Source organism: Populus nigra, chromosome 9 (assembly GCF_951802175.1).
Source record: "Populus nigra chromosome 9, ddPopNigr1.1, whole genome shotgun sequence".
Taxonomy (NCBI): Eukaryota; Viridiplantae; Streptophyta; class Magnoliopsida; order Malpighiales; family Salicaceae; genus Populus; species Populus nigra.
In genome coordinates this window covers 253,041-313,988 of record NC_084860.1, presented here as the reverse complement: position 1 = coordinate 313,988, position 60,948 = coordinate 253,041, and the positions used below count along the sequence as shown (strand labels likewise).

At 33.9% G+C, this 60,948-nt stretch overlaps 5 protein-coding genes, 1 non-coding gene and 2 pseudogenes across 9 annotated transcripts in view; 2 read left to right on the top strand and 6 right to left on the bottom strand.

The window, feature by feature from the left end:
• Positions 1 to 206: 206 nt before the first annotated feature.
• On the bottom strand, positions 207 to 1,815 carry LOC133703337 (protein S40-4-like). Of its 3 annotated transcripts, none has more exons than XM_062127806.1 (2): positions 1,586 to 1,815; positions 207 to 1,300 (listed from the first exon to the last, which is right to left on the bottom strand). In XM_062127806.1, exon 2 carries the CDS (start codon positions 1,293 to 1,295, stop codon positions 735 to 737), a length of 561 nt encoding a protein of 186 aa, XP_061983790.1. In that variant the 5' UTR covers positions 1,296 to 1,300; positions 1,586 to 1,815; the 3' UTR covers positions 207 to 734. The 3 variants fall into 3 exon arrangements, with proteins under 3 accessions (XP_061983790.1, XP_061983791.1, XP_061983789.1); XM_062127807.1 differs by having other exon boundaries at positions 1,682 to 1,815; XM_062127805.1 differs by lacking the exon at positions 1,586 to 1,815 and adding an exon at positions 1,393 to 1,579.
• Positions 1,816 to 8,792: 6,977 nt separating this feature from the next.
• On the bottom strand, positions 8,793 to 8,864 carry TRNAH-GUG (transfer RNA histidin (anticodon GUG)). Its single transcript has one exon. It is a non-coding gene; the product is annotated as a tRNA-His (tRNA).
• Positions 8,865 to 12,441: 3,577 nt separating this feature from the next.
• LOC133703563 (soluble starch synthase 3, chloroplastic/amyloplastic-like) lies at positions 12,442 to 16,879 on the bottom strand (annotated as a pseudogene).
• Positions 16,880 to 18,732: 1,853 nt separating this feature from the next.
• Positions 18,733 to 21,770, top strand: LOC133703562 (beta-glucosidase 12-like; annotated as a pseudogene).
• An 8,642-nt stretch (positions 21,771 to 30,412) lies between these two features.
• On the top strand, positions 30,413 to 34,345 carry LOC133703267 (proline-rich receptor-like protein kinase PERK3). The gene is made up of 4 exons (XM_062127729.1): positions 30,413 to 30,511; positions 30,618 to 30,923; positions 31,022 to 31,171; positions 32,666 to 34,345. Exons 1-4 carry the CDS (start codon positions 30,469 to 30,471, stop codon positions 34,192 to 34,194), a joined length of 2,028 nt encoding a protein of 675 aa, XP_061983713.1. The 5' UTR covers positions 30,413 to 30,468; the 3' UTR covers positions 34,195 to 34,345.
• A 3,061-nt stretch (positions 34,346 to 37,406) lies between these two features.
• On the bottom strand, positions 37,407 to 40,110 carry LOC133703115 (pentatricopeptide repeat-containing protein At1g11710, mitochondrial). 2 transcript variants are annotated; one of them, XM_062127544.1, is made up of 2 exons: positions 40,020 to 40,110; positions 37,407 to 39,606 (listed from the first exon to the last, which is right to left on the bottom strand). In XM_062127544.1, the coding sequence occupies exon 2, from the start codon at positions 39,565 to 39,567 to the stop codon at positions 37,603 to 37,605; it is 1,965 nt and encodes a 654-aa protein (XP_061983528.1). In that variant the 5' UTR covers positions 39,568 to 39,606; positions 40,020 to 40,110; the 3' UTR covers positions 37,407 to 37,602. The 2 variants fall into 2 exon arrangements, with proteins under 2 accessions (XP_061983528.1, XP_061983526.1); XM_062127542.1 differs by lacking the exon at positions 40,020 to 40,110 and having other exon boundaries at positions 37,407 to 39,639.
• A 6,411-nt stretch (positions 40,111 to 46,521) lies between these two features.
• On the bottom strand, positions 46,522 to 54,274 carry LOC133703259 (uncharacterized). Its single transcript, XM_062127719.1, has 9 exons — positions 54,097 to 54,274; positions 52,469 to 53,963; positions 52,004 to 52,361; positions 51,461 to 51,545; positions 50,741 to 50,797; positions 50,511 to 50,570; positions 50,200 to 50,418; positions 48,308 to 49,858; positions 46,522 to 47,454 (listed from the first exon to the last, which is right to left on the bottom strand). The coding sequence occupies exons 2-9, from the start codon at positions 53,880 to 53,882 to the stop codon at positions 46,918 to 46,920; spliced, it is 4,281 nt and encodes a 1,426-aa protein (XP_061983703.1). The 5' UTR covers positions 53,883 to 53,963; positions 54,097 to 54,274; the 3' UTR covers positions 46,522 to 46,917.
• Positions 54,275 to 57,825: 3,551 nt separating this feature from the next.
• The window catches only part of LOC133703416 (calcium-dependent protein kinase-like), a 5,166-nt gene continuing 2,043 nt past the window's right edge, over positions 57,826 to 60,948 (bottom strand). Inside the window, exons 2-8 of the mRNA XM_062127903.1 lie at positions 60,435 to 60,578; positions 60,183 to 60,335; positions 59,973 to 60,082; positions 58,863 to 59,030; positions 58,643 to 58,770; positions 58,279 to 58,378; positions 57,826 to 58,197 (exon numbers count right to left, since the gene is read on the bottom strand). Coding sequence (XP_061983887.1) covers positions 58,123 to 58,197; positions 58,279 to 58,378; positions 58,643 to 58,770; positions 58,863 to 59,030; positions 59,973 to 60,082; positions 60,183 to 60,335; positions 60,435 to 60,578 — 878 coding nt within the window. The 3' untranslated portion in view covers positions 57,826 to 58,122. The remainder of the gene's footprint in view (positions 58,198 to 58,278; positions 58,379 to 58,642; positions 58,771 to 58,862; positions 59,031 to 59,972; positions 60,083 to 60,182; positions 60,336 to 60,434; positions 60,579 to 60,948) is intronic.

Here is a 60,948-nt window from a genome sequence, read left to right as displayed (position 1 = left end):
GTAGAAAACCATAGGCATAGGAATAGTATATATGGTGCCAAATTCTCTTGTTGATAGACAGTTCAAAGGAGTTAGAACTGGAGAAGGTGAGTTGGTACATTTCATGATTTAATGCACTAAAGCTCAACTTTAAAGAAAAAATCGAAGTCATAAAGGAAACAAAAGCACGATGCAAGTAATAAGGGAAGGCATGAGGCAGCTAGAAATCATCTGTAAAGATACAAAAGGCTATAGTAATATAATGCATTAGAAGCCAAAAGCAAAGAGATATGGAAGATTAAACTCTTGTTCATATACTATCCTCTTACAACCTCACTACATCACTCAAAACACAAAATTCTGTCCCAGCTACCAGACAAAATCTCGGAGGCCGTAACAACCCCCCCCCCCCCCCCCCTTTTTTTTACTTTCACTTTCCCCTCCCTTCCTAGAGAGCACTGCAGACAGCAAAAAGTGAAGCTCAGACTTCTACTTTCTACTACCTCTGTGGCTTCTACTTTCAAATACCTCCATGGGACATAACATACCACCATATTGGATTTGGATTTGATAATTAATACAAGCAACAACAAGAGAGTACCACTACATGGAGATGGGACCCCTTTTACAAAATGACAAAATTGATGATGATGTGATAGTGGTGATGGAATAGATAATAATGATGATTAATTAATTAGGAGGAGGAGGAGACGACAGTAAGCTTGGTTTTGAATAGTGGTTGAAGAACTTTTTCACTATTCTAGAAAGCCAGTTTTTGTCAAAATAGCGTTCCTTACTTTACTGAGATCTCTCCCTTTGAGTGTCCTTCCAATCCCTTCACACACAGAGAAGGAAGAGATTTGACTCCTTGCAAGCTTCCTAGCTAACCACTCATGTGGAGGCACTGTGTCATCATCACCACCCTCATCATCATTGATATGATAATCTCCATCATCATATGCAATACCGTTATGATCAGCCCATGAGCCCATATTCCTTGAGCTTTTCCCGTAAATTTTTGACCAATCAGGGATGTTCACAGGAGCTGATGACTGTTGTTGAACTACTTTGCCTCCATGGTTTGTTGGAGTTGGCTTTGTTGATGGAATCGTTCTTGGAGCAGTAGTAGGGATATGCCATGCAGAAGAAGAAGAACCTGAAGAGGGGTACTTGGAGTTAGAACTTGAATCTCCAATCTCCTTCATGACTGACCAAACATCTTCTTCTTCAAAATCTTCATCTCTCATTGATCTCCTAGTACCATAGCCACCAACTCTACCACTTCCCTTGCCCATGACACCACACCAATCTGCCATAAGCACTAAAAAAAACGACAAAAAAGGAATCAAAAGTAAGTTCTTTAGAGATCAAAATAGAGATGGTGAAAGGACATGAGCAAAAATTGAAGTTTACTTCTACGAATATATAAATAAATAAGGTAAAAGGAAGGTTTCCTTTTCTTTTTCTTCCTTTTTTCTTTTGGGTTACTATTAGTTAGTGCTCTCTTTTGTTTTGTTAACAATAAAGAGATGGATAATACTGAGTTATTTGTATTGGGAATCAGAAAGGGAGAAAGCTGTGTGAGAGAATAATATCAGGAATCTACCTTAGCTTAGTTTCAAAACCCTCCAACTGAGTTTTTGAAAAGATAATCTAAAATGGGGTGACACAAGAAACTCGAACTAGGACAAAAGAGGAAAACCTGTAGCAAGACCTCTTCTTTTTTCTGTAGCTAAAATGGGATAGATCCAAAGAAAGTCACAGGCTTCAATGGCATCAAACTTTTACAGTTCCTCATATGGGAAAAAGAGAGAAAAAGACAACAAAAAAAATGGGGGGGGGTTTCAGCTTTTAATGGCCTATAGAACCAAAGTCCTGATATGGGAAAAACAATTTTAAAGCAGCAAAAGAAAGTAATAATTGTAATGGGTTTGGATTACCATCTTAATAAAGTGGCACTGTGGTTCAACCAGAATTTTAAAGATTTTTGTAAAAAGTTTTTTAGTTTTAAATTATTTTTATATATATTTTTAAATATTTTTGTTGACGTAAAAATAAATTTAAAAAAAATATAAAAAATATTTTAAATAAAAAATATTTTTATAAAAACCTGATAATTTTTTATCCTCACACTTGAAATGGTCACTGTATAGTTGTTGGCTTCACTGCTAAAATCCAAACGCCCCCACAGAAACCAATAGCAGCCAGTCCAAGAAATTGGTTTTGAGAGCTGTTAAGAGCAAAATCAACAGAACAAAAGTCATGTTAGGTCATAATTTACCACCTCCGGATAAGAATAGTTAGTTCTTTTGATGTTTCTTGATATAGGGTTTATAATTATATTTTAAAAAATTAATTTAATTTAATAATTTAAATTATTTGATAAAATTTCAAGATATAATTTATATTATTCTGTATATTAATACAAATATATATGCAAACACTTATTTGATGTTTTGGCTATATTTAATGATATTTTAAGATTTAGTTTAAAAATGATTTTCAGTGTATTTATAATTGATAATTCATTAAATAATAATTATTTTTTAAATAAATTTGGATGATTTTGAGAATGTAGGAGTAATGACGTAGACAAAAATAACAATCACTACGAACGACAGAACTTATTACTAATTATTTTTTTTCTAAAGTGATTTATCTATTTAAAAAATCTATAATTGCTTAATTAGTTCATAATTAAACTAATCTTTACAGGGTAAGGGTGAGAAAATCAGAATTATAAATTAAATATGAAAAACAACATTAAATTCAAAATTAACTTAAAATTTTTAAGAATTAATGAAATTAACTCAAACAACATATATTTAATTTCAAGCCTAATTTAAAAATCTTCCGAATCTGGACTGATTAAAGGTTAAATCTTCTGAATCTCGGCTAGTTAAAGCTAGCGTTTCTGCATGATTCAATTATAAGAGATTCACAATTGATTGTTCATGATTATCATATTGTCCAAATCCGCTTATATCAAATAGATTTAAAACAAACTATGTGGAAGGAAACTACACTAGAAATTAATGAAATTAAAAACCAAACCATGAGAAGGAACATACTGATTTTCGTAACCATCTCATGTGCACAATGAATGCCAATACAAAGTTACTAAATACCAATATATATATATAGGCACCAAAATAATATTTCATTAGATAAATTGAGCAGTATTTCCTTGTTGTAAGCAATGGAAAGGGTGGATTTTGATTGGGAAAGATGGTGAAAGTTAATTGGTTAGAGCAGTGCCACAAGTTTCAGTAAAACCTTATCCTCTCTAATTTACTCAAAGGGCAGTACAACCCATACGGCAACCTCATTAGGCAGTTACTCTCACAGCACAGAGCCCAGTAGCAGTAACTAGTATAAGAAAGTGTGAAGCAGCAACCTTTTTAAAGAGTACACAATTGCCTAGGAGGAGGGATGGAGGAGAGTTACAGAAGCGCTTTTATTAGTTGGCCAGCAGCAATATTATTGCTGTTGGTGCATTGAGATATGTGGTGAGGTGGGTTTTAACTGTTACTCGAACTTGTATCTATCCTATATCTATCAGTACTTCCAGTTTTCAAAGCTTCCTGGGTTTTGGGGATTGCATCAGATAGCATAGAGATTGAGAGAGTGTTATTATTGTAGTTGTATTAGAGTGAATTGTGTTTTAATCCCTGTATTTTACCCTTGATTATAACTTAGTCCATTACCTATTGTTGGTCTATGTTTTATTAAAACATATATGGGGTTATTTTTTCCCAGTAAAACCCAATTGTGACCTTTGAAAATTTTAACTTATAAGAGAAACAACAATCCAAGGGGTGTTTGGTATTGAGTTTTAATTTGTTTTTTTTTATCAAAATTGGAAATTATTTTTTTTCTTCAAATTATTTTTCAAAGTTTTGGATTGTTTTAATTTATTGATATCAAAAATAAATTTTAAAAAAATATATTATTTTGATGTATTTCTGAGCGAAAAACACTTTGAAAAGCAACCAATTCTACGATCTCAAACACCCTTATACTTATTGAACTCGGTTTGGCTTAACAAGTTAACTTGATAACTCGACAACTTAGAGCTTAATCTTGAATGAGTTTTATTTCAAACTATTTTGGACATTAACCTGACCAAATATTGGTGATCTAATAGGTTGATTTTGAATCTGGTTTACCTAGCTAAACTTAGTGAAAGATCAATTCCAATTATTAAAAAGAAACTAAGATGACTTTTTTGGACAAAAAGAAAAGATTTAACAATGTGACTAACATGTTAACTCGACAATCTAGTAACTCTAGTCATAAATCAAGTCACATTCAAGATTAAGTTTCACAACTATGATACAATACAATGAAGGTTAAGTGAAAAAGCAGTAAGTTTTAGACCTCGATTGAGAATGTGGTTGAAGCCATGTTTATCAAAAAAAAATAATTTTTTATATATATTTTTAAATTGTTTTGAAGAACTGTGTTAAAAATAATTTTTAAAAATAAAAAAATATATTATTTTAATATATTTTTAAATAAAAAAATATTTTAAAAAATAATTATTATCATATTATCAAATACCAATAAAAAAAAACTATATCGGTCACTCGGCATGAGTGAGGGACTAGTTTTATAGGTTTCTAAACATGAAGAACTAAAGTATAATTACAAAAAGGCAATTACAAGTTAGGTCAGGGTCAGGGAGGGGGTAAAGTGAGGTGTCTTCTCAGCTCAAATCAGAAGGATCTGTTGGATAATGACTTGAGAGAAATGTGTGGGTCAACGCTTAATTTGGTTTCATCATGGACAAGTATGTGAATGTGATCCCATTCTAACGATAGATTTTTACATGCCACAAAGTTACCTATTCCAATTCCAAATCTTACCCTATCTTTTCTTGTCCTTCTTCTAGTACATTTTTTTTTCTCTTTATTCTTTCGGTGGAAAGCTTGGTTATTAAACTCGATCTAACCGTTTAGTTAATTTAAAAAACTTAGAATTTAAAATTTAATTTGAATAGGATTTTTTTTGTTGAATTAGACAATATATTGATTTGATAAAATTCAATTGATATAATCAAATTTTTAGTGATTTGATTAATTCTACTAAACTCGATTCAAACATTATTGGGTCAACATCAAGAATTTTTTTTAAAAAAAACACTCTCATGATTGATTTAATGATTTAATAACTTAAATATTTTTTCAGATCAATCTTGTAATAGTATCTAATAATTATTATAAGTAAATCTAAAAGGTGTGTAGAATTCATTATGAACAATGTATAGTAGATTCTATCATATAACACTATGAATCCATTCCTCACAAGGGTTTTATTTTATCCTTTTTTTTACATAGCCTTTATGAGATCAAATTGTGGGTCAATTTAGGCTAATTTGTCAGGGGAGGGTGAGATTCAAAGAAAAATAACCTAAAGTGAAAAATACAAGGGTAATGAGTGGTGTTTTAAAACTTTTAGGTGAAATACTTATTTTATCCTTAAAAAAACAACAAACCAATCAACCGGGATTCTTTAGTATTGTCACAAAGGCTTTATTGGCATTTCATAATTTAATGGGGACAATTACATCTTTTCATTTTATAATACATAATGAAAATACCCTTATACCCTTTGATTAAAAAAAATTTAAAGCTTACATTCATGGGCATTTTTGTATTTTTTTTAATGAATAGATAAATGATTCACATGCTCTCAGGAGTGGATTTTCTATGTCTTACATTTAAGGGCATTTTCATATTTGACATCATATTTTTTTTAATTATTGGGTTGGTTTAGGGGTAAATGTGAAATTTAATATATAAAAATATTATAAAAGGCTATTGATGTGTGCAATACACGTGTTAGCGCGTATGAGGTTGCTTGTTGGTCAAATATCATCTTTCACTGTGATATTTGATTGACCTTGGCATCGCCTTCTCAAGGAGGCCATGTGCGTGGCCAAAGGCCATTAAGTTTGGCGCCACCAATTGTTTTCTTTCCTTCGTCCCCCTCTCCTCCCTTGAAACTCACACTTGATATTTAAAATTTCAAGGTAGTCCTTTTAGTTGAGATATTTAAGTATCAATCCTCAATTTTTTTTAATTTATAATTGTTTTCCTTAGTTTTTTTTGTAAGTTTTGGATTTGTTTTCAATTTTACCTTTCAATCTAAATTTTTCATTTTTTGTATTTTAAATTTAGTCCTGGTTCTTTTTTTTTTTTGCCTTCATTTTTTCTTGCCTCTTTTATAAAACTTTCAATTGTTTTTAATTTCATCCTTTAATTGAAAATTTTAATTTATTATTTTTTTTAAGATTTCATCCTCATTTTTTTAGTGGTTTCTTCTTTTAATTCTTTTGTATAATTAATTTTTCTTTTCAATTTAGCTCTTCAAACTAAAATTAGTCATCCTTTTATTCTTTTTATTTTAAATTTGATCTCCATTCTTTTCATTTCTAATTTTTTTTATATTTTGAATCACCTTTTGTCATTGATTTATTTTTTTATTTTCATTATTTAACATTTGATTTATTAAAATTTGGGCTTCATGCTTTTTTTTTATTTTTAGTGCTTCTGATCAAATGGTCTAAGTCACAGGTTTTATAAGCTAACACGAGTTCCCATTATTTTTTTTACTTATTATTTTTTTCGATCTCAATACTTGATGCTGATTTTTTAAAAGGATTCATGGTTTTTTTATATGGTTATCTTGATTTTATGACTTGTCCTGTGTGTTTGGTAGGTTAACTAGGGTGGGCTCATGCCTTTTTTTTGTTGTTAATTACTGCCTTTTCTTTTGTATCCTTTTATTTGATTGGTATTTTTTTAAAAAAAATATTCTTCAATATTTGATTTGTTGAAAATTAATCTTCGTGGTTTTTTTCATATTTAGTGTTTTTGATCAAATGACCCAGGACAAAGTTCGGCTTTAGTTTTCTTGGGACATATTATATTTTTCATCTCATGATTCGACATTGGTTTTCTTTGAAAATAGGGTTTCATGATTTTCTTTGTTTTTTTTTTGTCGGGTTATCTCGATCTCATAACCAGACCCATGGGTGTGGTGAGTTGACCCGAGCAAAAAAAAAGTGCTCGCGCCATTTTTTGCTTTTAATCATTGTTTTTTATTCTGTATTCTTTTATGTGATTGATTTTTTTAAAAAAATTATTATTTGATATGTGATTTGTTAAAAATTGACCTTCATGGTTTTTTATATTTAGTGCTTCCTATCAAATGGTCGGGACAAGGGTTCACTTCATTTTTTTTGGGACATTTTTTTTTAAAAAATTGAATTTGGTGATTTTCTTCATTTTCCAATATATCTCATTTCTTTACTTTGTTTTTTTTTTTTTCAAATCTAAGCTCCTATTTGGGTCTCAAGTCGATTTGACCGGTTGATCTCAATTTTATAACTACCGTAAATATACATTATAATAAGATTTAGCCTATCAAACATGGAGTATTACAAAACTACAAGGATCTGGTGTGTTTGGTATTGTGGTAACTTTTGCTAATTGTGGTTTTAAAAAATTTATTTTATAAAAAATACTTTTGATTGAGGTTGAATAAAAAGTTGTTTAATGTATTTGGTTAAAAATACTTTTCAAATTGAGGTTATAATATATATATATATATATATATATATATATATATATATATATATTGATGGTTTTTAATTTAAATATTACTATTACATCATGAAATAAATAATACTGTATATAAAATAATTTTTATTGTTCTATTAAACTATCTACAATTCCATCACGTACGAAATCTAACCGACAATGACTATAGTTTCTATGATTTGTCAAGCGTGCAACAACGTCAAGTAAAATATCATCATGAATAAAATTGGGATTGCCATAAAATTCTGCAAATATTATGTCATCATGAGATCTCCTTCTAATTTATATAGTGCTATTGAATAACGTTAAACATTAGTTTTTTAAATAACACACAATTAAAAATAAAAATTGAATTTTTTTTTACCGAGTCGGATTTGATCCGTTCTTCACTGCTCACGTAAACAGTGAAAAGTAAAACTCTATACTATCAAAATCGCATGAGAAGGGGAGAAGCAACTCAGAGGTGCTTTTGACAAACCTATGGTTTCAACGTAATTTTTAATAGATCTCACAAACAGTAAATTTAACATTAACTAAACATGTTGTTTGTAGGGTTTGCTTTAAAAACAAAAACCGTCAGTGTAAACAAACATCCTCTTAAAATTGGATTACCGTTTCATGTGTTGTGGAAGTCATTAATTGATCAGTGAGCACTATACTGTACACACTGAGGCCTTTAATTATCTATTTCTACTTCAGGAAACAGTGCTTTATCCTGTTCTAGATGCATCTGTGAAGATCTAGTTTCATGTTCCAAGAATACCTACTCTCTTTTTTTTAAAAAAAAAAAATAAAATACCTACTCTTGCCCTATGAGAAGTGAGCTGCCTTTTTCTTTTTTTTAAAAATCCAACCTTATATTTTTTTTAAGATTAAGTCGAAAATAAGTTTTTTTTTTCCTATTCAATCACAACTTTAGGATTTAATCATTCTGGATCATTGCTCAAAATACCATATTTACTAGATATATTTAAAGAAATTTAATAAATTTTATTGAATATTGGCTACAAATTTGAATTAAAAAATAAAAAATATATATTTTCCTATTCATCAACCATAACTTTTAGGATTTTATCATTCTGGATCGATGCTCAAAGTCAGTGGGTTCCCAAACTGTTTTAATATAAAAGGTCCCAATCCAAACTTAAAATTAATTAATTGATAAAAAAAAATAATCCCCCTGGCAAAAATATTAAATAACTTACGTGTGGCTGCTGGGATTCGAGCCCAGGTCTCCACGGCCACAACGTGGAATTCTCACCACTAAACTACAGCCACTTTGTTGTTAAAGGCTTTCAGATATAATTAATTCAATAAATTCCGGTACTGGGTATTAGGTATATAATAACCTGAATCTTGAGTTTGTGATAGGTAATGCAGGAGTGATATCATGGAATCTCTCATCTATATTAAGTTTTAATATATGTGCAGTATTTTATAATTTTTAAAATATTTCTCAAAATCAATAAAACAACTTATAATTTGAAATACTTATTATATTAAATAAAATATAAAAATCTAGATTTTAATGAAAATAATGTAATAGTGGAGCGTCTAAAATATTGAATCATAAAAAAATAAAAATAAAATCTTGTGTAAGCAAGTAAGATATATTAACAAAGAAAGTAGTAGGAACTTTCAATCAAATGTCAACCTGCTAACGAGAGTTAAGAACTTGAAAAAATATTAAAATGGAGGGGTGAGTTCGATCAAATCAGTAAGGAATCGAAATAACATTTAATATACATTTTAGCTATTTATAAGTATAAAGACTAAAACAAATATATATATATATATATATATATATATATATATATATATATATATATATATTAGAGAGAGAGAGAGAGAGAGAGAGAGAGAGAAATATTAAGCATAATAGCATATAGTAATAGAATACATGTTAGAGATCAGACAAAGCTATTGACTTATATAAAAGATGAAACCCTAAGGTTCCAATAACAGATGATGTTTGCAGCCTCGATCACTGTGGGATGATTAGTCGTCAAATGCTAGTGTCTTTCTCATTAGTTAGGTATACAAAATACTATGTGCACATAAACTAACTACTCTCTGCTAGCATGGAGTTACTGACAAGTTCGATTTCAAGACATAATAGATATTCATATAATTATCAAAGAAAACAAATGTCATATCAAACAAAATTTAATTCAACAGAATGCGAATATGAAATTTAAAAGCAGATGAATATTCAGATAATAAAGCAACATATATAAATATTCAAGAATTAATCAATTGTACTCATCATATAATCAACATACCCATATTATTTATATTACATGCATATTAAAGATTATCCTACTCACCCGAAAAATAAAAGCAAAAGACAAATGGATGTAGAACTAGGGACTACTAAAGGTCATTAAGAGGAATGTCACTAGAACCCATAAAGGATATGAAAAACACTAAAAAATGAATCAAAGCAAAAATACACATAAAAAGATTAAAACTCTAAATTTAGAAACCAAAACGTGATTATAAAACCGAACTAATTTATCCAATCGATCACAAATATAATCCAAACTATTTGAACCTAACAGGCCTGATTAACCACTACTGTTGGGTCAACCAGTCAATCAAAATGTCCAAACAATTGACTGCCATCACAAGTCAACTGGTTAACCGGTTTAGACTAACTGGTCGATCGGAAGCATAAGCCAATCATTCGATCGATTAAGATCAACCAGTTAACTGATTGATTAGGATTTTCAGAATCCTAATTTGCTAGTTTTCAAAACTGCATATTCCTTAACAATCAATTTATTCCTTTAGAACTCATAATTTCAATTCTTAATCAATTTGTTTTAAGCTAAAATTAACACTCGAAACTTGAATTAAAACTCTTAAATCATTTCATCATCAAATCATAATAAAACCCTAAACTCTTTTTTAATCCTTCAACTATCAATCCCTAATAAAAAATAACAAAATAAAAAATCACTTACTCGTTGCTTCAACCCTTCTAGAAATTCAAAAGCTTAAGTTCTAGAGTTGAAATCTCTAGATATTGGGATGGAAGTCATGATAAAAAGGGAAAAAAAGAAGAGACGTAAAGAAAATTCTTTTATAACCTTTTCTTTAAATATGTAGGTTAATTGGGTTGAGTTTGAGCTTAATTTTGAATTTGGGTTTGACGGGCAAAGAATATAGGTCTTACAAGTGGCTCAAGCTAATATAGAAAATTTTCTTTTTCAATAAAGGACATTAACACATGATGTTAGACAAACATTGAAAATATAGAATTTAGTGCTCGCTTGATATTATGCTTGATATTATGGTAGCTTTTCTTTTTTAAATTAATATTTTTAGGTGTTTTTTCAATGATTTTGATATGTTAATATAAAAAATTCTTAAAAAAATATTTCAAAATATTTTCAATTAAAAAAATATCATACATCACATTACCAAACATACATATAAAGAATAACATCAAGTGTTGTTTTGGACAACAATACAAAAAGCAAATGATAAGACTACCTTATCAACAATGTTTCAGCTAGAGTATCCTAGACCATGGAATCATTTATACTTTCTATCTCCTTGGCCAACTTGAATTTCTCATCATAAATGTGTCAACATAAAAAAATCAATTATTATTATTTTTTGAAAAAAAAAGAGAGTTTTTGTATGTATATTTTCAAGTGCTAACACTTGATGATTAAAGTGAGATGATTATTAATCAGGGCATAACATGCTTGACTTATTGGGATTAAGAGCTGAATATATAATTACGTGGGATCCAAGTAAGAGACTTGAATGGACAAAAATCAACTTATAGAAAGCTTGTCTACAGATCATTAAATAAAAGAAAAACCATTCCCTACCATCCGAAAGGGATCCAGCCACTTGATTAACAAATCTTGATGATAAGATAAGTAAGGCAGACATTAATTCCCTTTCCTTCCATGCTTTTTATTTTTTCTTCCATGGGATTATAATTAAAATCCTGATGATAAATGAAAGAGGGTTAACTCTATGGTCTTGTTATGCTTTTGACATGGCCTTGATATATGGTTTTACAGACACGCAAAAAAAAATAAAAAAATTGATCTAATCAACTTAAATTGCGAACCGATGAAAATCTAATTTAACTTTTTAACCACCAGTTTTTGGTCGCTTCAATGCCAGCCTAAAAGGATGCATCTTTGATGGCTAGCTATTATGGCAAACTTGGTGGTTAACATGTATGGCAAGCTGTCCTTCCTAACTGGGGCTCTTCACCTTTGGCAGGGTATGATGGTTCGATCAGGTGCCTCAAGTTGTCAACAGTGACATTTAATCTCCACAATTACACAGGAGTATGGCAGCATACACGCAACATGAAGACATGAACTTTCCTAGAGCAAATGCTGAGCAGGTACTTTTCATGTGAAAGAGATGCATTGGCCTTGTTTGGTCTCCATGGCTCTTAATTTCAAACCTTTAAGAGCAAAACTTTCTTTCCCATAAATGATATTATATGACTTGTATGATGTGTCAATTGCATTGTAATTAAATGCAGAAAAAAGAAGCATCTCATGTCAGGAATTCAAACCCGCGTGACAATGGACAGATTACGGTTGTTGGTGAAGGACCACCACCGTTGTGCAGACTTCAACCAAGTAAGGGTTAAGTTAAATTGTATTATAACCTATGGTTTTGTGTCACTCAAAAATGGACGATCCATTTCAAGCTCCAAAACTGATATGGCCTAGCATATTTTTGGAGTGGGCAACTTATGTGCAAGTAATTATCTTTGGAATGAAAAAAAAAAAAAAAAAGCCACTAAACCTGTACAAACTATGGAACTGGATTGAGTTGCTCTCGCTCTCATGGCCTAACTAATCTCCTGTGTTCACTTGCGTGCTGAATGGTAAAGCTCCAAGTAATCGAGAGCAGGCTTATTCCAAGACCAATCTTGCTCCATCACTTTTTTACATAACAAGTTAAAGCAATCCTGACCATCATACCAAGCAGAGATTGCCCTGAAAGATTAATTGAAAAATAAATATTAATGAACAAAATATATTCTGTAGACAAGCTTGTATCTGCACGAGTATGCAAGCTACAACAGGCGAGGGAGATTAATGTCATCAAAACATTGTACAGTGTCCCAGTCAAAACTCAGATCATTTCTTCTTCACATGTTCAAGAATAAATATGAAGTTACAAAACAAAAATATGATGGCAAAAGAAGTTTTCTGTGATGAAGAAATTTATTGAAAAAAACCCGAGAGAATTGATAATTGGTTTGCATATGTACTCTAGGAACTAAGCGTTAGTAGCAGATGTAAAATTACCCTTGCAATTGGGGCTATTTCAAAAGCAATATGCACAATGTGCATTGACGGTTCTTTCGCAATTCCTCCAGACACTGGTATGTGATAATCCATGCCTTCTCTATTGTAAAAAAACTCCACCATCTTCCTTCTCAGAGAATACCAAATCCATCATGTATGCATCCAGTGGAACCTTGACTGCAAAAACACACAAAATTAAACCTTTCTTTTCCTGAACAAACCCACGGCATCATTTGTAAATTACGTTGTTTCTCTTGGTCAGCAGGAAACAAAAGCAAGTGATGTGTACTGACATGATATGCCATCACACTTTACACCTTTAAACTTGTAGACAAACGATTGACTTTCCTACTTTTAAAAAAATGAGCCAAAATGAACGATGAAAAGAAAAGTTTTGGCGTTGGATATGAATGAAATTGAACTCAATGTATGTAATCTGTGAGTTGCATGATGCTGCTCACAATGTCCATGACAAGAAAAACAAGAAAAATCCAGAGTGAGGCATGAACAAAAAAGATGATTCAAAAACAAAAATATGAATGCTATAATAACACAAACTGATGATAAGCCACTATTTTAAGTGGAATAAAATTACTAAGTATATTAAGAATACAAAGAACTTGCTTGCACAAAAGACACAGAATAAAAGCTAGAACTAAAAGCTTACCAGCGGCATTAACATGAGAGCCATTATCTGCAGGCAACATGTTCTGAGGTGGGCAATGGACCCTTGGGGTGGGTCCAATGGTTGAATGAACATCTGAACTAAACTTCGGGCTTACCATTCAGAACGGTGTTAGCAGGATTATAGAAAACTGTCACGGTACCTCCAGCCTGAACATCTAGAGGCTCAGCATAAACTACATGCTTTTGTGACAACAAAAAACCTTTTCAAAGTTCTTTCCTTTGTTCCAGCTTTCATACGTGCTATTTTCTAAGCCTGAGACAAGAGAAAGCACAGAGGCAGTAGGATTTAGAAGTCTTGAAATTCAGAAAATTACACTAAGACGATCAAGTTTTCATAAATTTAACAAAAAATAAATCTAAAGAAGGATGCATCAAAGACACCCCCTTTTAGCTGTTAGTCCCACAAAAGCAACTTGTTAATATAACAAACACTCAGAGTGACCGACAGAAATAAATCAAGTGGCCGTTCTCTGTGTTCAGTATGTGAACCCAACAAGACAACTAGCAGACCACAAAACATTTGGTACAAATTTCAGCGATGCTTGTGTTGTGCATGATTCAACGATTACCAATCGTACTTTTATAACCAACAATGCACAAAATCTTTATCCTTCCATTCTAATTCTTGTCATTTCAAATTCAGCATCATATCAACTGACCTTTCCACGTACAGCCTCTTCTCTTAACCTCCTCTCTTCTAGTAGTTTCCTGTATATTTGGTGTTCTTCCTCAACCCAATACAATTCTTCAGGCATACTGTTTTGGACAATTGCATGGAAATCTTGGCGATGATTGTTATCATACACAGTGGCACTACGAGGTGGACCATCAGCAAATACCCAATCCAGGAAAAAGGCTTGATCAGGTACAACAACTGCAAAAGACATGGTTCCACAAAAAAATTGTTATGATACAGCAATGATAAACCAACAAAAGAAACCATGCAGAGCAGGGATAGGCACACAGACACAGCATCCTTCTTGTGCCAGCTTTAGAGAGGTGCAACCAGGCCCACAAAAGGGGATGCAGAGGAGTCAGGCAGTAATAATTCATAAGAGAAAAATATTTTAGACCTTTTCCTCTTTATTAAAAAAATATCAGTCATTTCTTCTACTTTTCCTAAAAGGTACCAAAACAGATTGAAATTTCATGATAAACAGCAATTGCGAGTTTGTGACCATTAAGCTGAATAGACACTGTAGAAAGAAAAAAAAATGCACTATTACTAGATTAAAGAAGATCTATTCAAACATACCATTAGCAGAGCACCAGGCAGCTTCCCTTGTACCAGAGCTGACAAACTGCTCCACAATGGACAATCTGTCCTTCCAATTATAATGCCCCCCATGAATCCAAAGGTCATTAGCATGTCCTCACCTTTGAACTCACTAGGTTCTATGTACCAAACATCATCAACAGACCTTGCAGTCTTTGTCATCAGTTCTTGCAACATTCCTTTCCTTTTTTCAGTTTCTGCTCTTGCCTGTGCTCTATCAGCTTCACTAGCAGCCTTCTCTGCTTCTCTTTGCCTCTGCTCTTCTGCTAGTCTTTCCTTCTCAGCTTGCTCCTTCGGAACTTCCTTAAGCAAGAAATTATCAAATCCAAATGCATCCATTCCACCTTCCATAAGAACACAAAGTCTATCTTATATGCTTCTTTTGGAACATGAACCTGACAAGACCCCCAATCCCCATTAAGATGGGTCATTTCCGACCTAAAGGTAATCATTTAATGCTCCCATAATCAAAAAATCTCGCTCGCTACTCAGAGTTGAGAGACTCCTATTAAGGAACACTTCTATGTCAGGTTTCACCACCTGTGGATAAACAAACAATTTGTTAACCTTAGAGAAGTTCTCCTCAGCAAGCCCCTCGATTTTTTGCTTACGCAAATTTTCTTCAGCAAGCCTTTCGATTTCTAGCTTACGCAAATTTTCTTCCGTTTCCAACTTTGATTTTATTTCTAAAGAATCATCTTCATCATTCTCTAAGTCATCAAATTGACTTTCCTCAACAACAATTTTATCCTGTGGCAGAGTCGCACCCTTACCAACTCTACTGATACTTCAATTTCCATTTTTGACCATTTGATTACGTTTAACAGTGACTTCTTTATGCTTCAATGATACTTTCTCTACTATCTTTTCTTCAATAAATTTCTTCTACTCAGGAAGTTCAATTTCTATTTTATCATCCTTATCAACTTCTATTTCCAGTGTTTGCTTGTTAGCCTCTGCACAGCAGATCTCGAGTTCGAGTCAGGGCGTGCATCTCTTGTAAGAGCCTGGGACAGCCGGGGTTTTACTCACTTACCTGGGCTCACAAAATACGCTTTCCGGGAAGTGAGTTTCCTCGAATCCAAAAAAAAAATAAAAAATTGTTAGCCTCTGCAGTCTCACTAGATTTTGGGTAATCGAACCCTCCTTTTCTCCTTTGTTTTTTAAGTCTCTCTTCTTGGTGCTTGATCCTACTGGTGCTCTAGGCATGAATCTCTTTGGGGAACAAACCTCTAGGCCTTGCAGTTGACATTTTTCTCCGTCTCCTCCTAGAAAAATCTGCATATGAATGCAGTTCAAATTTAAAACTATATTCAAACTGATCAATAATAATTTAAATCCTAAAACCTAATATCATATCATATTTTCCTTATCCTATAAATAAAATTAAAAAACAACAACTAACCTGCAGCAGAAGTAATTTGAAAATGAAATCCCACTTGCTGGAAACTCCTCGATCCATGGCTAAAACCATTCACAACAGAGTAAAAAACATTCAGTATCCAATAGACTCATATCAATACAATTTACTTGCTTTCATCTGCTTAGAATGAATCAAGTCTCAGTCACAAATTCCAAATTATAATTACTGTCACCAAGCAACAGAAAAAGGCCATTGAGATCCCAATAACCAAAAAACAACATTTCAATCAGCAACCGAACAAGAAAAAAAATAATCATAATCACACAATCAAACCAATAAACAACAACCTTTAAAAACTTACATCAACCATCATTAAACATGAACACCAGAACCAAAAAAACTCACATTTTTCAGTTCAGAATCAACAAACCAATAACAATTCAATCAAAACAAAAACATAACATACTCACCAACACAAAAAACAGCAAGAATTAAATGAACCCATGAATCATTTTAGAGCAACGAGTACACATACACTTGAAAGGTGTCCACTTCTAACATGAGGGAAAGACCCACCAAGAAAAGTTTTAATCTTTAAACCATTTCTTTCATTAAAAACATGCCTTCTACAACTCCCTAGTCTTTGTACTTGCAAAGTCACTTCCATGGCTTTTTATTTTTAGAAACAAAACAGAATGTTTTTGTGTGAGCAAAACCCACTTCAAAGTTTCAATATTTCACTCCAAAATGAAGTTATAATGGTTAATCCATTGATCAAGACTTAATCTTTTCTATTCTATTAATAAAATCATGCATATTCTTATGACCATTTAAAATTTTTAAGAGGAAAAACATACTCTAATAAATAGTACTTCAAAAGTCCTAGAATCTCAGCCGTAAGTGTGAAGAATTTCACTCTACATTTAAATATTGATCTAAAATGTGGGTTATATTTAGATCGTTGATTGGTGGGAATTTTTGGGTCAATAGTAGATTGAGTGGAGATGGGTTTGTTGTGGGGCAGCATGTGGTGAATAGTTCGTTTCGCTACGCGGCTATGTTTTAAGTAAAATATAGTTTGCAGTCGTTTAGTAAAAAGAAATACACACTTTACTATATATGGGGCCTATATATTTTAGCGTTTGATATGCAGGAAAAGAAAAAGCAGCAAAATGTTGAACACTGTTCATGTGTGAATTGTACTGTTCACGTGACTTCTTTTTTTTGTGATAATTTTTTTATAGTGAATTAAATTCATTCGCACTGTGATGTGAAAATATTTTTTTATACCTGATAATATTTTATCTACGCTCAAAAAATTATGAAAACTGTAGTTCTTATCGGATGAATTTTGTACGTAATAAAATTATAAATAATTTAATGGAATAATAAAAAATATTTTATTTAAAGTATTTTTTATTTCATGATGTAATAGGAGTAATTAATTCTACAATATTTAAATTTAAAACTATCAATATTAATATATATTGTTTTAAATTATTTTATAACCTCAATTTCAAAAGCATTTTTAACCAAACACATTAAACTATTTTTTCTGCAACCTCAATTTTAACCACAGTTTTAATCAAACACTTATTTTTTCAAACCAACCTCAATTAAAAGTACTTTTTATAAAATAACTTTTTTTAAATCACAACCACAATAGCTACTGCAATACCAAACACACTCGAAGTAGTGATAGAGATAATTTAGACCCCGTTTGTTTGATAAAAAGTAGTTTCATTTTAAAAAGTGAATTTCAAGAAAGTAAATTATTTTTCGATATTTGGTAGTGTAATGAAAAATAAATTGGAAAATATTTTCTAGTGTTTGATTATGTCATGGAAAATAAGCTAGAAAATAACTTATTAATGTTTTATTTTTTTCAACTTTATTAAAATAATGAGGAACCAATCTTACAAATTAAAAAGTTGAATGAGAATGAAATTGAAAAAAAATATATAATTTCATAAATTATCTTAAATAAAATAAATAATAATCAAAATAATAGAGATCAAATCTAAAAAATAAAAAATTAAAAGATGAAGAAATTAAAATAATAATAATTAACATTTCATAAATTATTTCAAATAAAATAAGTAACAATCAAAATAATAAGGACTAAATTTGATAGATAAAAAATTTCAATTAAAAAATGATAAGGGAAAAGCAAATAACAATTATAAAAATGAGGACCAGAATATAAAAATTAAATTCTAAGGGATGAAATTGAAAAACAAATATTCAAAATAAAATATATATAACAATCAAAAGTTTGAAAACTAAATTTGATATAATCATCAAATAATATAACATTTCTAAATTTTTCATAATTTTTGAAAAGTGTTTTCCGCCCAAAATAAAAAGAAAACATTTTCCTGAAAATCAAGCCAAATTTTTCTTTGACTGAAAAATATTTTCTGTTGACTGAAAAATATTTTTTTAACTAATTTTTTTAATAATAAATAAATACAGAAAAATTTTAAAAATAATTTTTAGAAAATTTGTATTCTTTGAAACATGACGAGGGACAAAGGGTCCCCATTATCTTGTCTCTTTTTGTCTTGGTATTATAACCAAATGATACTTAAAAACACAGAAATGCACACCTGCCCGCGCACATAATTAGAAACACAAAACTAAACTGACAGAGTGATCTTCAAATAGTGAATACTTGTAATAATGAACGTGAATATCCATAACTGACACAGTGATCTTCAAATAGCAAAGAACCTGAGCGTGGATGCTTTCAGATTGTCTATCGACTGGTCCAGAGTGATTCCCAGTAAGTGTATATTAGTTAGAGATAAAGAACAGTGAAAGGATGTGCATTTATTTTTTTGTTGATTCTTTTTTTACTTTTAGTTTTCCCAAAAAACAAATATTTAATGATATTCAGGTGGGAAAATAAGGACAAGAGTGAACGAACGTGGGATTGAGTTTTACAACAAGGTCATCAATGAAAGCATAGCAAACGGTTTAAATCTTCTCCCTCTTCTTAGAAATATATAATCTCGGTTGTTTCATGGGGGTTGCTTGAATCTTTAACATAATTTGTTACGAAATGTGGATCAAAGTTAAAAGAACACAGAAAATTACTAGCATGGCTATCGCAAGCATATTGAACAACCTATTTAGTGACTTCTTGAATTGATCCGTGTGAATTTGATTTCATAATTCGAAAAAAAAAAACATCGAAGGGGATAAAAAAACTAAAAAATTCTTTTTTATTTCTTCTGGAGGTAAAAAATATTTCATAGTTTGATTTCAGACGATGGTATCTAAAACCCGCTCTCATGTTTTGAGGGTAAACTTCACAGGTTTTGAGCCTTTTATAACTCTTTCATTGGGATATTCCTCAAGGACATGAAAACAGTTATGGAGGGTTTCTAAGTGAACAAATTGTGTAAGTCATCACCTTTTATCACATATTGTGTTCCATCATCATATACATATATCAAGTTTATTGAATAATTAAAAAATAGAAGTCAAGCATTTGTATTTGTAAAATTATGTATGGAATTGTAACATATCATTTCTGTTCATGTAATTAAATATTTATAGGAACGATTTTCGAGATTTTGCTGAACTTTGCTTCCGGGAATTTGGTGACCGAGTGAAGTACTGGATTACTTTAAATGAGCCACAAAAGTACTCCAGTGCTGGCTATGAGATTCTTGTGACTTTGCACCGGGCCGATGTTCCAAATGGGTGAATGAAAAGGACTGCATGAAAGGAGACTCTTCCACTGAGCCTTACATAGTTGCCCACCATCTCCTCCTTTCTCACGCAGCAGCAGTAAAGACACACAAGGAAAAGTATCAGGTATCCAATAAATGCACATTTGTAATGGATAGAGTATTATTTAATCCCTATGAACAATATATTTAGGTATCCCTTTTTTTATTGAAAATGTAGGCATCTCAAAATGGGAAGATTGGGATAACACTCAATACCCCTTGGTTCGAACCCTATTCTAACAGTACGGATGATTATGATGCTGCCAAAAGATCTCTTGATTAATTTCTCGCTTGGTTGGTATGTATTTCTCCAAAACATAAGCTAGTAGCTAACTGGATCTTCTATAATTATTTTTATTAATTATTTCGATGTTATAATTGCTTGGTGGTTGCTTAGTAGTCCTTGTGATAGAATTTTGAAGCTTCACTTGTGATAGAATTTGGAAGCTTCATATCATTTTCATTTGTATTACTGCTCCAATCCAAAAGTTGGGCTCCTTTAGCATCATGTTTCCTGTCAGAAGACAGTAGTGGATAGTTTAACAAAGCAGCAGAGTTTATTTAGAGTTTTGGTTTGAATTTAAATTGTGTCACTTTTGTGTCCTGATGTTAATGGAGAGTCGATATTGTCTTGTTGGCTGTATTTGTTTCATTTAATCTAGAGTTTCGTAAAAATAAAAAATAAAATTAATATATATGTATAACTCGTAACAACATTTCATGTTTCTAGGTTCTTGAATCCTATAACATATGGTGACTATCCGACCAGCATGCGGGAATTGGTTAAAGAAAGATCGCCAACATTCTCGTCACAAGATGAAGTGAATGTAACATTTGACTTTGTTGGATTAAATTATTATACTGCATATTATGCAGCAAATGCAAATCCTGCTGACCCAGATCATGTTAGATATCAAACAGATTCTAATGCCATCATTAAAGGTAAGAATTTTGTCATTTTAGTGAACTTGTTACTGAGGTTATGCCCTGCGGGTTTAAAACAAGCTGAGGTTGTTATAACATAATTAATTTCACCTTGTTGGTCTCATCATACTTTTTCAGCAAAACGAGATGGGAACCCCCTCGGTCCACAGGTTTGTATGAAAATGATACGTATTTTACCCAATTTCCTTTGACATTCGATATTGCGAAAGAATGTTATAATTAAGCTGCATATGTGACAAATTGCAAGCTGGTGCAACATGGCAGTATGCCTATTCATAGGGGATAAAATATCTTTTGAATCATACCAAAGACAATTGCGAAGATCTAGTAATTTACATAACCGAGAATGGTATTATAATAAGCTTTGCAGATTAAAATGGAGATCTAGTAAGATTTTAATGGCCAAACTCATTAATTCTTTGTTTCTTTCACATTTTTCGTCTATTTAGGGTACAGCCGCGTGCTTGCTAAATTATCAGATTCTGAAACCTTGGATGATAGTCAAAGAATAACATTCCATTATGACCATCTGCTGAATGTTCTAAATTCTATCAAGTGAGTTTACCTATTGCGTAATTCCACGGTTTTAATTTCCGTTCTTCGTTGTTTTTGCCTTAAATTAAAAGTTAGGGCTCAAATAGTGATTTAAATAAATTAAAAGACCAAACTGTTAACATTTGAACTGATCATTTTTTCAGCGATTATAAAGTTAAAGTCAAAGGTTACTATGCATGGACTTTCACCGACGACTTTGAATTTACAGATGGATACACCATAGGATTTGGTTTGGTGCACATAAACCGTACAGATAATTTAACAAGACAGAAGAAGCGCTCAGCAACCTGGTTTTCAGAATGCCTTTTGAAGAACTGAGCTGATCCAACGCGCGGTTTATTTCAAGCGATTAACGACTAGCTTGATGGATGGGAATTCAGTGTTAATATTTCCTAGGTGTACTGCACTGTATGTTTCAATAAATTAAAACTTGGCTATGTAACCAAGTTCAATTTCAATGTTAAAAATCTATGGTTTATATGCCCCTCTGATTTTCAAATAATATTATTTGCCAAGACACTGTATATTTAGGGGCGACGATCTTGAGTTTGATAATGATGATGAATTCAGTGTTACAGCGTTTACAAATAATGAAGGCGTTGAAATAGAGAGTGTTGGTGTACGGATGTTGCATGAATGATCCTAATGTTTACCAGGTTGGGTGGTTACAGAAGATAAATAAATGGTTATTAAACCGGACCTCATGAGAAACCGTGATTTAGAGTCTAATCTTGGGTAAGGTTTCAATTTGAACTCCAAAGCTATTAACTCTGTTAAATCTAATTAGCGTAATGAATCAACTTACTTGTTACTTGATTAAATCTGATTAGATGAACACTAATAAATTAAAAAATAAATAAGATGATATCGTTCTAAAATAATGACTGATATGGGGTAATTTCTAGATCATATATATATATATATATATATATATATATATATATATATATGCTGCTTTCTATTTTGATTAATTCGGAGCTAACAAGATGAAGCAATACGAAAGTATGCGAAACCAGATCATAGCAAGATGCTGTCTGATGATTACGCATAACAATGAAAGATCCTTTCACTAAATTATGATGATATGGATAATTTACCAAGTAGAAAATTCATACTTTCAACTTACAGTTATCACCCGCCATTCAATCTAACTTGCGCTACAGCCTCAACATGTAGTTAGTTAGAAATTTTCAAATGTTAGGATAACTGTGGCTCAAAGACATGTACGAGCTCGGCAAGAACAAGTCACTAATAAGATACAATACAGAATAAAGTGAAATAATAATCATTTGTAAGCAAGGAAGAAATCAACTCAAGTTTACAAACATTTCACTTCGCTAGCAATGCGGTGAGTATTAAGTGATCTGCCCACAATTGGCCAGTTGAGTGCCATACTGGATCATTGGAGGATGTCTTTGAAAGCACAGATATATTCCCCAGTCAGTAAAATGGAGAAGAGATGGGTTTTCGGGCTTTTGGAAATTGGGCCTAATGATACTTAATTGTTCATTAAACCTTGTCGATGGGATTAGGTTAATAAGATTAATAGAAGCAAGTTGACTTTAAAGCTTGACTACGACCTTGACACGAGAAAGTTGACTTGAAGCATCGCATCTACTGTTAGGATATTAGCTTAGAGAGAAGGGAATGTGAAACCTGATGTGAATGATGCCTGCTTTAGTTTCATCTCATCGGTTATTTTTCTATGTTGAGAATTATATAATTTTGTTAGATTAAGGCTTTATGTAGATTATAGATTATAGTTGTGGTTATTTTTTAAAGTGTTTTTGATTCAGAAATATATTAAAATAATATTTTTTTAAAAAAAAAAATTATTTTTAATATCAGTATATTAAAATAATCTAAAAATACCAAAAAAAATTAATTTAAAATTAAAAAAATTAAAAAAAATTAATTTTTTTCAAAATTATTTTTAAAATGCAAAACAAAACAGGGTATAAAATTTATTATGCATTAAACGACGGATGAGCAGTTGCACATCAACCTCTGATTTTGTTAAACCAAACTTTTCTAGTAGTTGATCTTCAAAGTTATTAGAAAATTCAAGTATATTGATATTATTAAAAATTTTATAAATAAAAAACTTTTTAAACCAGACATTTACAACTTATGAATTACAAACATCATTTGTGACTATATATATATATATATAACCTTGTATTATTTTATCAATTTTTTTACCACCGTGGAGTCCAAAAACACTCCGTCCATCAGATGTCACAAACGACGTTTGTTGGGAAGAGGTCAACCCAGGTCATTCCGCGTAAAATAAGAGGCTCACGGACAGGATGGTTCGTGGGTCGCACTGACCTATCCCAGCAACAACGAGGATCAATAGTTTCAGCGCATGAAAAAGAAGGAAAGAAAAAACTTTTGACCCAAATTCCTGGAAAGTGTAAAATAAATGGGATTGCCTTCAAGGTCACGGGAGTGAACAGGCAAGCGGGGTTCCCTCCTCCTGCTAAAGTTTCCTTTCATCTTTGACGCTTGGGTTTCTGGGCAATGGCGCATGATTTTACCTCAAAATTTAAAACCCAAAAAATCTTGGATATAAATGGGTTTGTTCCTACGAAGTTCCTTGTGATGTCAACTCTTTATCTTTTTTTCTTTTTTATTTTACTTTGAAGATTGAAATAATCTTTTTAGGTTTAAAGAATTATATCACGCTTTAATTATGTATCAAAATTAACTAGACACTTGATCTACTTAAGATCATCTATTCATACCAGATTGGTCAAATTAATTTATAAGAATCTCTAGATTTAAATTTCGAACCCTAGTAATGCAAGTAATGAGTTGTTTAATATCAAACAAATTCTATATTTTTGAAATTATATTTACTTCTCTCACAAAAAGGTGAAGTTTATAGAAAAGTTTGGGATCCAATAATTTATAGTCAGCGAAAAAATTTAATTAATTCCTTTAGACTTGTGTGGGTAATGTAATATGCTTCTTGTGGAAAACTTTGGCATGGCTTATCTGAACTTTCAACATAATTGACAACGTCGGCCCCTCCCTGCTTAAAAGAGATGTTCTTTTATCGTAATGGACTTGGACACTTCCGAAGGAATCTTGAACAGCTTGTCTTGATTGAATACGTGAGTTGTGTGTTGTTGGTACACTGTAGCAAAACAGGCTGGTGCTCCATGCTTGACCTGCAAAACCTGAGCCCTCTTCAATATGAACAAGGACCTTGACAAAGTCAGTCCACCCCCGTGTTCCTTGAATATTTCTCTTCTTACTTCGCATTGAGCTTGCAACTCCACAATCTGTTGAATCTAATCTGTTTCTTCATTCTTCATTTATTCAAATCATGAGATCAAGACAAGAAGGATTTGGATTCTAGGAAGAATCCCTTTCAAAAGTAGTCCACAGGTCGGGCTTAAATAGCTAGGTTTATAAAATTTGCTAAAAAAATTGATTATTCAAAATGCTGTCTAAAACTATTCAATTTACAAAATTGAAGTAGAGAAAGAAATAAAAATCAGAACAAAATTAAGTCCTGAAAATTTTATAAAAATCGAAAAAAAAAACCCTCATAAAACTTGGAAAACGTAGGCCAAAACAATGAAATCTGGGATCCAAAACAATCATCAGGGAGCATAGCTCCCTATCCAAAACGTGCACCTCTGAATTGGGGTGATTTGTTTTATCCCGACCCTCGAATAAAAAATGATAGCCACAATTATGGAAAGAATAGGCAAAATCATATCAAAATGGATTTGGACTGTTGTTTTCTTTGATCTTTGCGTTGGTCTGCACTGTCAAGATAGTCTAGCGCTATCAACTTCGTATCTGAAAGCTAAGCTTCTCCTGAATCTCCATCGCCACTTTTCTACATCATAATTAAGCATAACAATTTTTTTGAGTTTGATAATATTTTCTCGTTTTATTCTAGTTTTAAGGGTAGTGGAGCTGTTTGAAATTACAAGCCAATAAAAAATGAGCTTTAGATCATGTATATGCAACTGTTTACCCTTTTCTTTTCTTTTTTTAATTTCTTTTTTTAGAATGAAATATGCATGCAAATCTGCATTATTCTCACAATTGAAATACGAGAAGAGAGGTGATTAAAGGCGAACAGTTTATTTTGCGAGGAAGGACATGATATCTCATAAGATTTAACGGAAGATATGGACAATGGTAGTTCATGACTTTATGTAATGGTGAGGTCCATTTGTGGAGAAACCATCTCGTTGGGTTTTTTTCTCTTCAGTTGCTTTATTTAATTCGCATCTTTGTTTAAAGCTTTGGGGTTATCCGTTCTTGATTCCAAACTTTTCAAGGGTCACTTTCTTTATATTTTAACTTTTTAAGCGGATACTTTGGATCCAAAATGTCATTTTCTGTATACGAGTGTCATAACAAGAACAAGAAGATTGACAATTTACGTGTGTGCATTGAAACGGAGGAGAAAATGTCATAACAAGAAGATTGACAATTTAAAAAAACAAAAAAAATAGGCTGAAAGAAGTTTCAGATATGTAAAGGAACTAAGTTGAAATTTTTCATGGAATATTTATGAGCTTAATCATATTCTATTGTATCCAAAATTATAAAGATAATGTAAAATTAAGGTTAAATTAAATAATTATTGGATGGATCTGCAAAGTTATCTTATATAAAAAAATATTTTATTTTGACCCGACTGTACTATGTCAAAATCAAATGTGACAAATAGAAAAATATTGGGTTTAACATGAATTATATAATAGTAATTGAATAATTAAAAATTTGAAAAGCTTTTTCAAAATTGTCAAAGAATCAATGACCATGGTATTAAAAATAAACATGATTTGACTGAGTAGACACTCTTCATGCTATAATAGATACATCAAAATATTATTAATAAATGAATAATAATTACACCGAGAAACTAGTAAGTGAAATATTAAGTTAAATCACTTATGACTTTTCTAATATTTGAGGGATCATGATAGGTTACTAGACATTTTACTTAATCTTCAAATGTAAATCAATAAATTGTTGAATTGATAATAAATTAATTTGTTTAATTTATTTAATCCTATTTTATTTAGGATTGTGACTTATATTTGGGAAAACTTATTAAAAAACTTAATGGGTCACACACATAGATCCATTGGTTATAAATTAAAATGAGATAATTAAGTAAATATGACTTGATTGTAAATAAGTTTTAGAAATTGAATACTAGATTATAATTTATACAAGGAATTACAATTCTTAACCTAGAAAAATCAAGTAAGGACTTGATTGAATAAATTTATAAAATTGTCCTTCAATAATATATGTGATACTATTCAGGAGCAAATTGATAATTTGTTATTTTTAGGGTTTTTAGGTTTTTCTATAAATAGAATGTTTTTTTATATCATGAGCATGCTCTTAGACCCGATCCACGGGTGGGTGGCCACTCCCATGAGCCAAACCATGAGGGTGAGCCAGTCTATTCAAGATCCCTGGTTAATCAGACACTTACATGTAGGTTGAGAAATGCAAGTAATAGGATTCGAGCCAGTGATATTCTCTTCCACTAACTGAGTCCTAACCACTTGACTATTATCAGTTAAGCTGCTAGCTTACTTGTCTTATAAATATGTGATGCCTCTTATTTTATATAAAAAAAATTGTATAAGTTACAGAACACTTGAACAATATAAGAAATGAATATTATAGTTTGAATAATTGAACAACTTGTGTTTTGAAATATTCCAGCCTTGAAGCAATTAAAGCTAAAAAGAATATTTGATCTTCAGGTAATTTTGTATAAACATAAATAACTCTAAATCTATTTAACAGGATTCTTAGAACTTCCAGAAAAATATTAAATTTATCATTTTCACTGCATATATATGTTTTGAGAAAATCAAGAATAATACCTTTTACCTATTTAGAACCTTCAATCTTTACTGCCTGGCTACGTAACATTTTCTTTAAACTTATATCGGTAATATTAACATAGTTTTTGTTAAGAAAGGATCAATAACATCCTAATGTTTATGTAATGGTTTAGGAAACAAATATGTAGAGTTGTTCTGTCAACTATACCTATTCCTATTGTAATTCATATTCCTAATATGGCATAGCATAATTATAGGAAAACACTTGTATATAAGTGGCAGAGTATTATTCAATAAAGTATTGTCAAATCTTTTCCTTCTCTGTTTTCACATGGTATCAGAGTTGGTAACCTAGCTCTCTGTCATTTTTTTTCTTGCCCTAATTTTTTCCTGCCAATTGTTCAATATTATGAAGCACAAACAATCTTCTAAGGAAGGCAAGAACAATGCCTTCGATCCTTTTTTTTTCTCTACCATTCTGATCATCCAGGATTGGTGCTTGCTTCCAAGCCTCTCAACGGCAATAATTATTCTACCTGGTGCAGATCTATGACCCTCTCCTTGAATGCTAAAAATAAGTTGGGATTTATACATGGTACAATACAGATATCGTCTGCTAAGAGCCAACCAGACAATTATGCTTCATGGAAGAGATGTAATGACATGATTCTGTCATGGATTCTCAATTCAATTACACTAGAACTTGCAGACAGTGTTATATATTCAACTACAGCCTGTAACTTTGGGAGGACCTTCGAGATCTTTTTTTGCAAAGCAATGCCCCTCGTATATTTCAGATTGAAAGGGACATCGCTTGTACTTCTCAAGCACAAATGACTGTTGCGGCCTACTACACAAAGCTGAAAGGATTGTGGGATGAATTGGGTTCCTATAGTGGCACTATTTGCTCCTACGGGGCAGATCACAAGAGACGACAGCTGATGCAATTCCTCATCAGACTAAATGACTCTTACAAGGCAATTAGAGGACAAATCATATTCCTAAATCCTCTACCTGATGTTCGCCAGGCATATTCCTCTATTATTCAAGAAGAGAAGCAACGCAACTTAAATGATACACATGAGACAGCAAAAACTACAGCCATGGCAGTTCAACGAGATGAACTCACAACTCTTATAGTTCGATCAAGACAAGGTGCTTCCTCTCACTCCAACTCTTTTAACCGTAAGCCACTGCATTACTCATACTGTGATAATGATCATCATGTATGAGATACACGTTGGAAACTGCATGGTTATCCACCAGGCTATTCAAAACATAAAGCTAGTCGTTTCAACCGTCAAGGCAGTCATCCTCTTTACAACAAGTTTGTCCATCCTTCAGCCAATTACATCAAGGAAGGTCCCACAATGCAAGAGATGCAGTCGTTCATGTATGGATTTTTTAATTTACAGTGTTAACAGATATTATCCATTATAAACAAAAACGGGATAGATCAATCCTCTGGTCAATTGTTTGCTAAATTGTTAGCTAAATTCTCTGCAACTATTCAAGCTGCTGGATATGTTTAGTCTAAAGCAGATTATTCATTATTCATGTGTCGCAATGAAAATCATTTACCGCATTGTTGATATATGTTGATGACATTCTGATCACAGGTAATGACCTCAAGGCTATATACACTCTTAAGAGATTTCTGCATAATTGTTTCGAATTAAAGATTTGGGCGATTTGAAATATTTTCTAGGCATTGAGGTCTCTCGATCACAAAAAGGTATTTCTATCTCACAACGGAAGTACACTTTGGAAATTATGAAGGATGGTGGGATTTTGGGTGTTAAACCTGTGAATTTTCCAACGGAAAAAAAACACAAAACTCTCAGATGCAGGTGATTTACTTAAAGATCCATCTCAATATAGGCGACTTGTGGGGCGTCTAATTTACTTGACCATTACCCGACCGGATATCATGTATTCTGTACATGTGCTAAGTCGATTTATGCATGCACCACACAAACCACAAATGGAAGCTCCCTTGCGTGTGTTGCGTTATCTGAAAGGTGCTCCAGGACAAGGTTTGTTTTTCTTTTCTCAAAATGATTTGTCTCTGCAAGCTTTTTGTGATTCAGATTGGGCTGGTTGTCCAATGACTCAGAGATCCACTACAGGTTATTGTGTTTTTTGGGGATCTTCACTTGTTTCTTAGCGAACAAAAAAACTAGAAAACAGTATCACTCTCCTCAACAGAAGCCGAATATTAAGCCATGACAGGTACATGCTACGAGTTATTTTGGTTACGTTCATTGTTAAAAGATTTACGAATATTGCATACGAAACCAACATTGCTATACTATGACAACAAAGCAGCTTTACATATAGCGGCTAATCTAGTTTTCAATGAGAGAACCAGACATATAGAAATGGATTGTCATTTTATTTAGGATAAAATACAGGATGGATCAATCATAACCAAATTCATTATTTCAGCAAATCAACTTGCGAATGTATTTACTAAGTCATTAGAAAAGGAGATTTTCTCTATCATGATTCGCAATTTGAGAGTTCTCGACATTCAATCTCCAACTTGAGGGGAATTGTTAAGAAAGGATCAATAATATCTCAATGTTTACGTAATGGTTTAAAAAATCAATATGTAGACCTGTTTTGAGAAGTATACCTATTTCTATTGTAATTCATATTCCTAATATGGCATAGCATAATTATAGGAAAACACTTGTATATAATCAATAAATTACTGGCAAATCTTTTCCTTCTCTGTTTTCACACTTTTTCAATGTAAACATAATATGTACAGTCTTGTGTCGGTAATGTAAACATAATGCATCGTGTGGAAAACATTCTCATAAAAGTCGGGTAAAGTAGTTAAAATGCTTATTTGAACTTTAAACACAATTAACAACGTCGGCCCCTCCATGCTTGAAGAAGATGCTCTTTGCTCGTAATGGATTGGATACTTCAGAAGGAATCTTTCCACAGCTTTTCTAGATTAAATACATGAGTTGTGTACTGCTGGTGCAGTGTAAAAAAAACATACTTGTATTCCATGCTTGAGCTTCAAAATCTGAACTCGATCTCTTTAACACAACCTAAGTCCTTGACAAAGCCCGTCCCCCACCCCCCCCCCCCCCCCCCACCGTGTTCAATAAATATTTCTCTTCTTACTTCTCACTGAGCTTGGAACTCCACAATCTATGGATCTAATCTGTTTCTTCATTGCTCATTTATTCATATCAGGTAACTGGTGGATATTGAATAATGTATTTAATTTCTATATGTTTTCTGTTCTAATTCTAGAATCTAAATTAACAAGTTGTTAACCATATTATATATCCGCAAGCAGGTGTTGTTTCAACAACTTTTTCAGTAACAAACAAGTGCAACTACACGATATGGCCAGGGTTTCTGGCAAATGAAGATGATCCTCCTGCATCTATCTCTAGCTTCTCCCTTCAAAGGGGACAGTCAAAAACCATATCAGCACCAGTTTCCTGGGGTTATCCTTTTTGGGGCCATACGTATTGCACTGAAGAATCCACAGGAAATTTCTCCTGCATCACAGGTGATTGTGGTTCTGGCAAACTAGAATGTTCAGGAAACGGCACGGCTACTTCTGCCATATTGCCAGAGTTCAAGCTTGTTGGTTCTGGTGGGCTTTATTTTATTTCTTTTTCAATGTTAATCTTGTTGTGCCTTTAGCCCGCCTTTCCTTGTTGCGGTCTTCTGATCAGAATTGTACAAGTGTAGGATGCGTGGCGGATTCGAACGTAGCATATTCTTCAGAGCTCAAGGTTAATAGTTCCGGTAGGGAGATCGATGCGTGCAAGTGTGTGTGCAAAGCATTTGGATCACCACACTACTGTGCATCAGTCAATTACCAAATTATTTTCTGCGCAGGTAAATTTACCATTTCTCAATCTTGTAGCATTTTTTCGAGTTTGGTGTTCCATTTTAAATCATTTTGATATCTAGGGATAGTTTGGTTAGATGAAATCATGAAGAGTTAAGAAAGATTGCAGAAAATGGAAGTTGGTTCTATCCTAAAAAAGAACAAAAAAAAAAAGGATGCTTCATATGGTGACTTTGGAAAGAATTTGAAAAATAATACCGTGGAACTCTAGCATATACACTAATTTTTCTTATTCTATATATTTTAATTTTATTTTGTTGTTTGATTTACACCCTCTTTTTGGCTTTTGATTTTAATTGGTGCCTAGCTCTATCAAGTGTTTTGATTAAGACATCCTCGATGATTATATTCACTATTAAAACTTCATGACTACAATTAATATAATTCTTTAAATCTCGCAAATGACATTCCAATTTAAAGTTTATAAAACCCAAATCACATGTGGAGTGTCAATCAGGAAGCTTTATATTTTTTAAAAATAATACAATGGATTAATTTTAATAATATTACTTTTAATTCAATATTTAATAATATTGAACTTACTATAAAAAATTTATTTGGAAGGCGTTATTTCAATCAAGTGCATGCCAAATAATAGTAAAAAATGAATTTTATGTATTATATTCTTAATGACTATTAAATCTAACTAAACATCATTGTTTTATTGATAAAAATGTAAAATATGAAATTTGTAAATGAGAGATCACTTATAAAAATTTAAACTATTATTACTAATTACAAAAATTATAAGAAATTTATACCACACTTGAAATCCATAATATTTATTAATGCAGTAAGAAGTCAAGTTATTTTTTTATTTTTTATAAGCAAATAAATATATTTTAAGAATTACATGAGCAAACCAAATGAAATGCAAGTCATTAATTATATTTTTTAAAAATAAAATAAATATAATTTATTTTTATTTTTATAATAGTCTCTGGTGTGCTAACCAATATACATGCCCAAATTAATAAATATATTTTAAGAATTAGATGAGAAAACCAAATGAAATGCAAGTCATTAATTATATTTTAAAAAAATAAAATAAATATAATTTATTTTATTTTTATATAGTCTCTGGTGCATTAACCAATATACATGCCAAATTCGAGGGAAGCATATTTGTTTTGATAAGCCATAATTAAAGATAAAGCCTAATGACGGTAAAAATAACCAACCCAAGAGGTCGGACAAAACAGAGAAGATAAAGAAAATGGTTACAGGTGAAATAATCAAAATAACATAAAATAAAGATCACTAAGCTGCACATTCAAGCAACCAAATCTCTAATCCCTTCCATTGTCGACTCCTGATCTTCCAACAAAAATGTCTTCTGCAAAGAAACGTATATATGACAAACTTTATAGAGTAACGGTAATGCAGAGATGTTCGATTTCTTTCCAAGTAAAACACAGTCCTGTTGAAGTATGGTTTCGTCCTTTCATCATTGTCTTTTTGATTGATTCATCCATTTGCAGCAAAAACTACTACTCCAAGAAGACGTTCGGCATCCGAGTCCACCACAACCTCCACAACAGTTTCAGCAAATGCTACTGCAAATGGCGCTAATTCGACGTCCGAGTCCATCGCAACCAGCCCCACATCTTCAGTGAAAGCTTCTGCAAAAGGCTCCAATGCATCGAGCAGTGCAAAAGTAACTACAACTAGCGTAACGGTGAAAACGCTAAGCCCCATGGCATTCCCTCCAAGCCCTTTGCCAGATGAGAAAACACCAAGCCCTATGCCATCCCCTCCAAGCCCTTTGCCAGATGAGAAAACACCAAGCCCTATGCCATTCCCTCCAAGCCCTTTGCCAGATGAGAAAACACCAAGCCCTTTGCCAAAAACAAGGCCTAATACTACTTCAAGAAGACGCTTGGCACCGATTATAGCAGGAGTAATAGGTGGTGCTCTTCTCATCATTTTCCTCATAGTGATTCTTATTTTGAGGGCGAGGTGGTGGGAGGAATCTGAGAAAAATGAGGATTTGGAAGCTGATGATATAAGGCAAGTCCCAGGAACGCCTGTGAGGTTTTCATATGAAGGTCTTCGTGTTGCAACTCATGATTTCAGGGAAACACTTGGAAAAGGAGGTTCCGGATCTGTGTTCAAAGGAGTACTGCTAGATGGGACTCATGTTGCTGTGAAGAAGTTGGACAAATTAGGCCAAGATATGAGTTCATTTCTAGCAGAAGTTGAGGCAATTGGAAGCATCAACCATTTTAATTTGGTGAGATTGATAGGATTTTGTGCAGAGAAATCATCTGGGCTTTTGGTTTTCGAGTATATGAACAAAGGATCCCTGGATAAATGGATTTTCAAGAATGACCAAGGATCTTGCCTCGATTGGCAGACCCGAAATAAGGTTGTACATGGCATAGCAAAAGGGCTGGCTTATCTTCATGAAGACTGCCAGAAGAAAATAATACATTTCGATATAAAACCACTGAACATTCTCTTGGATGCAAATTTCAATGCCAAGATTTGTGATTTTGGGTTATCTGAGCTAGTTGATAGAGATACGAGCCAAGTTCAAACCCGAACCAGAGGAACCATTGGATATATTGCTCCAGAATGTTGTAAAATACCACCAGGTCGCATCACAGTAAAAGTTGACGTATACAGTTTCGGAATTGTTCTCCTGGAAATAGTTTGTGCACGCAGAAATTTTGATCACACACAACCAGAATCTGAAAATCATTTGCTTAGGATGTTACAGAAGAAAGCTGAACAAGACAGGCTCATAGACATTGTGGAGAATTTGGATGATCAGTACATGCAGAGTGATAGAGAGGAAATAACCAGGATGATAAAGATTGCTGCTTGGTGTTTGCAAGATGACCCGGAAAGAAGGCCTCTCATGTCAGCAGTTGTGAAGGTGTTGGAGGGTGTAATGGAGGTAGAATCAAACCTCGTTTATAAGTTTCATCATGCATTGATAACTCCTGCTGTTAATCACCATACATCTCCACAGCCACAAGCATCTGTTCTTTCTTATCCCAGATGATGTAGCAGTGTATCTCTCTTTTGACAGAAATAAAATTTATCAAGCCTGTCAACATTTGTATTGTTTTTCCATGTTATCCTAAACTAAGCACAGCTGTTTTTTGAGTGTTCATGCTTATTTCTCATAATAAAGATTGTAGAGTTGTTTGAAATTGTAAACCTGTCTGTGCATCTGTATTCTTTTTGTTTTTGGAGAATGATATATATATATATATATATATATATATATGAAACTGCATTCCCAAAGTTGAAATAGAAGTAGATAATAAACAAGGTAAGTACAAAAGTGCAAGATTTAGGCACATAGCTTCAACCCAAAAATATATTGATAGGCCGTCGCGAGGAAACGATGTCGTTAGTGTGATTTTCGGTTGATTTCCTTTGTTCGACTCTCCTCTTATTCTAAAGCTATCAATTCCTGAAGTGGATGGCCCAATGTACAAAATTTTTTTCAAGATAAACTCTTAAAGTAAAGAAATTGTCAGCAGCTTTCTATTCTTTTTCATCTATAGTGAAGTTTACAAAGAATAAATTTCTATTAAATTAAATCTAAATACCTTATAAAATTTCTTTAACAACATTTTAAAAATACATTAAAGATATTATTCAAAGTATCAAATTACCAAATCTTGCTATATAATTCATGCCTAAATTCGTGTTATTACAAAGCACAAATCTTGACTTGATTTTATAAATAAATGAGGTTAGCATGTATCAAATTCAAAGGATGAATCAAAGAATTGTTTATTTGTTTGTAAAAATATTTTAAATAAAAATTGTACTCAATCATTTATTTTAATAAAATAAATATTTCTATATATGTGCTTGTTTAATTTCAGGTGCTTAAAATTATGTCTACAAATATAATACGCACCAACACTTATGTGGTTGTTACTGTTACCTTTCTAGTCTACATCTAAATCCTTGAAGGGATTTATTAGTCTATGGAGTAAGTTGTATACCAAATGAAATTGTGTGCTTGAGATATTGAAGAATTCTCTTTATTACTTGCCAATGAGCATCCATTGGTTGGTGCTTGAATTTATTGACATAGTGAAAATTCTATGCAATATCTAGATGTATAAATCCAACATAATATAGGGCTTTAACAATGCTTTTGTAGAATTAAATATCATTGAATTTAGATCTTTTAAATTTGGATAAATGACTGGTGGTAGACATCGGTGTTGCATAAGGTTTTGTTTTATCAATGTTTACCTTTATGAGTAGGTTTGCAACATACTTTATTTAGGTGAGAAAAATGTCAGGATCGTGATGTAAAGTTTCAACACTAAGATAGAAAGATAGATGCTCTAAATCCTTTATTAGAAAGACCATTGACAATTGATAGATTAACTAATCAATTGGTTTTATATTAGAGTCAGTGATAATGATATCATCAATATAAATAAGGACGGTGATGTAAATTTTATCTATAAGATAAAGCATATAGAGAGACATCTTCTTTAAAGCCTATAAATTTATATGAATGAGTTGATCTATAAGTCTTGAAAACCAAACCCTTAAAGCTTGCTAAAGGCTATAGAGACTTCTTCTTAATTTACAACATGAAATGGATAATTAGGGTGAATGAACCCTTGTGGTTGTTGCATATAGACATCTTCTAAAAAGAAATCCATTGTGAATATCTAGTTGATGCAATTGTCATTGATCAGAGATAACCAAGCAAACTATATTTGGTTTAACCACTAGACTAAATGCGTATATATAATTAACACCCTCTTGTTGATGGAAGCCTTTTACAATAAAACATGTCCTAAAACATTCAATGATTTCATTAGTTCATCTTTTAACCTGAAAGACCCACTGGTTGCTAATAAAATCATGATCTTTTTATGGTGGAACCATGTCCCAAGTGCCATTTTGAATGAAAACATTGAACTCATTAGCCATAACCTCATGCCAATGAGGTTATTTAAAGGTTTTTGTATAGCATGTGGGCTCATAAAAAATAAAAGTTGCTTTAGCAATAAGTACATGAGGAAAATGGTACTTGATATATCCAGCCTAAGATGTCTTTAGTTTTAGATTGATGATCTATGACCTTGTGGTCATTCTGTGTGAAGTAGAAGTTGTTGTGTTATTGGAAGTAGAACTACATGGTCAGTAACAAAATTTGAGTTTGAAAGTGCATGAATCTCTATAGTATTGACAACATCTATAGGGTGATGTACCATGGCTATGTCGTTTTACAACTGATCAAATATAGTTGGTGTTGCTCTAGGGTGAGAAAGTTTAGTACTTGTAAAACAATTTAGAGTATATGTGTATAGAGGATTTATAGATAATAGGAGAGAAATTGTATAGGATAGTAGGAGGAGTTATATTTTATATATAGAAAGAGCAATTCATCAAAGAGTACGTGTCTAGAAACATAGATTTTTTTTATAGATATGTTGAGACATTTATAACCCTAATGTTAGAGACTATAACCAACAAAAATGTAAGTTTTTAAGCGAAAAAACAATCTTATAATAATTGTATGGTCATAGATTAAGACAGTAAGCACAACCAAAAACATGCATGAAGTTATAATTTTGTTTTTTTATAGGTTTTTTTATAAGATAATTAATTCTTTAAAACTTTTATAGGTAATTGATATATGATATATATTGTCGTTTGAAATGCATCTTCCCAATATCGTTGTGGAAGATTTGAGTTAACTAATAGAGCAAAACTTATTTCAATATTTTGACGATGACATCTTTCAACAGAATTCATTTGTTAATGAGTACAAGGATATGCAATATGATGATCAATTCTACACGATTCAAAGTAATTATTTAAATGGGATAGTTTGACTACTTTTATTTTGGTATCAAAATATCTTTTAACGTGCTTCTGAAATTAAAGAAAAATATTTTCAACTTCAGGATTTTGTTGGAGTGGAAAAAGCCAAATAAATTTGGTGCAATCATCAAAAAAACACATATATATAATATCTTGAATTATAACTAGAAGTAACTTCACTAGTCCCTATACATCTGAAAAAATAAATTGTAAGGGTTTAGTAACATGAATAGATTTTTGAAAGGGCAAATTGTGGCTTCTCACAATCACAGCAAATAGAATGCATTTTATTGAATGCAACATGAATTTTATTTGAGTTCAATACTTAGTACCCATGTTTTGCATCAAGAACTAATTCAGAACTACTTTAAACCAGTATCAATTAAGTAAAGAGAACAAAACTGAAAAAACCTGAATCCAGTGTCTTATATATGGAAACAGCAGTTTAACTGGAAGTAAGAATGAAAGTACATTTGCAATCCCCTATTTCTTTGTAAGCTCAACAAATTCTTGATTTGAACAACAGAAATTAAAGAATAGAATTTTGGCCTGTGTTTTCTTCTTTCTACACAGAATGCTCACTCAGCCGCACCAAAACTCAGCTGGTTGCACTTTCTTCTTGAAGAAGTGGGCTAACAATGTTTTCATATGTTAGTTTATCAGGAACAACTCCCTTAAGCACCATGTAGTCATGCAATTCAATTACCTCTTCAGCACTGCAATTCTTTTTGATGTTGATAACAAGAGTTCTATATGTTATATTATCGGGAAGCACACCCCATAGGACCATCATCGTCATCAGTTCCTTTGCTTCTTGAACACAACCAAACTTACACAAAAACTTGATCAACGTGTTGTAAGTGGCACTGCTTGCTAAAATTCCAGCATTTTGCATTAATGTTGATAACTTAAATGCCTTGTCAAACTTCCCACAGTTGAAATATCCATTTATCAGGGTGTTATAAGTTATGGTGTCAACTAAACCCATCCTCTGTAATACATCTACCAAAGATCTTGCAACATCCACCAATCCATCCTTACATAAACCATTTATAATAGAATTGTATATTAACAAGTTGGGTTTTTCCTCACCCTTCACCATTTTGTCATAGACCTGAACTGCACTTTCAATGTTCCCTTCCTTGCAGTGCCCATCGATCAAAGTACCAAATGTAACAACATCAGGAACCAAGCCACGTACATACATCCTGGCCAACAGTTGCCTGGCTGCAGCAAAGTTGTTGCTTTTGCATAAGAGATTGATAAGAATATTGTGTGAAAATGCATCTTCAATGAGGTTATTTTCTAGAACTTGGTTAAGGAATTTAAGAGCTTTGGTTATATAGCCATTTCTGCAAAGACCCCTTGTGAGGATTGAACAGGTGAATTTATCAAGGGGTATCTGCTTATCTGACATGTCAGTGAATACCAAAGAAGCTCCATCCACGTCTCCTTCCATGTAAAGCCAATGCATAATTGAGTTATACACCACAGAATTAGGCAGCAATCCCCTTTCCACCATTTCATCACATAGCCTAAGTGCCTCCTCCAAACACCCTGCTCGTGAATACCCTTCAATCATGGTTGCATAGGTCCTCACATTAGGCTCAATATCTATTTTCATCATTTCATTCCTAAGTTCTTCTGCCACAGTTATCCCCCCTATTTTGCAAAACCCATCAATGAGACTGTTATAAGTTACAGAATTGGGCTTGATAGATCCTGCAGACATTATTTCCATCTTCCTAACAAGCTTCAAGGCAAGGTCCATGTCACCCATCTTGCAAGCTCCATCAACCATCATGTTAAAAGTAACAACATTAGGCCAAATACCACTCTTCAGAATTCGATAGAACACAGACAGTGCTTCTTGTAATTTACAATCCTTACAAAGAGCATGCACAACCAAGTTGAAAGTATTTACATTCTCCATATACCCATAAGAAACCATTTCCTTATACACCATCCAAAACCTATGGATCTCATTCACCTTAATGAGATGGCTCAAAAAGTTATTCCAGGCATGAATTGTAACCCAGCAACCCTCTATTTGCAACTTCTTGATCACTTCATAAGCACCCACAGGAGCCCCTATTTGAGTACAAGCACGAACCAATGCATCAAAAACAGCAGGACTTGATTCACAGATTCCATAACTATTATTCAATGCTTTTAGAACCTCCAGAGGAGATAAGCCATTTACAGTCATCAAATTCCCCATAAGAGACAAGGCATCGTCATATCTCCTCGAATTAACCAGAACATGAATTACACTGCATGAAATCTCCAAAGAGTGCAAAACACTCTTTTTCTCTCCAACCCAATTGTAAAACTCCAAAACTAACTGAGGCGCGTTCCGAAACTCACAAACAACACGACTCACTAATGCACTTGTTAGACTCGCCAAATTTTTCTCCAAGAAATTCCATCTCCTTTGTTTGAGATTAACACAAATAGCTCTAAGAACAATATCCTCAGAAATCGGGTTCAAAATGCTCTTACCCAAATGAAAACTACGTTCCAAGAAACACTTTCTTTTAATTAAAAAGGAGCTTAATAACATAGAAAGCAGGCCACTCAATCCATCAAAACAATCTAGTAACTGCAACACAAAACCAAAACATAGAAAACCCATATCAGCTAATCATAAAAAGACTCAGTCTTTATCTACTTAGATTCATTGTTATTAACAAACTTTAATAAACAGAAGCTCGAAAACATACTAAAATGATATCAACTTAAATCACCAAATGAACAAATATCTAAATGCAACACAACATTTAACAAGATATACTCTCTATGAGGGGAAAAATACATTTTTTCCGATAAAGTTTGCTCCTTTATCTACTATAACTTATAATTCTCTACTATTTTAAAAGATGAGCCCTGAATAGTAAAACCACAACCTTTATAAGCAAAAAAGAAACATGGGTTTTGCACGACAACAGAAAAAGACCAAGAACAACAGTAAAATAAAGCATTTGAAGTGCAAGAGAGTTGAGATGAAAATCACACCTTTTGAAGCTTCCTTCGTGCAAAATGGAAGAAGCAGAGAGTTGCTCTGTTTAGTTTTCTTGCTGTCTTTCAGGCAGCTAAAATGTTTATAACTTTGGGCCTTCGGGGTGAAAGTGAAATCAAGTCCAGGCTAATAGATTTGCCATTATCGTTTGCTTGCTTAATTTATGGGCCTCTTATCATGGCCTTACACTTCTTCTTTTTTCAGCTATATTTGCCATTTACCTCTCTTTTTCAATAAATATTTTGTTTCCAATTATTTTTTATATTTATCTCAAAATAGTTTTTCACATAATATCTCTAAGTTTAATAAGAGGTTATTAAACCCCCAAATATCTTAAAAAATTAGATAGTGTTTTATTAACATTTTGTTTTGACTATAATTTATGGTTTGATTTTCAAGAGAAAATGATATTATTGGTTTCACGAAAAAAGTTTGTGTATATATATAATATGATAACATAATTAAAACAACTATATTGTAAATTTAAATTTCTATACACTATTCTTATGTCATCATAAAGAATTATAAAACAAACACATCATCAACTTGAATGTGTATATTATTGTATGTAGTGAAAGAAACGTAACATAAAGTTAATTAGATGATGATATAATTAAATCCTTTTTTTTTCCTTCAAGTTTTACCATAACTCAATTCAAATTCAAGCTCGACCCAAAAGTTTTTAGCCATTCGAGATCTCTTTGAATCAGTATAGAGTGAAATTGTCATCTCTCTATGAAAAAAGAGTATGAATAAGATCTAGTGGTAAGAGTTTGGAACCAAGAGATTTGTTCTCTCTATGATTTTAGATTCGAGCCATGTTGTTACTTATATAATGATCACTGAAGGTTTACACGGTTGTTAATTTCAGGACCCGTGAAATTAGTTGAGGTATGCGCAAAATAGTCCAGACATCCACATTAAACTAAAAAAAAAAGTAAGAAAAAGGCCATCCCTGTCTTCCACATATGCACTAGTAACTATTCCTAGCACATAATAAAACTGAAGAGTGGATTCTTTCTTTTTCTTTACAATGGGTCGAACCTTCTGAATAATATTTGAATAAATAATTCTTCATGCATACAAATTTAGGGCGAAGATATAAAAATTTGAGGTTGGAAGGGTTCAAAAAAACATGTTGAGATATAAAAATCATTTATATTTATATTATAGTTATCAAACTTATGTAGTTGATAAGTTAAGCAACTTAAAATTTAATTCAGGTCACGTTTTATATTAATTTAGTTTATTTATTAAAAATAATATTGTTTTGATATACTTTTTTAATAAAAACATAAAATAACATCATTTTAAATAATGTTTTAAAAAAATTCAAAACCTAAGTCAAAGTCGTTTCAAGTGTTAAAAAAAAAAAAAAAACTTTAAGACCCAAGTGAATAATTAATCCATAACTCTAATAATCTTGAGTTAGGTTTTATAATAAAAATTATAAAATGGTTATTGATTTTGGGTTAAAATATAACTATTTTAAAGCTAAAATACGCCATTTTATAGAAGCAAAAAAAAATAGTAAATCTTCTATAGAAAAAGTATCAAAATTTCTATGATATAAGTTGGCATAAAAATACGCTATACCATGGATTACCTGTCTCTTAAAACCGTCCCTCCCCGCTGACCTGCAACTTCTGCTAGAGCTACCCTCCATTTCTGCACCTTACCCATATCATCCTTGAAGTTAATTCCATGGTCATCAAAAGCAGTGGCATAACTCCCTGTTTGTTGTGCAACATGATCTGGATCCACATTATAGAAAACAGGCAGAACAATGTGTCCAGCAGCTCTACTACGTTTCATGATCAACACAACTTAATTCATCTAGGCAACATTCCGACGAAGCAAAGTCATTTGAGAACACAATCACTGACATTTTCGACATTTGTATTGTTGTCTCTGTCCCTATGCTTTCAATGTCTTCTACTGTTGGAATATTATTCTCATCTGATCTGAAGAACATGTAAAGTGCTCACATTGTCATTTCACTATGGAGGTAAGAAACGAACCCGTTGTGGAATATATATGTTACACCACTAAAACTCAAGAGCACCTCGTAAATATAGGGAGATGATGGAGCAGCACCCATACGGACTCAAGAAAACTTTTCAAAGATATGGATGAATATGAGGATTAAAATATGAAAAAGCAAAATTGAGAACCGAAGGAGAAAGAAAATGAGATTGAACAGGGGTGAACAGAAGTATTTTGGGGTTATCAAAAGGATGCATAAAAGTTGGGTTAGAGAAGTATTTGATTATGTGTTTATAGATGAAAAATTGTTCCAAAAATATCAGTTAAATCACTGAAGAATATGTGTGCAAAAGCTCTCATTACGTTAATTTCTGTTTACAATTTCTGTTGTACCGTGACACAAATGGCAGAATTAATGGTGGTAGTTGGCAGCAGCATAAATGATGGCAGTTGGCTGCTAGAAGAGCCATAAGTAAGGCTCTCATCTTATCTATAAATAGAGAGTTTGAGAGAAAAGTTGATACAGCCAAGTAGAACAAAAGGAGAGGGAGAGAGAGCTGCTTTGGCAGCAGAAGGGGTTGTCTTGGGCAATAGCTTGTAGTGACAAGCTGACTGGGAGAAATGAGAGTTGAGTTGAGTGTGTACCTCCTCCTTCATTGTAGTAAAACCTTGTTTTCTCAATCTAATAATATTGGTTTCTTCATATATGTAGGCAAGTTGCACGAACTACATAAAAATATTGTGTTGAGTCCCTCTATGGGCAATATTTTAGCATCCAATCCGTAACAAATTGATATTAGAGCATGGTAATGAATAGTAGTGTTTTGATCTTTGCCTAGAAATGAAAGTGGTCGAAATATGTTTTTGCACATACCATTGTGAAGAGAAGACCAAGAGAAGCACAACGGTGAAAACGGCGTGCAAATTGAAGCTAAAACAAATTAAGTCATATAGGCTGCTCAAAGTTTGCTCAAAAACATCAGCACACCACGTCAACATGCATGGTTGGCATGCCACGTCACCATCTAATTAGTGTCATCAAAGTGGGTCCTACCGAACACCCTAGCTAGCTGAGTTGAGTCACTTGAAGCCAAGCTGAGTCAAGGGATAAGATCCAATGTGGGTGATTCTATATATATGCAACTAGATTTATGATGGAATCTAGGCCATTCATCAAGCTAGATTTGTTTTGATCAAATCATAAATGTGATCAGGATGATTTCATACTTGGTTTCTAGTAATTTAATCATTATGGATGCAACAGTACAGTCCAATCATTAAGATTTGAGCTAAACGTGGTGCAGGTGGTGATATAATGAGATAAATTGCATGATAGAGAGGGCAATATTTGGAGGTCATCTTGGTGGGTGATGGTGCTGAAGAAAAAAGAGATGTAATAGATGGAGCTGCTGATATGGTCATCATGGACACCTATTTTAACTCAAAGATATGTAATAGATGGAGCTGCTGTTAAATATAGATGAGAAATAGAAGAAACCTGGTGAGCTAAATATGCATTGGTGCTTAGAAAAAAATGAAAAAAAAAAGTGTAGCTGGATCCAAGAGGTGATGAAAAAATAAGACAGGTTATGTCAGAAGGTTGTCTTGCATGATAATTACAATTAGAGAAGAGGATTGAATTCTAGACACTGGCCATGGTGGTGAAGAAATAGCTAGGACCTCGCCTAGTCTACAAGCTAGCATTGCTCTTCGCAAACCCTTACAGGTAGGTACATTTTAATTCACTGGCTGTGAGCTGTGAGCTGTGAGTGAACATGCCTCTCTTTCAGTGCTTTCATTCTGTATTTATATATATATATGCAATACCGATCGATCTAAGTATATCTTATAATAGCATGTAGACGTCCATCTTAGAGTCTCTTTGGTAGTGTCCTAAGGTATAATTAAAATTGTGTAACGTCTGACTATAATTTTTAAAATATTTTGTTAATTAATATACACTATAGTTTAATATAGATCCCATTAAGAATTTTATTTTGAAACTTTGGTTTAAAAAATTATAATTTATAGTTTTTCTTAAACCCTTAATTAGCGAGGTATCCATTACAATTAATATTTGATTGTTGCACTAAAATATTAATGTCCATGTTTCCATCCCTTTTATTTTTGTTTTTCTTTAAATTATATGATTTCATAACATGTTTTGCATGTGTTTCTAGACCATCATCTATATATAAAAAAAATCTACTAAAAAAATAATTTAATGTATCCAAATAAAAAAAATATATAGATGTTTGATCAAAATAGTTTTAAATTAACCATCTAACATAATATATAAGAAATCACTGGTTCAATATAAATATGCATGTAATCATTCTAATCAATGTTATCAAACTCGTCTTGAAATAATAAAACAAGAAAACTTAGGTCACGATTTAAATGAATTAATCCAAAACAATATTGTTTTATAAATTTTTAAAAAAAATTAAAATAAAATCATTTTAAAAAAATTAAACCCTGTCACATTCAAGTTTTCATTAGGTCTATAAATTGAATTAAGGTTAACTACATCAACCCTCACCCAATTTAAATTTAATATTTTTTTATTATTTATTCTATTTCCATGTGATTTATTAACGCAACTTGAATAAGATCACATTTTGTTACTATATATATTTTTTTATTGGATTCCTGCAATGTATTTCAAATTACTTGATTATTACCATTAATTATTCTGTTTAATTAATAATAATTCCACTAGCATTCCTTCTTTTCCTTATGATATAAATCACATAATTCACGATTAACTAGGAATTAAGAAAAATTCATTTCACTACCTAGTATTATATTTAACTACTAATGTCTAGGTAAAGTTTAATATTTCTACCTTGCATTGTAGGAGAACAATGACGAACGTTTATGATTTATATGAACAAGTCAAGGAATTGTGGAATGAATGGGAGTTTCGTGCCTTGATTTTGCAGTCTCTCTTTGCAAATCTTTATCGTCTTCTTCGGAAGAAAACGAAAGCACGTAGCACGTAGCTGCAGCCTGGCTCCGGAATTTTATTTGGTTAGCATACTTATCGGCAGAGTGGGTGGCAACTCTTTGCATGGGTATCCAAGGAGGTACAGAAACAAACTGTGCCAATCCAAACCCAGACTTTGTCCCTGCATTTTGGGCAGCAACCCTCCTTGTACACCTTGGTGGCCCGGATGCTATTACTGCATATTCAGTAGAAGATAACCAACTGTGGTTAAGGCAGCTACTTCAACTAGTAACCCAAGTTGCGGTTGCGCTTCATGCCTTGTTGAGGTCATGGTGGAGCAAGGATCCACTCATATTTGTAGCCGTTCCTGTCTTTGTTTCTGGAGTAATCAAATTCGGAGAGAGGATTTGGGCACTAAGATCAGCAAGCTTTGATAATGCCGTCCTACATGAAGAAGTCCAGCGTCTAAGCCAGCAACTTAATGAGAAATTTCCTTCACCTGCCTTGCTTGACATGTCTATTGAAGACATTAATAGAGCTCTAGGCTTCCATCGCATTGCAAGTCAGGTTGTGCATCTCCATGAAGCTCATTTATTATCCCAAATTTCGAAGATGGTATTTACCGATTACATGCTCCCATTTTCTACTCACATGAACACCTATCGTATTCTGAGTAGCAAGAATGCTGCAGACGCCTTCAGATTGATAGAGGTAGAGTTGGGATTCATGTTCCATGCGCTTTATACTAAGGTGATCACAGGGCTTTGTTGGTAACGCTTCCTTCTCCGTACAATCAGCTGTTCATCTTCCGTTGCTGCATTACTTGCATTCGCAAGAATGGCCATAAACTGCCATGCTTATTCAACAACCAATATAGTTGTATCATACTGCTTGCTCGTTGGAGCCGTTCTTCATGAGATATATTCGGTCGTTTTTCTTCTTTTCTCTGACTGGGTTATGCTTTGGCTTGGCAAGCAACACAAGTGATGGGCCACTGCTGTCTGTCAAGCTATTGTTTCTTCTAATCAAAAGTGGCCATTTTACAGGTATGATCGTAAGAAGTGGAGAGGAACTATGGCACAAGAAGAACGAATAAGTGATGAAAGGACACGGGTAAAGATGCTTCTCAAACAGCTCCTTCGCATTAAAGATTTTCGAAGTTGGGAGAAAGTGGATTTGCAATTGAAAGACGCCATCTTAATTACCTCTTACAGAAACGTTTAAGATTCAGCCATTACATACCGCTGCCCTATCCTGGCATGAATAATCTAAATGAGATATTGGCAGGGAGAGGTGACCAGGTGCTTAGGACAGAGGGATGTCATGAAGGAAAGTTTCGTATAAGTACGGTGGAAGCAGACTTTCGTGAAAGCCTGCTGCTGTGGTACATTGCCACCGATATTTGTTACTATGACGATTCTCGCACAAATATTGGTGCTTATGTTGATCCAAATGCCAGGATAAGCAAATCCCTGTCTAATTATATGCAATATGTTCTAACTGATTATCCGTTAATGCTACCAAAAATGATTCAAGGAGAAAGGCATGAACTAACACAACAGTTTTGCTACAAAATCATTACCTTTAGCATCACGCTTGCACAAAGTTGTCCCCAACTGAATTGGGATGCCGTAATTTACAAACAAAAAGGCCTGTGCATGACCCTCCATATTAACACAAATTAATTTACTCATGCTATATATCAGAAAGTATTTACATAATAAATGGAAAGGGTCGACAAGAAAACCCTCCTAGCTTTGTTAGCATGTCTAAAAATCCCGACCCCTGAGGTAAGTTAGCAAGGAAGATGGTAGATGCCAATCAAAGTACTCTGCACTTGTAGTCCAGCTTTGACACCAGATTCTCACTTGTCAATTTGGTCAGCAAGTTCCACAAGGAACACAAATAGTTAACCCAGGCTCATCAACTAACTGATAGAATAACTGAAAACGCAGCAATCAACCGAACTTATCTTGATCGAGCCCGCCATTTTCGGTGGCTGTTCCAGTGCCAAATTTTGTATTTGTTCCACCATTTTCAGCAACTGTTCGAGTGCCCAAATTTGTATTTGTTCGGCACATTCGCTTCCTGGGTTTCCTCAGTGTTGAAACAGCTAGAGGACCCAGACTAAGTTGCTGTGCCATGTCAGAAACATTCTTCTGTGTTTCAACTTTTGTGATCGGTGTTGTCTTCTTGCACAATCTGTTGGGACGACAAGGAGATAAATTTTTGGCTGCGGGGCTGTCATTAATTGCACCCTTTTCATGCAGAGTCTTCATTCTTGGAGAGTCAACAGCTGCACGTGAATCTAAACTTAACCAAGAACTACTTGCAGTCTCCTTCCCTAAGCTTGTCAGACTCAGGTTTAATAAAGGACTGCCCTTTCTAAGAATAGAAGGCTTGCCACGAGAATGAACAGGGCTCCTCAATTTCCATTGTTGATCACCATAATCTTCAGCATTTGTAACTTCTTCCATTGCAAAACTTTGAGCATCCTATGAACAAGTAATTAATGGGGAAGTTAGCCAAAATTTTAGTGCAACAGAGGATGGACAAAACCCCAAACAGAAAACAGAAATCAACATCAGTCAACATGAGAACATAGTAATGCCCTCATTGCATTAGATTTAACCAAAAAACAGAGAGAAAACGTGAGAAAAAAGGGGGGCAACATGCCAAATGATATACTAGCTCAATGTTGAAACCAAAAATAAAAAGAAAAAATCAAGATAAAAAATAAGCAAAAGTAGACCAGAGGTACATTAATCAAGTCATCAGTGAAATTGAGCTACAGCATGAAGCATTTGATATTTTCTGAAAAAAGGTATCAGTGGTTAACTCGAGGGAATAAAAACTTCCAACAGGATGCAAATGCATGCTAGACATTAAGAAGAGAAGAGAAAAGATGTAAGGAAAGGCAACTGCAACAACAGTCAATGAGTTTGTGGGCGTGAACATGTCTTTTTTGGTAAAACAAGATGACCTTGAAAGAGTTCAATGATGAAAAAAGTTTGCACAGCCAACCCAAATGGTAAAACATTTGAAGTTGGGATAAATCTATGCTTGTGGAGGGAAACTCGCTGAATGAGTTTCCTGAAGCCCACCATCACGATTGGATGGTCTCACATGGTGTATTCTCATCTAGTGGATGGAGGATAATGAGTTACCATCGGCAAATATAGCATTAATTAAACGTTCTGGAAAGCATTAAAAGTTATAGTACTACATTATAAAACCAGGACTACTATCAAGTGAAAGTATATGCGCTCGGCCAAAAAAATGCCAAGCCTCTCCACTCTCAAAAGCAGCATAATATTGAGAGAAAAAAAAAGGAAAGAGAAAAGGCACCTTATCTTGCACCTCAGCAACTGGTTCACAACCTGCACCTTCCTCCCCATCAGAATCTGCCATCTCCTCACACTCAAAGTCTACATTTTCTTCAATTTCTTCATCTGAGTCACTCAGCTCTTCTTGCTCCATCACAATTTCTGGATGAGATTGGTCGCCAACATCATCCATGTTGCATGTGCTGACATTATTGCTTTGGACAGGTGATGCATCAGCACCTGAAACAAGGTTGCTATGAACCGTGGGATGTTCATTGTGCTGATCACGTGGGCTGTTTATTTTACAAGTTTCCATTCTCCTTCCAGACTTCGGTTCACTTGTTGTTGACCTTGGTTGGTTATTTGCACCAACATCTCTACTTCTCTCAGATACCTCCTTTGCAGAATTAGAGCTTAGATGGATATCCAAGTCCAGGTCATTAGCTTTCTCATTAGAACTAGAGTGTTTAGGGTCAACAGCAATTGGGATGTGATTGACAAATGACTTATTCTGGACCGCACCAAAATGATTTTGAAATTGAGCAGATTCACCACTCAAACAAACAAATTGGTTTGGATTCGAGCATGCCATCACCAAGTTGTTATTTTCCTCATCAGTTCTTTGCAGAAGTGGGTGGAAGTCGATACTGCATGATGCTGAAGTGGAGTCCTTACTCTTCGAAGACTTGTTAAACCCATCAACAACATGGTTTGCTTGGAGGGGATTATGAAAGAGACTTAGATTCAACTGGGGTTGATTCCCTGAAAAGAAACTAAAAGAACTAGATGTGCCACTGCTGCAGCTCAAAGGTAAATATGGCAGACAGCCACCTTCTGGGGCCTGGAACAGTAATGGATGCATCTGAAGGTCAGAATCAGTGCCTCTTTCTTCAGCAGTACACACATTGTGAACAATGGCAGATTGTTCGGGATGTGAATCTGTGACATGGTCTGCTGCTTGATTAGTCTTATCCCTTATTGAATCTACTGAACTGGGGGTTCTCAAATTTCCAATATGTGGAAGCTGAGCAGCAACATTGTTTTTTCCAGCATCACCAGTCCGAATTCCCGAGGTAGATACTTTGATAGATGATCCACATTGGTTCCTTTCGAAAGCTGTCTGAGAAATTACACGAACAGACCGTGGAAGATTCACAGGGGGCAAATCTGGTGCCAATCTCACTAAGTGCACACCATCAGTTTTACGACTCCGGTATGGCCGCAAATGTATTTGAGGCTTGGAGATACTCACTGACATATTAGAAATTTGATAGTTTGGTACCATGGTATTAGGAGAGGGTTTAGCATGAGCAAGAGGATAATGGTGAGAGCTGGATCCATATGGAAGCCCATTCATGTTATCGATCCAGAGTTGAGGCTCTCCAGGCCTACAATTGTTTGGATGCTCTCTGGTATTTTGATCTTCTCTTGAAATTGTATCACTGGAAATGAGACCTGAGGAACCTGGCCTCCAATCAGATAAAAATGCCTGATGAACATAAGCTTCGTTTACATTATCAACACAATCATCTCCACTACTATTTCCTTTACCAGTTCTGTCAGCCTGATTGTCCTGCACCCAGTCAAAGCACTTAACGACATTAGGTACACATTAAACTGTGAATCAATGAGAGACCAAGCTCAGCTAACTTATTAACTTATGAGCCAAGCCCAGCTGAGCCCTCTAACTTGATGTAACTGTGTAGCCAGGATGCCAGCTTGACATAAGTAGATTATATAGCACGCATGCTCAGGAAAAAAAACAAGGACACGCCCAAAGTGTCAGTGAGATTTTCAAAGAGCCACTGTTCAGGCAAAATATGGTTTAATCCACCAAAATTCATATACAAAATTAGCTAAATCAAATGGATATTGAGCAACAAGGTAAGATGTAGATCCAGGATAATAGCATACTTCCTTGTCAGAAGCTGGTTTCCAATTTGATAATTCTGTGGTTCTTGACCGTTTCCTGGCTTCAGATATCCGCCTTTTCTCCTTTTTAGCAGCATCTTGCTTATATGACTTTTGAGTTCCAAGGGCAATCCGCAACTGCCGAGGTAATAAAGAAGGATCCCTATGTGGAACAACAAACTTCCATACAGACAACCAATCAAGTTTGTAAACCCTGAGTCCCTGGAGTGAGTGAGGTTACATTAAAAATCGGACAGCACAATCTAAAAACTGATCAACTGGAAAGGCATATGAAACATCCAGGATGATATTACCTCCTGAATGCGTTCTGTCTCTTCTGTAGTTAATGGGGAGGTTTTCATTCTCCGAACCGCCTGCATAAAGTAGATATTCAGTTCACTATAAATATAAACATCCGGTTAATTTTTGTTATAATCTAGTCTATATCCCTTATTGTGTTTCAAACTCAATGGTGTTAAGATTCTTCAACGAGCAGGGATACAACTGAGAATTATCATTCATACGCCTGGGCTCATGAGATTACCTTTATAGGATTTTCTGGTGCCTTAGATGAACAACGATTTTTCTGCCTAACAAAAATCTGCAAAAAAAGCAGCAGCATTACAATAATGCTAAATATGATAATTGTGCATGTGATATTGACTTTAAAATTCAGAAAATTAAAGAACGACAGAGAGAATAACAACACATTTCTAGATCACCAAGAGACATGGCAATGCTACAGAAACCATTGACCAACTAGCATAGCAAAATGGGAACAACAGCTAAACACATGGATCCACATAAGCAATCATAAGAAGAACCCCAGAAAACAGCATGTCGAATGTACAAACAAGGCAGCAGAAAATAGTATGTACATATATTTAAGTACGCTGCAATGAGAACATACACCACATATTAGGTCATAATTAACCTATAACATCTTAAGCAAAGCTTGCTGCTTGAACAAGATATTGTTTGTAACCTTTTGGTTGCTGTAGCCCAAGCTTTTACAGCTGTAATAGGCAAAGGTCACCAGTCTAATTCCAAAACACGGATACAAGTGTCTAGATCAAAGGCATGCCGGAACAAAAAATAAGCATATTTGAGTTGCCTAGTACTGGCCAAAAGATACAGGACCCTATTTTCATTAGGATAAAGTGCATAAGTAATGTACAAAAAATGACACAAGTTTACATTTTAATTCTGGCAGCAGTTACTAGAAGCAATAGTGTTTATAATAGGACTCTATGATGAAAACCACCTGATGCTTAGATTTGCATGGAAGAAAGCGTTGTTGAATTGCCTTCCAATCTGTATTATATTCCATGATCCCTAGTGCCAACAATCTGCATCAAAATCCATTAAAATTTAGAGCCTTGGCAATCATATCTTACCAGTCATAACTAAAAGCTTTCAATTTAAATGGTAACATGGCAGACAGAACAATATTGGAACATGATACCAATGATTCAACATTCATAGCTTTTCAAAGAGCAAAATTAGATAATGCTTTTGATGAATTGAAGATACAAATCCTGGTTTTGAAGATTTTTCTCCCCATGACATCATATCCAAAAACAGAATCTTACACCTCTCAAATTCTATGACCTTATTAGAAAATATAATCAGCCATCAAAATCTGAATGAACTGACTGTTGATAGTTCTAATACTCAAACTTCATGTTGTTTTCTTTCATCAAAAAGATTGATAAAAAAACCTTTGGAAGATAATGCACCTATAAAGCTATCAGTTTGAAGAGTTGAAAGAGCAGATGAAAGAAACTGAAGAAAACATTCTACTCACTCGTCCTCTGAATCAGTAAAAAGGACCCGATTTGCAACAGCCGCAGGGGGTGGTTTATGTGGAAATAGTACTGGATTGAACAGTGGGAAAAATCGCTGAGCTAACTTGCTAATATCCTTTGGGACTAGTGCAACTGATTGCTTCTTGGTACTTTCAACAATGGAAGCAGCCAATGTCTTCTTGGGTGGTTGTTGACCAGTTGAGGATGTCACTCTATTGGCAGCAAGGGGAACGTTTCCTCTCATAACTTCATTCGCCTCCCCTAATAAGGGAGAATGTGGAAGGTAGAAGAGCGGTTCCTTTTCATTCCATGTTTCGGAACTGGAATTCAGAAAACGCTGCCTATACTCCCGAACAGCTGTCAAAATTAATCAAAATAAATGTTAAAGCATAAATAGTTTAAATACAGCAAAAGGAATACAATTGCAAGAGAACAATGCAGTAAATGTCTTCTGAACTTCATACCATTGTAAACATCATCCATATATCTTCCAACTAAATTGAGCGGGGCTACATCCAGAATTGAAACTATTGGACCATTTATGTAAGGACTCCAAGAAGAGCCTGCAATCTGTGAAGAACTCGTTTGCTCATTACATGCATGTTCATCTCTTCTTTGTGGAACGGGGGCATTTTGAGAGACTGACATCTGCAAGTTTAGAACAGGGGGTGATTCGTAGGTGCACTGTCCTGGCCGAATATTGGGCAGTTCATCTGCCACAGATGAGCACATATATGGAGGACAAAAGCAATTACCAGGATATGGAACTCTTTTGCAGGCTATTACATTATCACGTTTGTGAAGCATCTCAAAAATCAATCCCTGAACCTGGGAGGAAAGGTGTTGCCGGGAAGAATCAAGAATGCAAAGAGAGAATACTTGAATAAGCAGCTGAATATGTTCATGTATCAAACAATGCAACTGGTTTATTTGCTGTGGAGTAAACCCATTTATTTTACCACCATCTTCTGCAGAAGACGCATAGCTAGGAGCAGGCTTAGGTGCCAAAGCTTTCTCATTGACAGCACTAAAAGGAGGAGCAAATCCATTAGGCAAAACTGGTAAAAGAGGGCGCAACGGCCTTTTTGACTGTTCTAAAAGCTTCTTCTTATATTGAGCAGAAGCCTTTTGACGTTTTTTCTGCCTAGTCTCCGGCCTTCGTCCACCTCTCTCATACTCAACTCTCTGACCCTCATCCCTTGCACCATTATCAACATCACTGTCAAGCAACTCCTCAAGTTCAATCTCAAAATCCGCATCATTATCCTCATCATCATCATCAACATTTTCATTTTCTTCATTAGCCTGACCATCCCCATCTCCACCAAGCAAAACGGCCGCAAGAAACTTCCTATACTCCACCTCATCATCAACATTCGGAAGATCATCCTCATCATCACTCTCTTGCAAAAACATCTCTAACTCATCAAGGGTAAAACTCGCAAGCGAATACCTAGCCCTTGTCCTCTTACAAATAGCATCTTCATCATCATCCACATCCAACACAACCTTACTCACCCCGCTCTCCTTCTCCCTCTCATTCCCATCTTCCACATTCGACCCAAAACCCAATTTCCTCCTCTTACCCCTCCTATCCTCACCACTCTCCCCTTCCTTTCCACTTCCCACCTCAACCCCACTTGCCATAACAACCTCCTCCTCATGAGTCACATCTCCAACATCATAATTTCGCACCTCACCACTCCTCACCTCCTTCACACCCTCCTCCAAACCTTCAACTTCAGAGCTCAAACTCGACGACGCCTCCGGCGAAGGCGTTCCCTTTAAAAAGGGATTAAAATCCATATCTTCCTCCTCATCCTCTTCCTCATTCTCATTCGCTTTTAAATCACTCCCTTCAACATAAATCTCAGCCATAACCCCACGAACAGGCAACACTTCTTAACCTTAAAATAACAGCAAAAACGAATCCCAAACAGCAACTTTTCACTCAAAAACCTATTCACATCGAAAACCCAGAATCAATAAAGATTAATTAACATTGTGGAATTCGGAACTTTGATTTTTTTTCTATTATAAAAACTTAAAAACCCCAAACTTTGAGAGAGAAGACAGTGGAAAACGTTTTTACCTGGAAACAGAGTGGAGTATAAAATGGAAGAAATCGAAATCGCACAGACAGGGAGGAGTAATGGGGATTGAGGAGAAGGAAGAAAGTTTGGATTTTTTTTATTTGTTAGAGAAATTGTGAGGAATGATGAAATTTTCTTTCGGAGTTGCTAGTGTTGTCTAATGAATGATTCAGGAAAGGGAAGATAGTAGAAAGGGACTGTTTGTTTGATTCTTCAATAAGTTATTTACTTAGTCCCTTACGTTTTATATGAATATCTAAATAGTCCCTTATTTGTTGATGATGTTCAACTTCGTCCCTGCACTCTTATTAAAAACACTAAGTTTTTTATAAAATGATTTTATTTATTATAAAACAAAAGTAAATTTTGAAAAACAAATATAGATCAAAAGGTTTAAAAATAGGTGAGAGTTTTATAATTCCTTTGGCTTTTATTTTTTTGGTCATGTAAAAGAATGGTTGCAATGGATTTTTTTTCTTTTTTCTTCTTTTCATCGACAAAGTCTTATTTAATTTGATTTTTTATATATTTTATTTTGCTCAATCACAATTTTTATTGCTCAAACTGAAAGACTTAAAGTTTTTTTCTTCTTTTAATTGGTGCTGTTGCTTAATATATATATATATATATATATATATAAGTCTCAACGAGCAAGAACTGAAAAAACTTTGTTTGAAGCTCTTAAAGAGGTTGATAATGATCACCATCTCTTCTAGGATTCTCAAGAATCTCATAACAAGGACAAGTATGATATCATGGATGAGCTCAATCGTCATCTCAGTTAAAATCCATTTGTAAAATGTTTCTTTATGAAGTCTAAAGTATTCAAGTTTTCCTCCGAGTTTATGTAAGTTCTCATCATCAAGCTTGTGATCATCGGTGGCGGTGCAGCTTGTTACACATCTGGAACAAAGTTCAGCTAGCCATTAAAAGTCAACTTGCTTCCCCTGGTGTCTTTAGGAGACCAACTTATGCCATCGGAGAGAGTTTCTGAGGTTGGAAATGCAGAGGCTCCAACTCAGAGTCATGTCTTCAATTCTGAGGCCAAGAAACATCATCTGGTTTCTTCTAACTGGGCACTTCAACTTGAAATGAAATATGCGAAACTGGGGGAAGACATACTGAAGAACTTTCGATGGTTCAAACTCGGGAGGAAGTTTGGAAAGTTCCCTGCCATGTGTTAACACCACACACTCCAACCATGCCTACTGTGTGAAGCAATGGAGCGATTAGGAAACTAAGATACCTGAAGTAACAAGGCAGATGACTCACACAACACTAGCTAAGATTTTGGAGAAAAGTTAGGTGATGAAGATGAAAAACTATTAGGTGATGAAGGTGTTTCATTAGCATCAAATTCTAGCCTAAATGGTAATGCCACTGACAAGGAAACACCAACTATATAAGCCGAAAACAATGGATCAAGATCAAGCAAATCATTCTTAGAAAACTGCATGGAGACAACTTCAAGTCCTGATTCATCGTAACAAATCGGTCACTTGATTAAATGAATAAGATTTGTCAAATAGATGTGAACATTATGCAAAGATAGCTAGTGCCCTTTGTAAAAATTTAACGTGAGACTACCTGTGTTGGACAATATTGATTCGCTACTCTAGTTGGCGTCAAGTCCACTGTTTTCCCAGAAGAACAACATTAACCTTTGTTCATTGTAGGTGGATACACGTCGTTCATCATTAAGATATGTGCCATGGCATGGACTTATTATCAATGAGTAAATGAGAATGGACATGGCCTAATGATTACTGCAAAAATGAAAAGATCAACCTGCATTCTGTCTTGACTAGTGAGTGATTCCATGACCCTTTTCCCATGTATAAAGACACGTGAATTTAGTTTTTCTAAGCTTAGCTTTTACAATATACAGAACCAACCTCACGTGGAAAGGTAACCTGAATGCTTGTCTGTAATGAGATTTTGTGTCAAGGGAATATGAAGCTAAAAACCTTGGATACCTATCCTCATAATTTTGAACTGTGGCCAGCTTCTTAATTTATTGAAATGAAGAGACTAATCAATCCCTCAAAGGCTGAAATTCTTTGTGATCAAGGGAGAAGAAACAAGGGCAGATTGGCATGATAAACTTAGGGTTCCTCAGTTACTTAATAGCCTTTAATCTGTCATCTTTGTGACTTATGAAAGGTGTGCTTATGGCACTTGAGGTCGTGGCCTAGCGGTTATGGCAGGGACTTGTTCTTTTTCTTTGCACCCGAGTTCGATCTTTTCTATGCATGCATGTTATCCTCGCGGTGTCTTACCTGTGTGCTAGGCTTGCAGAGTGTTTAGTGGGTTCGGGGATTAGCCTTGATGCGCATAAGCTAGTCCGAACATCCTGAGTTATAAAAAAAAAAAAAGGTGTGCTTATGAAGAGAAATGAGTCATGCTCAGTATTGGTTAGTCTCACATGATGTCTGGTTCATGTTTTTCCTAGCTACCAAACGGGGAAATTTTAAGGTTGAAGTAACTTGTCCTTTTTCTTTGTTTTATTTTCTTCCCCATCTAGTAATATGATGGATCAAGTTTTTTGAATGCTCACCTTCACAAGACTTGGACCTTTTTCATTAGAAGATTTAATAGGTTCGAACCGTCCCAAGAATAAGGATTTACATGTTAGGAGAAGACAACCCTCTCTTTATGTTAGGAGAAGACAACCCTCTCTTTATATTTCAAAACCCATTAACCCTGGTTAAAGTTGACTCGGCCTAACAAATTAATCTGGTAAATTGTAATTTGATGTCTTATTTTGGTTGATTTTCAATTTGAATGAGTTTTAATATTGACCCAATTAAATTTGATTAACTTAACAAGTTGATCTGCAATTAGATTCATCTTGTCAAACTCAGTCCAAACTCTTGGATTGAAATCAAGAAACTTTAAAAAATAATAGACTCAGCAAACTAATGACTTACGAGTACGACCCTTTTCTAGCTCAGATCCCAGACCGAATGACAAAAAAATAAAAAAATACTCTAATGCTTCAAATATAGAAGCAACAGTCCTCTGTATTGTTTTTGGTCATAAACGACACCAGCAGAAATTCCCAGTGGGTGATATGATTTTTCTCATTGCAATTTGGGAATCATGCATTAGTTCTATGAATCACACGCTTAATTTTGTTGTTAAATAGAATAAACACGAAAGAAAAAAAAGTTCAACGAAAACAAGAAAAACAGAAAGGGCTATTTTGGTTGCCAAAATTCATTATTGTTGCCTTGTCAGCTTCCACAAAGACAAGCTTCGAAGGTAGTGTTGTCCATTTTCGTTGCCAAAATTCAATTTGATCTTTCCTGTGTTGGGTACAGATGCTACCATTGCCTAAATTAGCTGGCAAGCAAGGTGACAGGAAAAGTCCACCAGTGTGCAGGTTCTTCCAGTAAAATCAAACCTCTTGTATAGTGAATCCAAGAAAATCCGAGAGGTCAACAGCACCTCAAATTGTAATTTATTTGGCTGGAAACACACAAATCATGCCACTAAAGGGGGAAACTGCGGAGATTTCTTGGCCCCCAGTTGTAGAGCAGTACTCATCTGTTCTGAAGGGACAAAAATTGTTTCTCTTCCCACATGATATCAAGTGTTAATCAATCACAGAAATCTGATGGCTTGGTGGCGATTGATTAATGCCACCAATGAGTTTGTAAACCCACATGACAGAAAAGTCAGGCTGTTATCCGAGGAACGAGGGAAAAAGCCCCGATGCACTCCCAAAGAAAATAGCACGAGAGCTTATTCATTATCCACCATAATTTGTCAAAAGATTATTCGATATCTCATTGGAAAAAAAAAATCAGAGTGAGTTAAAAGGGAACCAGAAAATAGAACAAACAAAATACTAGATATGCACAAACATTACAGCTCAAATCCAAGCAATCCAAACTTGTGCTCAAAGTGCCATTTTTCAGATTCAAAATGTGGGACTGGACAGTGTATCCCTGCGTTCTCAGTGAGATTGCTTTGGTTCTTGTAAACTCTTTTAGGTAATAGTTCTGCACTCACCTTTGGAATTAAAAAAGCTTTCCTGCATGCTGAGTTCCACTTCTCATCATTGCACAGAATTCTTCGTAGTTGATCTTCCCATCCTATTAAATCCCAAGATATTATTAGCAACCAATAATGTCATTATTATAGGAGTCACAAGAGCTAGAATTACAACCACTTACATTATCTGCATCCACCTCGGCAATTATTTCCTTTATGGTGGCTTCATCTCCCATTCCATATTCCTTCATTGCCGATTCTAATTCATCCCTTGTTATATACCTGTCATGAAATTTATAAAAATGAGCTTTTCTTCCTGGGAGAATCTAGTTTGCCCCGTGTCATAATAAATTGATAAGAGTTACTAAAGTTCCTTACTATGGTATGATCAGAAATTACTTTTACGTGTAAACTAACTATGAGGGAGAAAGTACAAATTACATTCACTTCACATTCTACTAGTTGAAACTGATCAAACACGGTAAATATATAAAGTCAAGGATTTCCAAACAAGAAATGTGGCCATTGGGGAAAATGAGAACTCACCCACTGCTGTCCTTATCAAAGTACTGAAATGCTTTGTATAGGTGTTCATCTCTTTCTAACTTATATCTATGCATAGTAGCAGAGATAAACTCAATGTAGTCAATAGATCCATTTCCATCCACATCAGCCTGAAATGTATTGCATACATTACTAGAATATGAGTATGAGATACACGAAATAATCAGAAAATTCAGTTGCGTTAAAGCCTGGTATTACTTACAGCTTCCATGAGTTGCTTTACTTCAGCTTCAGAGAGCTTTGACCCGAGTCGAGCCAAACCTGTCTTCAGTTCTTCATAGGTGATGGTGCCACTCTTGTCAGTGTCCATGTTTGTGAACATTGTTTTAAGACCTTTAATTTCTTCTTCAGAAAGATTTTCAGCAATAACCTATGGGATTCCAAAGTATACAATGTTATGAATAGAAGACCAAAAGCAATCCAATATTCCCATCTAGACTCTCATAACTCAACTTGGAAAACATACCTTAGAGTTTCAACTGCTTTTAATAAAGCAAATACACCTTACACTTTTTTCAACTTCGAGAATGACACTTGAGGATACATTATTAAACAATATTCGAAAAGTGAAACTACAGGTTGAAATTACGTGCTTCCTTAATACATCTAATGGCTGGTTGAACAAAAATCCCAAGCCTTATTAAAACTTCAAAGGATCTATCAGTAAGAGGAAATTGGTTCAAAGAACTCTTGTGCATAAAGCATACAATTGCAGGATGGTATTCTGTTAGCATCCACACCAGAGATAAGATGTGTCCATCATCTTGGGGAACGGCTGCTATAAATTTTTACATTGGAAATACAATAAGAATATTTAATGTCAAGTGACAGAAAAAGGACTAGAAACTTCCATTTTACCATTACGGTCACCACCTACAGTCTATATGTTATATATCCAATCCCATTGAAACATAACAATAAATCTCCTATGAGTGAGAAAGTATGTCCTGTGCCTAGGGTCTCCAACTCTGAACTCTTTGATCTCTAAACAGAAAATCAGATGTGAAGGCACAAGGCATTGAGTGACATCTGCTGTGCCCATATGTAGTTAATAACTATGGAAGCAGAATATATGAATATATACACATGTCAAACCCTGCTACATGAAATGCAATAAATTACAATAACTCTTCTTGATATATCTATATAGTTTTTGCAAAATAACTTCCATACATAATCAGCAAAGATCATTCAACCATAGGACTTATAGACACATACGCAAATATTTAGAGCATAACCACAAATCAAAACACAGTACTTAGAAAAGAACTACAAGAACAGTAAGGGCATATCAGATAATTTAAAAATTTACCTTCAAAGCAAGCTTCTTAAGCTTATTCATTGCCCTGAATTGTTTCATTCTAGAGAGAACAGCACTATCTAATGGCTTGTCAGCACCTCCTTCCTTAATCCATGGATGCTCTAACCACACACAACCACTGATTTTAGGCACAAAAAGCATGCCAGTGCAACGCAAAAGTCATGGAATACCAGAAACTGACCAAAAATTAAAGCTTCTTACCAAGAACTTGTGTAGAAGTGATTCGCTTTTTAGGATCCTGAGTCAACATCCTCCTGACAAGATCTTTTGCACTGTTAGATATTGAAGGCCATGGGTCACTTTCAAAGTCAATATCTCCTTGTAGAATGGCATCAAATATTCCCTTTTCATTTTCTACAACACAAATTTAGTCAATTAAATTAATCCAGAGGAAATCTATAGTAATTTATAAGAGAGCTTTTCTAAAAAAAGTTGGCAAAAAATTGTCTTTACCAGCCCAAAAGGGAGGTACACCACTGAGTAGAATATACAAAATAACTCCTGCACTCCAGATGTCTATTTCCTTTCCATAACTACGGCGCAATACTTCAGGAGCAACATAATATGCACTGCCCACTATATCACGGTAAACTTTACCTGCAAAGTTTTGGAAAATCTCAGTTAACATAATAATTCATGGTCGATTTAATATTTCTAAGAACAAATTGAGATAATCCTGAAGCTTGAATGGAATTTCAAAAGAGCAACATAGGTTGAAATTTGATGAGAACGAAGACAGAAAGATCATACAAATAAGTAAAATGAATGGAAGACCTGATGTGACTTTTTGTCAATTGCTAGTGCCACAACAGCTTATCTCATTTTTTTCAAATTCTTCCACCTTGCTATATTTATACAGCTTATATTCTCCTCAGTTCAGATGAGTCATACAAGGCAAAAACAAAAAAAAAAAGAAAAAGAATCATTAGGCATTTCTTGATCATCCAGGTCCACTAAAATCTCTTTA

Bases quoted from the DNA above. Each gene is read 5' to 3' on its own strand.
- LOC133703267 (XM_062127729.1), top strand. From the start codon at position 30,469: ATGGATCTAATCTGTTTCTTCATTGCTCATTTATTCATATCAG. The intron at 30,512-30,617 runs GTAACTGGTGGA...ATCCGCAAGCAG, and splicing joins TGCTCATTTATTCATATCAG to GTGTTGTTTCAACAACTTTT. The intron at 30,924-31,021 runs GTGGGCTTTATT...GTACAAGTGTAG, and splicing joins GTTCAAGCTTGTTGGTTCTG to GATGCGTGGCGGATTCGAAC.
- LOC133703115 (XM_062127542.1), bottom strand. From the start codon at position 39,639: ATGGGTTTTCTATGTTTTGGTTTTGTGTTGCAGTTACTAGATTGTTTT.
- LOC133703259 (XM_062127719.1), bottom strand. From the start codon at position 53,882: ATGGCTGAGATTTATGTTGAAGGGAGTGATTTAAAAGCGAATGAGAAT. The intron at 51,546-52,003 runs GTGAGTAGAATG...ATTTTGATGCAG, and splicing joins TTTACTGATTCAGAGGACGA to ATTGTTGGCACTAGGGATCA. The intron at 50,419-50,510 runs GTAATATCATCC...CACTCACTCCAG, and splicing joins AGACAGAACGCATTCAGGAG to GGACTCAGGGTTTACAAACT.